The sequence below is a fragment of the Cydia fagiglandana genome, chromosome Z (assembly GCF_963556715.1).
Source record: "Cydia fagiglandana chromosome Z, ilCydFagi1.1, whole genome shotgun sequence".
Taxonomy (NCBI): domain Eukaryota; kingdom Metazoa; phylum Arthropoda; class Insecta; order Lepidoptera; family Tortricidae; genus Cydia; species Cydia fagiglandana.
Window position 1 is genome coordinate 17735870 of NC_085959.1, and position 59997 is coordinate 17795866.

The 59997-nt window shown below is 38.3% G+C and overlaps 2 protein-coding genes across 2 annotated transcripts; both read right to left on the bottom strand.

Moving 5' to 3' along the window:
- Positions 1 to 3224: 3224 nt before the first annotated feature.
- LOC134679454 (period circadian protein) lies at positions 3225 to 53037 on the bottom strand. The gene is made up of 27 exons (XM_063538367.1): positions 52830 to 53037; positions 45933 to 46040; positions 42883 to 42966; positions 41747 to 41910; positions 35987 to 36069; positions 35459 to 35521; positions 35030 to 35161; positions 33319 to 33394; positions 31263 to 31466; positions 27889 to 28117; positions 26880 to 26991; positions 26007 to 26123; positions 24793 to 24942; positions 19917 to 20035; positions 18994 to 19089; positions 18535 to 18681; positions 17617 to 17791; positions 16455 to 16599; positions 15270 to 15368; positions 14253 to 14378; positions 13585 to 13742; positions 12600 to 12776; positions 11388 to 11570; positions 9861 to 9947; positions 9411 to 9512; positions 7934 to 8083; positions 3225 to 6787 (listed from the first exon to the last, which is right to left on the bottom strand). Exons 2-27 carry the CDS (start codon positions 46019 to 46021, stop codon positions 6653 to 6655), a joined length of 3402 nt encoding a protein of 1133 aa, XP_063394437.1. The 5' UTR covers positions 46022 to 46040; positions 52830 to 53037; the 3' UTR covers positions 3225 to 6652.
- A 3173-nt stretch (positions 53038 to 56210) lies between these two features.
- On the bottom strand, positions 56211 to 59766 carry LOC134679090 (coatomer subunit gamma-2-like). Its single transcript, XM_063537934.1, has 2 exons — positions 59133 to 59766; positions 56211 to 58323 (listed from the first exon to the last, which is right to left on the bottom strand). Exons 1-2 carry the CDS (start codon positions 59676 to 59678, stop codon positions 56269 to 56271), a joined length of 2601 nt encoding a protein of 866 aa, XP_063394004.1. The 5' UTR covers positions 59679 to 59766; the 3' UTR covers positions 56211 to 56268.
- Between the last annotated feature and the right edge of the window lie 231 nt (positions 59767 to 59997).

Consider the following 59997-nt stretch of genomic DNA (forward strand, 5'->3'; position numbering starts at 1 on the left):
TAATTAAATTAGGGCTTGTTAGAATCTTAATGAGTATATTATAGTTAATGGGACTAATTAAGAAAAATAGTTAAGATGACAATCGTTTGCAGACGTTTATTTATCTGCAAACGATTGTCATCTTAACTAGCCCATTGATCCTTTACTTTCGATGCTGACTGTACAATCGACGTCAAAGATATGTTTACACTTTTCGCCTTATTACAAAGGTAGTAAGGTGCAAAAGTGTAAACATATATTTGACGTCGACTTCTACATACCTACTCGTATTGTGGTAAATTATAATAGACATAAAATAATACACGTTATGTGTCAAAAGGGCCTCCATGTGTTGGCTTTGGCACTGCGTACATCTCCCAAATGTCCGGGACACCATGGTTCCATGCTGTTGCCGAGTAACGTTCAATCGACAGGATGTGTACAAGGCAAATTGTATGAAAAATAGCCACAACTCTTGTTCTGTTCAACTAGCGACAACAAACCCATTTAGAACCGAATGTCCATTGCTTAAAGTGAAAAATAGTTATTTGTTTTACAAGGGGGCAAAGTTGTTGTTTAACCGCTCGTGCTAATATTGATACCCGAGCAAGCGAAAGATTCCAAAATTGAACCACGAGCGTAGCGAGTGGTTCGAAAAATGGAATCTTGAGCGTTGCGAGGGTTTCAAAGCACGAGTGTTAAACAAAATTTGCCCCCGAGTGCAACACAAAATTTTTCACCACACCAACCCGAAGCAAATATTAAATGTAAAATATCAGACAAGATCAAACTAAATCAAATCCAAATGAATGTTATTAAATATTTATCATCCAAAATCATCATTTAAAAGTCAATTCTACCACAAAACAGAATTTGCATTTGATTACTTTGCCTCACATGTGAATAAAATGCAACTTTGCTATCAGTTTTTGAAGTGCAAAGTAGGTAAGACTTTCCGAGCTGGTGTGGTGAAAAATAAAATAAACCTCGGTATAGACTGATAAAAAAAACTATAAATTAAAAAGTGGCAATACTGTAGTGTCGTCCCGTTTACTCAGATTGATTTGAAAGGGACGACACTACAGTGTTACCACTTTTTAATTTCTACTCTTTGTCAGACTGTACTTATAGAGTACTCCCTAGGGCCGAAACGTAACACTTTCAACCCGCTTCATAGATAAACAATGAGGCCACTTTCAGAGCACAATAAGTATTGTATCGTTATGATTTCCTAACTGTACGTGGTGGTATATACTATACCGGGTGTGGCCTGTAGTATGAGCAAAAAATTAAACTGTAGGCTGTACTCCTCATACTGACCAACATTTATTCAGCGACTTTTAAAAATAACTTTTCGTCTGATTTTTAATACACTTTAAAGTTTATTCTAAGACGCAATATATTGCGAATTCTGTTATGTTTAAGGCGTGACAAGCAACGTCAATCACAATGATAGGGCGTGGCGATGGCGTCCATTGAAGATAATATTATTTTGTATGAAAAATTGGGAGTCTAAATACTTCATAATTTTTAAAATTTGTTGAACAAAAGTGTCATCGTTTGAGGAGTACAATCTATGTTTTAATTATTTGCTCATGTTACAGGCCACACCCGGTATAATTACAATTTACAATTAGATAGGTGCTTTACTACGAAATAAAAGACTAGCGAACATTATGTATTCAATTTTTATTTTCAATAACTTATTCTATTATCACTATCAGCGCATTAAAATATATTTTTTTCATAATTCATTCCCTAGTCTCGTGCAAGGCATATGTAAGTATACATACGCGCAAGCACAATCGTGCAATATACATTGTTCAACATTAACATAATGGAAGTGAAATACTGAGTACTAGCAAAAGTTATCTCCGCCAGTTCCAAAGCCAGACCCTTATTTCAAATTTAGGAACGTTTGTACTTTTACACGACGGCGGTGGTATTAACCTCAAACGTAGAATTTTAAAAAGCGTTGCGGTGCAGCCAGACTTGCAAACTCGCCGAGTGCCGAGCCGCTTATAACTAAGATATTTTTTTTTTAATATATGTATAAAATAAGCGGTTTGACACTCCGACGAATTGCCACATGTTTGGCCGCCCTTGAACGTACAGAGAATAAAAGGACAAGTAGGTAATATCAATGAATATTTCAATTCTTTTTTTTTTCTAATTTAACATTTACAACAGTAATATAGATAGTAAAGAAAGGTGAGATTGATTATGTTTGAATTGCTAAACTGATTTCGGCTTAGGCACAGTATAGGAATTATTTATATTCTTCCTTCAAAATACCTAACGTGTTTACCCCTGTTTTTTAGAAAATATAATATACATACAAAATTATTAATTTATTATGTATAAAAATAGTGGTTGATGTCTTTATTATACAGGGCGTCCCACAGCTATGCCACATGGAGGGTAAGTACCCTGAATATTGTAGATAGAACATTTTGCTGAAAGAAGACATTATTTTAATTTAAAAAACAATTTAAACTGCATTCATAGATTTTTAAATAATTACATGGTTGAACCGGGAATCGAACCCGCTACACGAAAAAAAAAACACCCTGTAGCTTTTTCATACCGATCGAAAGGCTTCATCATAAGGATTATTTTTTGCTAAATAACATAGTGTCGGTAATAAAAAGAAACCCATGAATTTTAACATTTTTAATTCAAATTAACCAATTTAATTTATCAAATGCTCAAAATGAGTGTCATTCTGTTGAATACAAAGCCGCTCTCTTTTGATTATTTCGCTAAATTTCACATCAAATGTTAAAATTCATGGTCTTCCTTTAGTTTCTGACACTATGTTATTTAGCAAAAAATAATCCTTATGATGAAGCCTTTCGATCGGGATGAAAAAGCTACAGGGTGTTTTTTTTTTCTCGTGTAGCGGGTTCGATTCCCGGTTCAACCATGTAATTATTTAAAAATCATGAATGCAGTTTAAATTGTTTTTAAAATTAAAATAATGTCTTCTTTCAGTAAAATGTTCCATCTACAATATTCAGAGTACTTTCCCTCCATGTGGCATAGCTGTGGGACGCCCTGTATATATATGTACAAACAAAACACAGCATTTATTACTTACATTTCTGAAATGTCACCAAATAAGGCTTAAAACATTGTTACAATTTTACTCGTATGTGTTACAAAGAACTGATTTTCTTCAACTCAACCTATTGTAGTCCCATCGAATGACGTAGTGCAGTTAAAGTAACCAATGAAAAACCAAATACTCATAAATATAGGTACCGTAAGAGCAGTAGCTACTTATTTATTTTACAAACATGCCTTGCCTTTTTTAAGATCGTACTTTAGATGCGTCTTAAAAAGTAGTAGCTTGTTTCCAGGAAACGTAATTAGGTAAGTATATCTTCTTTGGTCACACTAAGTCAACAATATATGTACATAACGCATTCTTATAACATTTTTAATACATTTGCTCAAAAAGTGCTACTTTATGTAGAGCTATTTAGCGTTCGCAAAGTTGGTTTTTGTAACTAGTGCTTTTTATATTTACATTTTTTTTTCTGACCGTCATCCATACAGAGTTTGGATGTTTAATAGTACATTATTGTCGAGGCTCGGAAGTAGCTACTTGCAGGCTGAGGATTCGTTTTAAACGGACGACCTTGGGAGTCCGTTTAATTGAATCCGAAGCCAGCAAGTAGCCTTCCAGCCGAGTCATATAGTGCTTTTCTCAAAAATGGTGCAAGAAACATAAATATCATAGAAACATTTTACAAAAGCAACGTTCTTACGTATATATTTTCACAGAGAAAAGCCCTTGCCGCCTTTTTATTTTTTTAATAAAAAAATAGAAGTGTATTTTTCTGCCGAAAATACGCCAACCTATTTGAGACAACTAAATAGTCGCGGTACTAATCATCTGTTTGGCTGTTTAATGGGCCTGTGCCTTCATTTGATATGGCCATTTGAACTTTTAAAAAGTTTGGAACTCGACAAATAATGGAATTTGTATGCAACATTGCAGTCCCAAAATCGAGACTGCAATGTTTTTAACTTTTTAATTTTTGACTGACCATAAACTCCGCGCTTCGCGACCTATTTTTTAGACGGCAAAGTCGACTTTGCCGTCCATTTTTGAGAAAAAACATTATCTGGTTAAACACACCATTCAGAAACAGTTTCCAAGAAGTCTGTGTAAATTTTTTTTTTACTTTATATTTCAGGCTTAGAGTTTATAAATAAAAAAACATACAATCCAATTGAGAACCTCCTACTTGAAGTCTGTTAAAAAACTTAAAAATGCCAGCTGGAAGTAACTTGCTCCTGAACCACTACCACCGGTTTTGACATTGACAGATACGCTCGCGTCTAAGTAACTTACTTTCTATGCATCTCACTCGTACTCGCATATTAGTGCAAGCGAGATGTATAGAAAGTAAACGTAGACGTGAGCGTATCTGTCAATGTCAAAACCGGTGGTAGCCGAACTTAAGTAACGGGACAAAGAAGTGGGGAGAAAATAATGAGGTAATATTAGCTTTTGATCAATCTACGCAGAGCAGAAAAGAGTTGTTTCTCATACCAGAAGTGAGGAAAAATTTACCAAGTTTGTATCACTACATCACATCACAACTACGGGCCTGTTTGCTGTAACTTGCTTCTTTTTAACATGTCTACATAAAATTCCAATCTGCGTAGGCACTAAATTAACGATATGACAATGATAGGTAACATTAATAACAAATGTGTACTTATCTAATCAAAAACCTTTCTTATTAAGGTAAGGTGGGGTAAGACCAACATAGTTTATTTTGCCGGGACAAGACAAACAGTATGAGGATTCCATACGAGTGACAGTCTTAACCCGGTGATAGTCTGACCCCACCTAACCTTACCTATGCCTATAACGAGGATAAAATGAATGCTGTCATTCCCTTTGTTATTTATAACTTATAAACTTGCGTAATACTATATTTGATTTCCATGAATTACCTAAATACTCACCATTTTGTTACAGCCATAGGCACAAACATGATTCCATCTATGATAACCTCCAAAACAATTTGTAATAAATTTTCAAAACATGTAAATATACAATTAGAATTTTTACATTATATACTTCACAAGACTTCAAAATGTGTATGAATATTACTTGAGAAAAATGGTGTTTTGTAATGTGTTTTTTTTTCTGTACACACAATTATTATTGACAGTAAATAAAATAACATAATTATTATTTGTTAAATACCTTCATTTTCGTCGCAGCATTATACATATAGGAATTTCCATGGCTTATGATTTTTTTTCTACACAGTTAATGTTTTATATAAGTGTACACTATATGTTGTACATTTTCGTAATTCAGATGTAGGTAGGTGGTAGGTATAATTTAAAAAAATAAAGGTGTCTGGCATTTTTGCCCAAGACTGTACGTTTTGTAAAGATAACGGAACTTAGTCAAAATTTTATATTAACTTTAAGTCTAAGCACGTTAGGTAAATCGTGTTTACTGAGCTATTTATTACAAATATAAAAAAAACAAGTCAAAAGATATGAATGTTTTCACTATCATTTTACATTAACCTATAGACCCTATATATAGATGTTTAGTTTTATTTGTGTTAAAGTACGTATTTTAAATATACAAATATGTATATACAGGTAATATTAATATTCGAGCAAAAAAAGGTCCTCTATAAAATCTCCCGATAGGTAGTTCACAACAATATTTAAATCCGTTTGTAAGAGAATCACCAGTACAAGGTCGATGTATAGAATATTGTGAATAGTACTCTCTCATTTACTTTTAACACGAATATTTCATCTCAAACAAAGGATTAAACTCTATACTAAAAAAATATATTATTATACTAACGATAACTAAAATATTTCTTATAAAGATACTTAACTCAAGTAAATTGCACATGCGTCCGCGATAAAGCGACGTCGGTACCCAATAACATTAAGCCTAAGTATTTATTTAACTTATTTTACATCATAACAAGCGTGTCGGCAAATATAGTAGAGCACAACACAAGTACAGTCAAATTACAATCCAGAGTCTCATCACTATGAAACTATACACCGTATAGATACAAACTATTTACATAAAACTCTTTCCATGTATTACACGATGTATAACTTATTGTGATATGTCAGTGGCGTTGCAAATGAAATCGTAAGGATTCCTGTTACCCGAGCAACGGAACGCACGCTCCGAAACCATAGTCGGACCAAAAAAGTCTGCAGCGGATTTGATAGCCCACGCAGTGCAAGTGTCATTTATACGTCATAATTTCATAGAAATTTGTCGCTTAAAATAACACTTTCACTGCGTGGGCTATTAAATCCAATGCAGACTATTCTTGGTCTGACTCTACGTTTGTTTTAGTTTAGTCAACGTATGGCGATCGGCGTCAGCGTTGAGCGTTCAACTTGGAACTTGCGTTTCGTGGCTGAGGGTAGTGTTGCATCTGTCCAATATGTTGGTCCAATGTCTATGCATCTCATTATCTCACTAAACAAAATGTGAGACGCAAGACACATTGGACAAAGAAATTGGATAAGTGGAATACCATCCTGAGGCGTTACAGTTCGCTTACGTTTCCATATGAGCCTCGAGTTGTAATTTTCGTATAGAGCATCGTGCACGCACTCCGGTCCATATTGAAAGTGGTGCAGGGCTCAGGAGCTAGGCCACTGACGTGGAGGGCTGGGGCTCGGGCTCGGGCTGCGTCTCTCTCGTCTCGTCTTCGGGCGGGGGCAGCGGGGCGTCCTCTTCATATATCATCACCAGTTTACTATATTTCCTTTTTCTCCTCGCGCGCTGAAATTATGACGATATAAATGATAATGCGTTTTTACCCGACTACGCGACGCAAAGGAGGGTAATGTTTACGGTAAATAATGAATAATAGGCCTATCAAATTAGATCCAAAATAGCGTTTTGAGGAATTAATTTTCAGCAAGCTAGAAATCGTTTAATAAAACTTTAATTTTGATTTATAAATGCGCGTAATCCGAGTTTGCTCCATCACATGTAATTCAATATTTCATTCCCATTTGTGTCCAGCAGGGTCATGGATCGTTCCCGCCTATCACGTAGGACTGAGACAAATAGGAATACCCAAAACGCTATCAAAACAAAATTAAGATTGATGCTGCTTACTCTTAGGGCCAGTTGCACCAACCACATTTGACAGACCGATCAACGTCAGCCGGCGCGCCCCGGGACTTTACTATGAAACTTTCCATACATAAAAATTTAGCGAACTCTTTAACGATACGAACAGTTTGGTGCAACCGACCCTTAGTGTTGTACAAACAGCAACACTTAACTGTCCATCAGTGGACCTTATTACAAAAGGCATAAGGTCCACCGATGGACAGTTAAGCTTATGGGCAATGGGCACAGAATAAGTAATAGTATTCTCATAGAGAACGGCCACGCACCGCCCCGCCCCGTATTACCTCGCCCCGCAACTGGCCGTGACATGAATCTGGCGGACTTCTGGCGTCCTCTCAGTAAAGCGACTTACCCGCACATACACAATGACGCGTGTACAGACGTGCCGCGCACACATATGAACGCAAATGATTATTGATGTATGTGGCTATGGTCCCTAAGCTTCTTTTTAGGGTTCCGTACCCAAAGGGTAAAACGGGACCCTATTACTAAGACTCTGCTGTCCGTCCGTCTGTCACCAGGCTGTATCTCACGAACCGTGATAGCTAGGCAGTTGAAATTTTCACAGATAATGTATTTCTGTTGCCGCTATAACAACGTCGGGCGGCGTCAGTACTTGGATGGGTGACCGTTTTTTTTTTGCCTTTTTTTACATTATGGTACGGAACCCTTCGTGCGCGAGTCCGACTCGCACTTGCCCGTTTTTTTTACCCGACTACGGCAACGCAAAAAGAGGGTTATATCTTCTTTGACAAAGTATAAAGTTGTTCTCCGTTGTTTCATTACCTTGGCTTGTTCGTTGAAGGACAGCTTGTGGCCCTCCTCGCCGGAGCTGCCGGAGCTGGTGACGCCCTCCTCGAGCGTGAGGCGCGCCGCCACGCCCTCCAGCTGAAGGTCCATGTACAGCTGGCCCAGCTGCTCGTTCACCATCGACGGCTGGAACAAATTTTTAAACTATACTCTGTATCTTTAGTATACCTAAGTATTTACAGTGTGTTTGACAAGAGCGTGACCGGTGTACATGTATATTTTAAGTATAAGTGCATAAAATGATTATGCACTACATCGATGGTAAAGGTACCATCGCATTTTCCCGATTTTAGGGTTCCGTACCTCGAAAGGATAAAACGGAACCCTTATAGGATCAGTCGTGCGTCTGTCTGTCTCTCCAAAAGTACTGGACCAATTAAGTTGAAATTTGGTACACATATGTAAATTCGTGAGCCAAAGACGGACATCTTACGTAAACAAATGAATTTTAAACATGGAGGCCACTTTTGGGGGGTCAATGACAAAATTAAAAAAAATGCTTTTTAAACTATATCGTGTTACATATCAAACGAAAGAGCTCATTTTGAGAGTCTCAAATATATTTTATTGTAATTTTATAATAAATAGTTTAGAAGTAATTTAAGAAAATAGCCAATAAATTACCATTCCCCCACCCCCCTGACACGTTTATGCATGACACGTTCGTACGTTTCCGTGAAAATACGATAGTAAAGGATAATACACTACATCTGTAATGTTTGGGCGTTTAGGTACAGAAGACGCTAAATGTTTTGCATCGGGTCTATCTATGAGTATGAGTTAATACTGATAACTTTAAGAAAAATACATTAATAATTTCGTTCTTCAAATTTGACGACTAATCGAGATGGCGCTGTAAGGCTCAAAGATAAACAAAAATAATAATGTTAGTGAGGAGGAAGCGTGGTGGCCTAGCGGTGAGAGCGTGCGACTTGCAATCTGGAGGTCGCGGGTTCAAACCCCAGCTCGTACCAATGAGTTTTTCGGAACTTATGTACGAAATATCATTCGATATTTACCAGTCGCTTTTCGGTGAAGGAAAACATCGTGAGGAAACCGGACTAATCCCAATCCTTATTGGGATTAGTCCTAGTTTACCCTCTGGGTTAGAAGGTCAGATGGCAGTCGCTTTCGTTTAAACTAGTGCCTACGTCAAATCATGGAATTAGTTGTCAAGCAGACCCCAGGCTCTCATGAACCGTGGCGAAATGCCGGGATAACGCGAGGAAGAAGAATAATGTTAGTGAGGAAGAGATTGTTAATTTTCATTTAAAACAATTATATTATTTTCATTAATATATTAAGTTTTCTCATTTATACGATTGGATGACTTAATTTTATTAGATATAATTTTAATAATGCCCGTCATATACTTCCGTGGCATAATATATAATAAGGACAAAACAAAGAAGGAAGGAAAGGATAAATAGCTAAGGGCTTGACGGAATCTTACCTGTTCGACGGCGACCAACTTCTTTTTGTCTGATTTTAAAACTTCATCTAAACTCTTTGTTACGACCTGGTATTTGTATATCAACTCCGATGTTACGCATACCTGGAATAAAATAATTAAATTTTAGTATTTTATGTGCGACAGGTGCATAATTATTTACCATTCACTCAGTTTTTTCATAAGACAGCTGCAAATAGCTAAAATAATAAATAAAATTGAAGTAGATTGTTTGCCTAGAAGTTGGCATTAAAAAAAAATACAAATGAAGTTAATTTAAATATCACAAATAGAAGTGCTGGTGTAGAAAAAAAGTATAATCGTTTTGATGCGTAACGCTATACCAAGTAGGTATATATTATTATATTACACACAAATAATCAGTTGGAAATAAGTCGCACACTGGGTTTCAAATATGTATTAGTTTTTTGTTTGCAATGCGATCAGACGTACTTGTTCCATCCAGGGTGGTTCCTTTTTTCTCCTCTGCATCTGTTTGTTGCGGGGGTTATCATTGCCTGGATTCGTGGACGCACCAGACTAAAAACAAATAGTATCATATAAACACACGCAAATATTATACTAGTTGTTTCATCCAAATGGGACTAAAGTTAAATTATGAGAGATCTTAGGGACATCGAAGCGAAATATTTAAAAAAAACTTTGTCAATTTTCATAATAAGAAGACGTATTGTATGATGAAAATTAGAGATGCCCCGAATAGTGAATTTGGCCGAATACCGAATACCGAATATTCGGCCCCCTCTCTCGGCCGAATACCGAATATTCGGCGACCGAATATTCGGCATAACATGCGAACATTTTGAGTCACAATTATTATGAAAACTGTTCGCCAACAAAGCACAACGTTTGCTAAGATATATGTTTATGTTGAACAGAATTAATGAATGTAGTCATAGTCAATCAAATCAGACCCATGATAAAAAATAAAATATTTTGTAATCAACAAATGCTCAAAAATTTGCCTTCTCATTTAACCACTTTCCAAGAATACATTTTAGATATTAAATATACCTAGTTTTTGGTTATTTTTTTGTGATTTTTTTCTTTTTAGGTAGGTGTAACAGATATTCGGTATTCGGCCGAATAAGAGGCAACATTCGGCCGAATACCGAATATTCGGTAAAGTGGCCGAATAGGCCGAATACCGAATAGTTGCCGAATATTCGTGGCATCTCTAATGAAAATATTCCTACTGTTACTCGTAGGGCGGTGTTTAGCTTAACAGAATGAATTAACTTGAAAGTTTCCATGCCAGTAGTCATAAACTTACATTTTCAGTCATTTTCGCAATAAAACGAATTCAAATTTTTTAAAGATAATTTACCAGGTTCGATCTTGGGCTTCTCTGATCGATTATATATAAATTTATTGAAAATCTTTCTACTTATGCAATTTTCCTTAAGGCCTAATTGTTCTGCAAAACTACTGTAGTTTTCTCATACAGTTTCTGATTTTCCTTTACTGTCCAATTAGGCTTTACGAGTATCGCCGGGGATGGTTAAATTAATGAAAGTAATTAATAACCCTCATACAATGAGTATGATTGGTAGATATGCTTATTATAAAGAAATATCTGGGAGACCGAGCTTTGATCTGAAAACGTACAAAAATTCAAAAATGCGCGTTTTCCCAGAGATAATACCTAGCTAGATCGATTTATCGCCCCCGAAAACCGATATAGCAAATTTCATCAAAATGTTAGTCGTTTCCGAGATTCCCGATATATATATACATAGAAGGCTAAACCACGCTTCAGTACTGAGACACCAGCGCGCCGCTCTCCCACCTTCGTCACCGGGCACGGCATTCTCCTGCCAGCTATGCGGTCGCGGCTGCCGCTCTCGCATTGGACTTAATAGTCATTTGCGGAAGTGCCGCACTCTTAATATAGACGCTGTTTAAGCCATCATCTTATTGATGTGACAGGCCAAAAGGTATTAGATAGATAACACTTACACAGTCGGTCGGGTTGAGTTTATTCTTGGCGTCGCCGCTGTCCTCCGCGCTGCCCGAGTCGGTCTTGAAGAAGGAGCTATAGAAGGAGGAGTAGTTCGACTCCTCGTCCGTGTGCTCCACGGTCCCCTCGCTCTTCATCTTGCTGTCTCGCGACGCCGACGACTCTGGGACGGCTTCATTACTCTGTTAATAAATAAATAATAATAAATAAATATTATAGGACATTCTTACACAGATTGACTAACTCCCACAGTAAGCTCAAGAAGGCTTGTGTTGTGGGTACTCAGACAACGATATATATAATATACAAATACTTAAATACATAGAAAACATCCATGACTCAGGAACAAATATCTGTATCATCATACAAATAAATCGGCTTTCGGCTTCGCAGGCTGGGTCACTACCCACTAGGCCAGACCGGTCGTAAATATGACGAGGAGCAGATCAATTAAAGATGCACATGAATGGCACAGCTAAAACGATATGTCGCGGGTTTCGTAACAAAAGGATAAAACATAATTAAATCAGGCCCGTAAAGTTTTATGAATGAAGGGGTAAATTGTTACACGACTTCAAAAAGTTTGTTCGATAGAATTTTTTCTAATGTTAAATTGGAACTAAAATCCAACCACAAATCGGCCTAAGCGTTCGTACGTTTGTCCGAGATTGTATAATGTAACCCCCTTATTGATAAACGCGCTACACGCCTCAATTAGCTAAACGTTCGTCTTTATCTGTCATTTTGACTTCTGTATTTGTATGAAAGGGATAAAACATAACTAAATCAGGCACGTATAGTTTTATGAATGAAGGGGTAAATTGTTACACGACTGCAAAAAGTTCGTTCGATAGAATTGTTTTCTAATGCTAAACTGGCACTAAAATTCTACGATTGTATAATGTAACCCCCTTATTCATAAGCGCGCTACACGCCTCAATTAGCTAAACGTTCGTCTTTATCTGTCATTTTGACTTATGTATTTGTAAGAAAGAGATAAAACATAACTAAATCAGGATGGGCCAACTTCGGCCACTCCAAGGGACGCAGCCATGCGGTAGAATGAGATAGCAATATCACTTGCTCCCTCTAACGCATAAATGCGTCCCTTGGATTGGCCGGCGTTGGCCCATCGTGTAGAGGAGCCATAAGCGTTCATAAATCATAATTCATAATATACTATTGTCGAAGGCTGTATAATTGTAACATACCCTGTTGAGCGCGTCAGTGGCGGAGCATATGCTGGTGTTGAGGCTGGTGTTGACGCTCCGGGATGAGGCGGGCGGGGAGGGCGCGGAGGCGGCCGCGGCGATGGCGGCCGCGCGCTTCTTCTCGCGTAGCACCGCCGACTTGCCGGGCGGCTTCAGCGGGGGGGTCGGCTCACACGCCTGCCGTCACATACACAATTCAACACTTAGGACTGATTTATACGGCGCGCGAACTCGTATGCGATTTTAGTTACATTGAGAACTGTTACCTCCAATTCTGCCGACCAATCAAATACCGCAATGTAATAAAACTCGCATGCGAGTTCTCGCACCGTTTAAATGAGCTTTTACATACATAACTTGGACAATCGAGTTAATAAATATTGTATACATTTTTCACTTAAATACATTGCGACAAGATGAAAATATGTATACATATTTATGAGCTCGACTATATTTAATGCTGATATAAACAGAACACCGTGGAGTAGTGGACCAACTCAAAGCAGTTAAAATGAAGGACCATTTTATTTTAGGATACAGTCTACGTTGGCTATTTGGCGAGATATTGTTGTGTGACCTTAATTTGAATATTTAACAACATTCATTTTAGGCATTACTTCTCGGGACCTAACTTATAACTAATGAGCCAAAATTCGATGTGTTTGTGTTTTTCCGTCGAGAAGTTCCTTTGGCTAGCTTTCGAGTGCAAGTATCTACTCCTCAACTTAATCAAATATCAGAAAGTGGTTCAATTTGAAGCACACATATACATACTTATATACGCATTTACGCAGTGAAACTAAATTAAAGTGTGTAACTAATGGTGTTCTAAAACTAGATTGTGGGTAGTGAATGCAAATCGGTTATTTTTTGTATGGAAATAACCGCGGTTTCGGTTAATAACCGATTATTTCCATACAAAAAATAACCGAAAATAACCGATTTGCATTCCCTAATTGTGGGCTAGTGGTATGTGGTAATATACCTCCTCATAATTGCGCTTCGTTAGCTTCAGATTGGTCTGCGGGTTAGAGCCTTGGGTATGCATCACGTTTTGCGGCATCGTATAAGGCGCTTGATGGTTGATCTGCGAAACCACGATCGGAGACCCGAATACCGCCTGCCCGTACATCATGTATTGCACTGGAAACAACAATTAACTACATTTAAAAAATACATATATATGTTGGTCCTAATACTCGTACCTAACTCTAAAACTATTGGCCTTCGCGTTTTACCTCTAGCCGCGCAGAGGCCTATAAAAAGGTCTCCCGTTCCATTCTAATTCGAATTTATTTTTGACTAATCGAAATTTTGACTTGGCACGTTTTGAAGTCTGCGTGGCATATACGTACATAGCGGTGTCTCACTCATACACAACGCATGATTACCCGCATTAGTGTGATATATAGCGTAATAATTAGTCCTTGCAACGACCTAAACTCCGCCCCTCATACAGATAACCAATGAGGATGCATTTAGGATTTCTCATCTTGTGCATTGTGCGGGTCAATGGTCGAAATTCTTAGCATAGCATGCTTTACTTTAGAATAAAATGAACAAGTGATGCTATATCGCTTCTTCTCAAATAACTACATGATTTTAGAACTGGTCACACCTTGGTCACACATGTATCACGAATAGAGTACTTACCAGCCGGGGCTTGGAATTGCAATTGTGAAGAATTCGGCTTGCTATGATCATGCGCGCTGGTCGTCGACGTAACCGGCACGGTAGGGGACGGTACCGTCGTTGGTAAGTAGTACACGGGCACGAAACCTGCAAGGATTACAAAAGTTCTATATTGTTAACTTATCATTAATATATAGTACATGATCACAGTGGCCGGGAAATGGCAATTCGTGGATGCGAATCTCTTTTGTCGGACGATGTCAAGATGAGCCAGCAAAGAAAACGAATCCAAAAATTGTTATTCCTGTCGAGGCACGTATAGTGCTTTTCTAATAATAGAAAGGAATAAGGAGAATCACTAAAATCGAACCATAAAAATAATTTTCATCTGAATTATTTTCAAAAGAGTGGAAAAATTATGTATATATTAACATTATAGGGTACATCGCCAATTACTAGCCACCCCCCAATTACTGGCCACTTAATTTGATTTCTATTTATAGGTGAACAAAGTTCATTTTAGTATATAAGGTACGAAAATCCAATTATTAGCCAGTTTTCAATTACTGGCCACCTATTCCAAAAATGAATTCTATTTACAGATAAATAAAACTCATTTTCAGTATAAGGAAAATGGCCAGTAACTGAAATTTATCCACAACCCACTCGTTCAATAACTGGCCGCCTCTTACAAAAATGAGTTCTATTCACCTATACACAGAATTCATTTTAGTATAGGTGGCCAGTAATTGAAAACTGGCTAATAATTGGCGATGTACCCTACTAATAAAAATAATCTAAATGTTTAAATCATAACTAAATGGAACAGGGTTGCTTTTGTTTTAGTTCATTAAAACAAAACAAATTGCATTCTATTTTCAATTGTTTCAAATTAGAGTTTCATACGAATTAGAATGCAACATTTTCTTGTTTGGTGGGTCGCTAGAGGTTCAAGTATGACCAGGAGGTAAATATGGACACGAAGAGCACAAAAAAAGTTGATTCACCCATCTATGGAAAGATGTTTGTTTGCCTTACCTGGCACAGCAGAGATGGGGCTCACTAGCGGCATTTGCTGCGGCAAGAACGTGTTCATTCCGGCCACGAAATTCTGTTGCCACACGGTCGCCGATGTAGCTGAGGGTTTCAAATAGAAAAAGCTGGTATAAATACGAGATTTCTAGATAATATTGGCAGTGAACTGAAAAACTCTTGGGAACCAGCAAAGTCAAAAATTCGGCTGCGAAAAAAGGCGACGATGCTTTTTGACATGCCATGGTCATATTTTTTTAGTAATAACAAGTCTTCGACCGTGCTAAGTTTGCATCTTAACACTGAAAATGCATACATATCCCATACTTAATATGTAAACATAGCATGGATTTCAAAAGACATTTTTATAGAATCATAGTTTAAACTTAAAACACGTACTCGTATAACAGCCCTCACAATCTCTAAAACTCTGTTCATTGTGTTTCTCTCATTTATAAACACTATGATTCCCTGACGTGCGTATCTAATCTTCTACCTGTGTTCTGCCAGGCGTGGCTTACTCCGCGATTTCGTCGCTTTGGGGTCATCCATTAATTACATCACACGTTTAGGGGGAGGGAGGGGTCAACAAAATGTGACATATTGTGACATGGGGGAGGGGGGAGACACAAACTTTGTGACGTCACGCGTCACTTTAACTTCATCAGTAACCGAAAATTTATTCAAATTATTTTATTCGCTGTACATTTGAATAACAAGTTTTTAAAACGATAATCGTTCTTATTCGTTTAATTTTCTTTCCTAAGCAGTTTTGGGTTATAAAATTACTAATATTTATATCGTCAAAAATATTTTGATATAATATTAATAATACTTAGGTACTTACTTAATTCGATTTGGCGATTTCGTAGAAAAAATGTGACGTCACACTAGGGGGGAGGAGGTTTGCCAAACGTGACCAAGTGTGACAAGGAGGGGGGGAGGGGTCAAAAAACCTAGAAATTCGTGTGACGTAATTAATGGATGACCCCTTTGCAACAGGTAGCTACAAGTAAGTTTGTTCCCCACCAATTTTCGTAGCTAGCCATAAGCCGCGCGTGGCGCTGTCGCCACCTAGCGGCCATATCTGTCCTGATCGTAACAGACGCGTTTTGTTAGTGAGTCTTCTGTACCTAATAGTTACTATTAATTTATTTTGTGGTTCTTAAATAGAAATAGATGTGAACTTACAGACGGTGGCGACGGAGACGGAGGGCAGCGCGGGCACGGAGCAGGAGGGCTGCCGCCGGCGCATCTGCCGCGACGACGCGCAGTGCTGCTTGTGCGTGCCCGCCTCCGCGTCCAGGGGCTTCGAAGCTCGCTTCAGTCCGTGCGGCTGTGAACACTGAACTTCCATTAATTAAAAAAAAACTAATCAAAATATGTAAATATTAACCCCTGTATCCATAAACGCGCTACAAACCTCAATTATTTAGCTAATAATCGTTTGTCTTTAACTAAATCAAGCCCGTAAAGTTTTATGAATAAGGGAGTATAGTCGCACCAATAAAAGTCTCCAGCGGATTTGATAGCCCACTCAGTGTAAGTGTTATTTATACGTCATAATTTCATAGAAGTTTGACGTTTAAAAAGACACTTGCACTGCGTGGGCTATCAAATTCGCTGCAGACTTTTTACGGTCTAACTCTAAGATTTCACAACAAATTGTAACAATATGATAAGACAGGGTCATTCCCTACGGCACACATTGCTGGACCCAAGTGTGTATTTTTATGTCTGTTTTGTTTTTTTAATGTGTACATAATTTCTTTGTCTTCTGTTCTAATTATTTTCTCTTTATCTTATTTATTTCATCGTATTGTCCTGTGTATGTGTGCTTTATGGAATAATAGTTATTTGTTTTGTTGTTTAACCGCTCGTGCTAATATTGATACCCGAGTAAGTGAAAGGTTCCAAAATTGACTCGCTACGCTCGTGGTTCGAAAAATGGAATCTTGAGCGTTGCGAAGGTTTCAAAGCACGAGGGTTAAACAAAATTTGCCCCCGAATAAAACACAAAATTTTTCACCACACCAACCCGAAGCAAATATTAAATGTAAAAATCAAACTAAATCAAACCAAATTAAATACAAATGAATGTTATTAAATATTTATCATCCAAAATCATTTAAAAGTCAATTTTATCAGCAAACATAAGAAAACAACTCAAAATTTGCATTTGATTACTTTGCCTCACATGTGAATAAAATGCAATCAGTTTTTGACGTGCAAAGTAAGCCTTTCCGAGCTGGTGTGGTGAAAATGTCTTTTTTCTTCTTCTTCTCCTTAAATAGCAACTATTTGCTTGAATTTGGATACGGGCGAAGCGGGCAAGGATTTTACACCAACTAACCTGATCCGCCGGTATCGCGTTGACGGTGGTGGGCACGAAGGACGCGTTGCAGCGCACGAGGTGGTCCCTCTTCTTCTGCTTGCTCTCGTTGTTCAACTTCTCCCGCTCCTCTTTATTGGCCGGTCGGCATTCGCGATGGGTCTTCACGAACATCTTCTCCATTTCGGAATTGTGTCTGTGGGACAGATAAATAGTATATTCAAGAGATTTTAGAACAGTTAAGATCTGGTTTCCTAGGATAGCGGTGCCGTCATATAGCGGCCGTCTCCAACTCTCCATACAAAATACTACGACATCCATATTTAGGCGTATTATTTTGTATGAAGACGGTCGCTATATGACGGCACCGCTATCTTAGGAAACCAGAACATAAGCGCTATAGTCGCATAATTATTATTTACATACATGCCTAAATCATGAAAGATATTTTCGACGAACGAACTATGTACCTATGTGGTTCTTCAAAAATGGAGTGTTCAACATACTGCACAGTACGTATGTACTTACCTCTTAAATACTTATTAGAAACTGACGTACACAATATCATACGGTAAAAGCGCAACCATCTTAGGGTCGCAGCTTTTTAAAGAGTCGACGACAAGAGTGACCTCTTTTTAGGTATAAAGCTACATGTTACAAGTTCACAGGTGTAAACTTTAACATTGATGCGTTTGACAAACGAAGGACCTCTTGACCAGTGTTACATAGTAAAATATACCTTGTGGCTTTATAAAAAGGGTTCACTCCTGCCTGCTGAAGTTGCTAGCGTCGAAAGTTATGCTACCAACAGATCACTCGCTTATAATATAGATACTGTACGCTTCTTAGTCGTTATACTCTTTGCAGTGTCGTGGTCAACAGCTGACATGTACGCTTACATGTAGGTATAGTATGTATATACAAGTAAGAGTTATTTACTTATTCAAGACGGATTCCGTAAGTCTTATGGGCTGGTACTCGTACGGCAGCGTCAGTGGGCTCTGCTCTGATATGAGGTACGCCGATTCCGCTGAGATCATCTCCATTGAGTCGGCGGAGTGCTGGGTCACAGGCGACATACATTCCCTAGAGGTAACAGATTAACATTATAAGGGCTTATTTAGACGATGCGAAAACTCGCATGCGAGTTTCATTACATTGCGGTTTTTGATCGGTCGGTTGAATTGGACGTAACCGACAGTCCGCAATGTAACTAAAATCGCATGCGAGTTTGCGCGCCGTCTAATTCAGATTTAAGACAAAACAACAAGATATTTCCAGATAGGTCTCTACTATTTTCGATCCAACTTAATGTAAATTTAATGTAATTCTGTAATTTAAGCGATAATACTAAACCCGAAAAATACAATAAAGCTTTAACTCGCACATTTGACTTACCCACTAAACATATTTGATTCTTTACATGGGACTAAAGTCATATCTGTGACTTTCGCCCCCTCTTGTCCGAAATCATCTTGATGGCTGTCAAAATACCTGCGAAAATACAATGCGGTTAAGACCACGCCAAGACGCTTCACTCACGTTTCACATCAAATAATATTTAAAAAATGTGCGTTTACGGAACACGTGGGGCACGAGTTCGACTTGCACTTGGCCGATTTTTTCATTAAGAGTTGAAAGTATTAACCTTTTGGACGCCAATGACCGATATATCTGTACCGCAGGTTCAACGCCAAAGACCGATTAATCCGTCACAGACCATAGAGCAATGTAGACCTACGTGCATATGCATAAAGTTTAATTTTAGTTTTGACACTTCGGTGACTTAGCGTCCGAGTGACAGCTTTTGTGTTTGACACGGCGTCGAAAAGGTTAATAGAAGAACGTTTTATCTTGTCAAATCACATGCTTTGACCTTATGCATTGCACTGTACTGTACCTGTAACCTTGATATTACGGTTGAAACATCTCCTTGCACTTTTGAACGCCAGGGTACAATAGAACACTGCACCATGCCACATTGTTTGATGCTTGCTGGTCATGCATACATATCTCAATCACAGAAGAAATAATAGTACTACCGTACAGAAAGGACACTTCCTACAAACTCGAAGCTTGACAGCGATTCAGGGTCGAATCATGCTATCCCTTTCTAATATATGGCACTATTTCTTTCGGCTATTTAGGGTTGTCAAAATTCAAGTGATTATCTTATCTGTGGTCGTGCACGCACAAGGAAGTCAAGTGGTGCCAACCCTAATAATTGCTCGGAGCAATGCTGAGCCGAACGGAGCCGAGCTCGACCGAAGCCAGGAGTGTCTCCCCACTGTCTCAATGTAACTACATATATAAGTTCTTACCGTTTTAAGTTGACGTTATAATTCAACTGGTTGTAACTTAAAAGAGTCCCAGTGCTGGATTTGCTGTCATTGTACTCGTGGTGTGGTGATATCCCCCCTAACATCACAGAGTCCCGTTCCTAAAACAAAACATTGAAACCGGTCCCGTTACATACTATTCCAAAGAACATTGAAATCTTGTCACTGACACGACATTTTTAAAGAGACAGACTGTTTGAGTAGCCAGTTAAGACAAGTGCACCCTAGTGCAAGGGCAAGTAGATAGATACAATTGTAAATCGTCAGGTGACAAGTAAAACTCACTATTTACTAAAAAAAATATTAAACAAAAATCAGCCTTATGTAGGTATTATTATGGTTCACTGTTGCTATTGTGATAATAATTAGTGAGTTTTGGTTGTCTCCTGACGAAATACAATACAAATAATAAAACTTTCCTTTTCTCCAATGGGAAAAGTGTAAGGTGTGTTCAAGGTGACAATGCCTTTTATGTTAACATACGTTTAAGACTTATATCATATAACTATTAAGAGCGCTCTTACAAGAAAAGTCGAAAAAATGCAAAATTTATGATACTAGTCGACGAAATTCAGGACTTTGTGCTCATTATTAGAAACAATGAGTACGTGTTCCAGTAAAAGCGTCTTCTTATCTTTTTAAATATCGTTGTAAATATTAGAAAAAGGACTTATTAAATTAGTAATGAATTTTTTTCTGATGGTCGTTTCCGAATAACCCCGTGAAGCACTGAACGGCAAGCTCTTATTTGGAAATGTTGAGAAGTTTACTCTGCTAAACCTGGCTATTTTGTATTACTAATACCCTGTACTTTAGGCATATCAAACGATATTTTTCCTACATACCTTTGAGAAAGAGAAAATCTAAGTAAAACGAATTCAATTTTCTCTCCGAAACAAGTGTCAATTTCTACGAAAATCTACTTAATATCGAAGTCATTTTCATACTCAAGCAATCTGCAACGTTTGCTTATACTGTTGGTATACATTAGTGTTTATGAAATTCTACTATAATTTTTTGGCAATTTTTTGAAAACTACTCTATATTACCGATGACGCGCGCTCGCCAGCTCAGTGCCGCGGCAGAGCTTGTACAGGTAGGACGTGTGTCGGTCGGCTCCGCACATTTTCAACGGCGACGACGAGGTTTTTTATCATTGTGTGCGGCGGGCGCCGTGTAAAACGCTTTACTGTGTGCGTGTAAACCGCAACGAGAGACTTTGATCCTAGCACTGTTTTTATAGTATTATAATTTTTAATGGTACAGTTTAATAAACTACCGGACAGTATTAAAAATATTTGAAACGACCTGACATTCTATATGTATTTATTTGACTCAAGATAGTACTCGGGGTCTGATGATGGAGCCGGAAGGTGGTCACCGGTACCAATCAACCATGCAACTAAACCACTTTGTGTTTAGGCTCGTTTTATTCATCTCAACAAGATCTTTGACACAAGACTGTACTCAGGATCTGATGATGGAGCCGGAAGGTGGTCACCGGTACCAATCAACCATGCAACTAAACCACTTCGTGTTTGGGCACGTTTGATTCGGCTCAACAAGATCTTTGACTTAAGATAGTACTCAGGGTCTGATGATGGAGCCGGAAGGTGGTCACCAGTACCAAGCAACCATGCAACTAAACCACTTCGTGTTTACGCTCGTTTTATTATTCTCAACAAGATCTTTGACACAAGATAGTACTCAGGGTCTGATGATGGAGCCGGAAGGTGGTCACCGGTACCAATCAACCATGCAACTAAACTACTTCGTGTTTGGGCTCGTTTGATTCGTCTCAACAAGATCTTTGACACAAGATAGTACTCAGGGTCTGATGATGGAGCCGGAAGGTGGTCACCGGTACCAATCAACCATGCAACTAAACCACTTCGTGTTTAGGCTCGTTTTATTCGTCTTAACAAGATCTTTGACACAAAATAGTACTCAGGGTCTGATGATGGAGCCGGAAGGTGGACACCGGTACCAATCAACCATGCAACTAAACCACTTCGTGTTTACGCTCGTTTTATTCGTCTCAACAAGATCTTTGACACAAGATAGTACTCAGGGTCTGATGATGGAGCCGGAAGGTGGTCACCGGTACCAATCAACCATGCAACTAAACTACTTCGTGTTTGGGCTCGTTTGATTCGTCTCAACAAGATCTTTGACACAAGATAGTACTCAGGGTCTGATGATGGAGCCGGAAGGTGGTCACCGGTACCGATCAACCATGCAACTAAACCACTTCGTGTTTAGGCTCGTTTTATTCGTCTTAACAAGATCTTTGACACAAAATAGTACTCAGGGTCTGATGATGGAGCCGGAAGGTGGACACCGGTACCAATCAACCATGCAACTAAACCACTTCGTGTTTACGCTCGTTTTATTCGTCTCAACAAGATCTTTGACACAAGATAGTACTCAGGGTCTGATGATGGAGCCGGAAGGTGGTCACCGGTACCAATCAACCATGCAACTAAACTACTTCGTGTTTGGGCTCGTTTGATTCGTCTCAACAAGATCTTTGACACAAGATAGTACTCAGGGTCTGATGATGGAGCCGGAAGGTGGTCACCGGTACCAATCAACCATGCAACTAAACCACTTCGTGTTTAGGCTCGTTTTATTCGTCTTAACAAGATCTTTGACACAAAATAGTACTCAGGGTCTGATGATGGAGCCGGAAGGTGGTCACCGGTACCAATCAACCATGCAACTAAAACACTTCGTGTTTGGGCTCGTTTGATTCGGCTCAACAAGATCTTTGACTTAAGATAGTACTCAGGGTCTGATGATGGAGCCGGAAGGTGGTCACCAGTACCAATCAACCATGCAACTAAACCACTTCGTGTTTAGGCTCGTTTTATTCGTCTCAACAAGATCTTTGACACAAGATAGTACTCAGGGTCTGATGATGGAGCCGGAATGTGGTCACCGGTACTAATCAACCATGCAACTAAACCATTTCGTGTTTGGGCTCGTTTGATTCGTCTCAACAAGATCTTTGACTTAAGATAGTACTCAGGGTCTGATGATGGAGCCGGAAGGTGGTCACCAGTACCAATCAACCATGCAACTAAACCACTTCGTGTTTAGGCTCGTTTTATTCGTCTCAACAAGATCTTTGACACAAGATAGTACTCAGGGACTGATGATGGAGCTGGAAGGTGGTCACCGGTACCAATCAACCATGCAACTAAACCACTTCGTGTTTAGGCTCGTTTTATTCGTCTCAACAAGATCTTTGACACAAGATAGTACTCAGGGTCTGATGATGGAGCTGGACTGTGGCCACGGGTACCAGTCTACCATGTAACTGAACCACTTCGTGTTTGGGCTCGTTTGATTCGTCGCAACAAGATCTTTGACACAAGATAGTACTCAGGGTCTGATGATGGAGCTGGAAGGTGGTCACCGGTACCAATCAACCATGCAACTAAACCACTTCGTGTTTAGGCTCGTTTTATTCGTCTCAACAAGATCTTTGACACAAGATAGTACTCAGGGTCTGATGATGGAGCTCGAAGGTGGCGACGGGTACCAGTCTATCACATAACTGAACCACTTCGTGTTTGGGCTTCGTGTTTGGGCTTCGTGTTTGGTTTATCACCTAGTGTCAAAGATCTTGTTGAGACGAATCAAACGAGCCTAAACACGAAGTGGTTTAGTTGCATGGTTGATTGGTACCGGTGACCACCTTCCAGCTCCATCATCAGACTCTGAGTATCACCTAGTGTCAAAGATCTTGTTGGGACTAGTCAAACGAGCCTAAACATGAAGTGGTTTAGTTGCATGGTTGATTGGTACCGGTAACCAACTTTCAGCTCCATCATCAGATTCTGAGTATCACCTAGTGTCAAAGATCTTGTTGAGATGAATACAACGAGCCTAAACACGATGTGGTTTAGTTGTATGGTTGATTGGTAATGGTGACCACCTTCCAGCTCCATCATCAGACCCTGAGTACTATCTTGTGTCAAAGATCTTGTTGCGACGAATCAAACGAGCCCAAACACGAAATTGTTTAGTTACATGAGAGACTGGTACCCGTGGCCTCCTTCCAGCTCCATCATCAGACCCTGTGTATCTTCAGTGTCAAAGATCTTGTTGAGACGAATCAAACGAACCCAAACACGAAGTGGTTTAGTTACATGATAGACTGGTACCCGTGGCCACCTTCCAGCTCCATCATCAGACCCTGTGTATCTTCAGTTTCTTGTAACTTGTTTCTTGTAAATAAGCGAGTACCTATAATTTCTTTCGAGTAATATACGTTCATAAGTACGAGTATGGGGCCATTCATAAATTACGTCGTTTCAAATGGGAGGAGGGGGGGGGGGGGTCTGGACATCGGATGATGGTAGCATGACGTAGGAGGAAATAGAGTCATCCGAAGCATGATTTTTGGATGATTTGAGGGATGGGGGGGGGTCAAAAATAGATGACGTAATTTATGAACAGCCCCTATGTACATTTGCACTGCATTTAGTATTTTCGTACTTACCAAATAACAGTTTTAGGACTTTATAAGTTAAGTACAGTTAGTGTTGTTATGGTTGATTTCAATATGCTTCGCGAAGGATCAAGAATGTTTAATCCATCATTGTAGTGCGAGTGTGGCAGAAGGGATCGGAATACTGAGCTCGCACGGCCTGCCGCAGCGCGTAAAATACCTAAACTCGCTCAACCCCGAAATGTAATAGCACTCTTAAGAACTAGAAAGTTTTAACATACTATCTATAAGGGTAAAGTAAGAACATTGCGCCATGGCCACAGGAAAGACTATAAACCTTAACTCATAGTAAAAAAGTATTTTGACCCATAAGCGACGAATAAGCAACTATGAACTTACAAAATAGTTGTTATCATTCTCTTGTATTTCTAGCCGCAGTTCCTCCTCCGCCTTAGGTTGGTCTTCAATCAGGCTTTCCATGAAAGATGCCAGGTCCTGGCAGCGCTTAGTCATCTGTTGCTTGACGAGCTCCGCCGGTCTCGCCGGGACCTGTAACGACGCCTACATCATTTGATTTATTAAGAAGGAACGTGGAAGGTTCCGATGGAAGATACGCCCAATGCACGGATTTACCGTTTATCTTAATAGGATATACTTCTAATAGTCAAATTAGTTACTTTTTAGGGTTCCGTACCCAAAGGGTAAAACGGGACCCTATTACTAAGACTTCGCTGTCCGTCCGTCCGTCCGTCCGTCCGTCCGTCTGTCACCAGGCTGTATCTCACGAACCGTGATAGCTAGACAGTTGAAATTTTCACAGATGATGTATTTCTGTTTCCGCTATAACAACAAATACTAAAAACAGAATAAAATAAAGATTTAAATGGGGCTCCCATACAACAAACGTGATTTTTGACCAAAGTTAAGCAACGTCGGGAGGGGTCAGTACTTGGATGGGTGACCGTTTTCTTTTTGCTTTTTTTTGTTTGTTTTTTGCATTATGGTACGGAACCCTTCGTGCGCGAGTCCGACTCGCACTTGCCCGGTTTTTTTAGAACTGTCAAAACGATTTGCTAATATGGAGTTTATATCAAACATTACATCGTGACGTCACGGTCAACTCACCGACTTTTTATATTTTTATCCGATTTATTAAATAGAGTTTGAGTTTAAAATAACTCCTAGCTGTGTTTTTCTAATAATTACCTGGTGCTTTATTTCATGCATGGTGAATTTATATAAAACTTAGAATGAATCATTTAATGATTTATTAAATAGAACTTGTGTTAAAAATTACTGCTATGTATATTTTTCTAATAATATACATTGAAACTTCTGTTCAAAATTATGCTCGTCAGATCTTTGGCTTATATCACTAGCTATTTTATACTAAAATTATAATGCTATGGTATGCAGGATAACTAATATACACTATATGACTATACTCTTTGAGGGTAACGATATATCATTGAAAATAAATACTTAAATCAGACTTAGGGGCGCGTTTTTTTATTCTATTGAGCCAACTTTAACATTTGCCCTTGATAAAATTGCATATAATAGTTAGATGTAAAATCTACAAATTTTGTCTTTATAGCTTAACTGAATCTTACCTCGTTCAAAATCCTGACAATATTCTTTTTAAGGCTCTGGATTTCGATATTATCTCCTTCGGAAATCGTATTGAGTGTTGCTGGTGACGCTTGAAAAACATCTGGACTGGCTGGACCCTGAAATAATTACATTTAGATCCAAAATAATTTTCTCTCTCATCTCCCATAAGTGACAATACATAAGACTTATCAGACAATACAATTCCTATTATACCGGGTGTGGCCTGTAACACGAGCAAATAATTAAAACATAGATTGTACTCCTCAAACGGTGACACTATTGTTCAACAACTTTTAAAAATGAGGATTATTTAGACTCCCTATTTTTCATACCAAAATAAATATTATCTTCAATGGACGCCATCGCCACGCCATATCATTATTATTGACGTTGCTTGTCACGCATTTAAACATAACAAAATTCGCAATACATTGCGTCTTAGAATAAACTTTAGTGTCTTAAAAATCAAACCAAAAGTTATTTTAAGTCGCTGAACAAATGTAGGTCAGTATGAGGAGTACAGCATACAGTTTAATTTTTTGCTCATATTACAGGCCACACCCGGTATAACCTAAATACAAGAAAACTATTTTCAGCGTTTTTGATAACTCATCCCCTCATGGGGTTAAAAGGGGAGGAATGTTTGTATGGAGTGAAAGTTTTATTTGAAGCTAATGTATTTCAAAACTTGTACCGGCTACGAAACATTTTTGAAATTTCGTAGAGACAGAATATTAGGAATTAAGAAAAGTTCGACCCCCCCCCCCCTCGCGTGCTTTGTGCACAAGTTCTAAGGACGTAAAGAGGGGTTGAAAATTTGTATTTACATAGGGAATATACAGATAGGTATAAAGCTATATATTCATGCATACCTCAATCACGTAATGTTTTCCTATAACAATCTCAAGTTTACGCGACCACGGATTTATAAAAGACGACCACTCCGTTTCAAGCTTAAGATAATGTCCATTCTGAGCCAGCATTCTGAAAAAGAAAAGGTAATAAAACAAGAGCAAATCATGGTCATGTGAAATAACATTGACGACGAGTGAAGTACCTACATGAAATTGATGAAATTAATATAGTATATGTATGTTTAATCTTCAAAAAAAATCCTTAATAACTGAACGTACTTAAGTAGGTACTGTCAATGCCCCTATACTAGTTAGTATAAGTACAGTGACTACTGGTGTGCCGTGGAAAAGATTCCATAATTGTGAAAGTCCCACAAAGAATAATTCCAGAAACTTTTCTAGTAGGTATTTATCAGAATCTTCTAGAAATTCATTTCGTAACTATTTATTTGGAAACTTTACAGAATCCGCACAACGGTAGCATTACGCTTTACCCTTAAAAGCAACCTTATTACTTAGTTATCGTGTTGAGCGCAGAGGTCTTGTCAAGCGAGCAATAAATTCAAAACAAGATGCTTACAGTATGTATAATATCAGATTTATTAGCATTATTAATAGATGTAGCATAGCTCAGGTTTATATTTATGCATGCCAGTTGCTGGTGAAGTATGCCTGTGCTTCTTAATTGCCAATTCCATCTTTTGTAATATTTAATGCAAAATAAAGATATTTGATATTTTGATATTTTTTTGTTCAGTATATGTACCTGTATGAGTTTTTCTGAACTTATGTACGAAATATCATTTGATATTTATTACCAGTCGCTATTCGGTGAAGGAAAACATCGTGAGGAAACCGGACTACTCCCAATGAGGCCTAGTTTCCCCTCTAGGTTGGAAGGTCAGATGGCAGTCGCTTTCGTAAAAACTAGTACCTGCGTCAATTTCTGTAATGAAATGTCAAGCGGACCCCAGGCTCCCATGAGTCGTGGAAAAATGCCGGTATAACGCGATGAAGAGGAGTATACCTGTAGGGCTTGGAGCGCGGCGCCCTCCCTTGCTTGACGATGGTCTCGTAGACGTGCCGCACGTAGGGCAGGTCCTCCGGGTGGTAGAGCTTCAGCACGTCCTGCCCCGTCACGTCCTGCGGCAGGTAGCCCAGCAGCGGCACCGCCTCGTTGTCGATGTACTCCACGGTCCCGTTGGCCACGTGACGCATCACGAATGGTACCGCGTCTTTTATCACCTCATTTGGACCTGGGAAGAATTAGAAGGTTCAACAAAAAAATGCTGGATACGTAATTTTTGTAAACACTAGAGCTCACTTTGATCAAACTGCGAGGAAGCTGAGTCAAAACTTTTATACTTTAAATATCCACTGTCACATAGTGGCCAGCTAGTGGTTTAGGTGGAACTTCGTTGTTTTGTTATTTCTGTTAGTGTTAATTTCTTTTTAGAAATATTGAACAGGATTTAATTTAATTATAGTTTAGGTACAAATATAAATATTTGTATTTCACCTTTTTTTCTTGATATTGTGTCGTTAGTTAATTAAACCTACATGTTTAAAGGGTAGCACAATATGACTGGCAACGTGCAGTTCGTATTGTAAAGAGCATTAAATTTGAAATGGAAGGAAAATGGAATAAGAAGAAAAGACGGCATTGATTAGTGTCAGAACATAATATTGTTTGTTACAAAAATTAGAATATATTAATATAAAACTCAGCGTGGAAATCCATTGTCGCTGTATATAGTTCCAGAGAAACATATTGATATATATTATTGGATACTGGGGTTTAATAGATCGAGGCAAATGTTGCTGAGGGGAGAGGTGTGTGCCCATGAGCGTGGCAAGCTGATGTAAGAGACGGGTCTTCTCAAGATCGGGACGCCTTTCATGGCCATTGTCACAAGTTCCGACCCAAATGCTATTCTTGACCGCTGCAGACTTTTCTGTAAGTGTTACGATTCGGTTCAGTGTTTAGGTGTCTGTCAGCAGTTGTGTACAAGCTAAATCTCGTGATATTTATTATATTTTAGATCATCAGTCTCGTTCGTCTAGCGGAATGCAGAGGAGTTAACTTTGAGGAATTAACATCGTCTGTGGCCGCAGGTATGTGTTGGCCCTTAGGTAGCCCTTAGGTAGCCCTTAGTACGCCCATAGTTTACTTGAAGTCCAATTTTATTATTGTCATAGATCGGTACCCTTTTGCTTTTGTCTCATTTATAATGAATAACTTTAATATCATAACTAAGGTTTACTGTGATCTAATGGACAGTGTTACTTGCCAAATTTAATGCTCAGGTGTAACTTTCGTATTATAATTATCTGAATAAAATTTTATTAAACAACTAGTTTGTTGGTGGTTTATCCTAAGTGTAAGAATACAGATATTATTGAACCAACAGCTCTACCGTTAGCAATCTGAGCTAGAAGTTGTAATTTAGGGTATGTAGGAGAAGAAATAAATCGACTATCAAGTGGATTCTTGTGTTTTCTTTATTTTATACATCCCTAAGTATTATGTAACCAGCCGGGTACATTTTCGTAGGTTTACAGGTTACATAATTCCCAACAAGCTATACGCACTAAATGTATATATTTTCAAATGCTAGAAAAGCAATAATTCCAAAAGTCAATATTTAATTACTGAATTACTTTACTTCAAACGACCCTACTATTTTCAAAGGAAAAAGAAAATTGTAAATTGGAATTATCTGTAAAATTGGTGGTTTAAACTTCACAAAATATGTTAATTGAATGTATTACTTAATTTCAATTAAATTGCACAGTATTTTTACACACTTTAAATTCACATTTTACACATAGGTACACACACAAATTACGTTTAATATTTTATAATTCCTATCGTTTAAGATAAACCGTTTTTTATTAGAATATTATAGAATCACTTCAACAATTACACATAAAGTAATAAAAACATTCATTGACTACAATTGGTTCTATTTATAAATATACTCAAATGCTACTGTGTTGGCCCTGTCTACAACTATAGAAAGTACCTTGAAAAATGCCTTGTTTGCCAGTTTAGTACTCAAAATTGATGGTTCATCCAAATAAACTGAATTGTAAAATACAGATTCCTTGTGGGCGCCAATTATGTAACCTGTAAACCTACGAAAATGTACCCGGCTGGTTACATAATACTTAGGGATGTATAAAATAAAGAAAACACAAGAATCCACTTGATAGTCGATTTATTTCTTCTCCTACATACCCTAAATTACAACTTCTAGCTCAGATTTCTAACGGTAGAGCTGTTGGTTCAATAATATCTGTATTCTTACACTTAGGATAAACCACCAACAAACTAGTTGTTTAATAAAATTTTATTCAGATAATTATAATACGAAAGTTACACCTGAGCATTAAATTTGGCAAGTAACACTGTCCATTAGATCACAGTAAACCTTAGTTATGATATTAAAGTTATTCATTATAAATGAGACAAAAGCAAAAGGGTACCGAACTATGACAATAATAAAATTGGACTTCAAGTAAACTATGGGCGTACTAAGGGCTACCTAAGGGCTACCTAAGGGCCAACACATACCTGCGGCCACAGACGATGTTAATTCCTCAAAGTTAACTCCTCTGCATTCCGCTAGACGAACGAGACTGATGATCTAAAATATAATAAATATCATGAGATTTAGCTTGTACACAACTGCTGACAGACACCTAAACACTGAACCGAATCGTAACACTTACAGAAAAGTCTGCAGCAGTCAAGAATAGCATTTGGGTCGGAACTTGTGACAATGGCCATGAAAGGCGTCCCGATCTTGAGAAGACCCGTCTCTTACATCAGCTTGCCACGCTCATGGGCACACACCTCTCCCCTCAGCAACATTTGCCTCGATCTATTAAACCCCAGTATCCAATAATATATATCAATATGTTTCTCTGGAACTATATACAGCGACAATGGATTTCCACGCTGAGTTTTATATTAATATATTCTAATTTTTGTAACAAACAATATTATGTTCTGACACTAATCAATGCCGTCTTTTCTTCTTATTCCATTTTCCTTCCATTTCAAATTTAATGCTCTTTACAATACGAACTGCACGTTGCCAGTCATATTGTGCTACCCTTTAAACATGTAGGTTTAATTAACTAACGACACAATATCAAGAAAAAAAGGTGAAATACAAATATTTATATTTGTACCTAAACTATAATTAAATTAAATCCTGTTCAATATTTCTAAAAAGAAATTAACACTAACAGAAATAACAAAACAACGAAGTTCCACCTAAACCACTAGCTGGCCACTATGTGACACCACAGACAAAAATCGACCTCCACGCACATGTATACAGAAGTATAAAAGTAATATAGATAGACGAATAATAACAAATAAGCACTTACTATTGTACGCAGAGAACAACGGCGTAGCTTGTATGACCAAGTAAATGACTGGTCCCTTTTCTTCGTAGACATCTTTGAATGACAGCTTCAGGAGAAAGGGCGTGAAGGTAACGCCCCGGTCCTTGACGTTAAACCCCGTGGTCAGCGCCCTGTACCTTCTGATGCGACAGAACATGGTCGACACGGAGTTCCCTGGCGATTGAACTGAGTAAGGACAAGGGGATACGTTTGAAGTAGATACCTCTCCCCTAAGCAAGCAACAATTACTACGCTATATCAAGTTATATCCATTCTGGTACATATAAGCAACGAACGAGTGCACGCAGAAACCCACTATAGGTATGTATAGCCGAAGCTTTCTGAGAACTTCGAATTTTTTTCCGATAACATCAAATATCACATAAAATTTACGGAGTGACGCGCAGTTTCTACTCAGCTTTATTTAAAGGTTTCAACTGTAAAAACCGGAACTACTTTATGCTAAGTGCCCTTAATGTTCCATCAAAACCACAGAGTCCAGCATCAGTCACCCTTTTTTCTAAATTGGCGCAGATACCAAAGTTCGGCTTCTAAATAATTTATAATTTCTTTGAAATTAAGTTTGTTTTAAATAGGCAACATTAAGTTTCTTTATTCGCGTCCCTTGCATTTAAGTTACCACTAGCATCGTTCGCTGCTTATCAGTCTTATTCCACTATGATTTAGTCTGGCCATGCATGATGTGGTATATGGTATATATAATAAGAGTACTCGAACGTTAGAGAGACGAATGAAAGAAATGAAGGGGAGGGATTTTTTTTATTAACAGCCAATGTTAAAGCACTATATTTTGTATTTAATCTACGCAGAGCAAGTGTTATTTATACATACATCATAATTTTATAGAAATTTGACTTTTAAAATAACACTTGCGCTACGTGGGCTATCAAATTCGCTGCAGACTTTTCTAGGTCTATCTTTAATTAGTTTCTCATTCCATACACAAAATTTTGTTTAAAATTTAGTTACTATTGGTAAAGTTTTGGAGAAGAAAAATGTCGAGAGCAAAATTTCGATTTCTAACATTTTTACGTCGGATTTTGTAGACGTATCGCACATTATTGATCCGCCCGCGCCTGCGTTTTGATTTAAAACGAAACAGGAGCTGAGTTTTAAATATTTTAGGTCAATATACCCGTCTCGCTAACGGAAGCGGCTCCTAAAGCTAGAGCGATAAGGACAAGGCGAAAAATCCTGCGTAAAAATCTCAAAAATCGAGGTTACGTACTCGACTGTTTCCTCCTCCAAAACTTAACCAATCGTAACCAAATTTAGAAATCAAAATGATTATGAAATTATCTGTGTCGGACCGTTTTGCTTTTTTGGCTAATTTGATATCAGTTTTGAATACTACGCCTCTCATTGCGGCATAGTCAATGAGGTCATTTTGGCCATTTTTGAAAGGCTCTAGCGCCTTAAAAAACAGAAATATCAAAAAAAGCAAAACGGTCCGACACAGATATTGACAATATTAATCTGAGTTGAAAAAATCATTGCTCTAGCATCAAAACCTACGGAGGAAACAGTCGAGTATGTTTATATGGAGAAATGAACACTCCTGTTGGCTCTTAAATTTTTGAAAATGGGCTTAACCCAGATTTACTCTTAAACAGTTTTTACCAAGTCACTGATGAGTTATGTCGTTGGATCAAGCTATTATTACTAATCGTCGTATTGCGTTCGGCTTCATTCATTTTGACAGGGACCTGCCGGCCTAGCCAAGGTTACAATCGCTATCGCTTCGACAACGAAAAGCATTATGTCTCTCTATCGCTCTTCCATATTAGTGTGACAGTGACAGTTGCGTTTCGATCGCTACGGAGCGTAAGCGATTGGCATCTTGGCTACGCGGCCAGAGCCCCTAACCTGATCACGGGACAACAGTATTAATTTCTACCCAATTGTCGTTTCTCATAACTGATATTTATAAAAGAAGAAAGAGAGAAGGATAGGAAACTAAGCTGAAAGATATACGACGGTTATCATAATATTTGTGTGTTAGTAAACTAGGAATTACCTGCATTTCGCATACCATTCATTTCCTTCGGAACCGTCAGCCCGTCGGTTATTTTCGACGCGAAAGTATTGTGATCCTGCAAGACGCCATCACCGTTAATGTTTAAGTACAAATGTCCAGGGAATTTTAACTCGAGAAAGTAACACGTCGAACTACCAAATTGTGTAATTCGGCCTTGATATCACCAACACCACTTATCACAAAAGCCATGCTGTGCACATTGTGTGATCCAATAGTAAACATTTTAAAAGCAGGTGGAGAAGCCTGAGATGCTAGATTTGGAGCGACTCGAGCGCCGTAGAGTCCTATGCATTCGTATGATTGGATTTCATTAGATGATAGGAAGAACAAAAATTTATAGACGGCTAAAAGTGGTAAAAGTAGATCTCTGCGGGTAGCAAGATATCATTCACAACTTAATCTGACACGCTCAAGTAACTACAAAAACTCTCTTGGTAGGGGACTACCATAGAAAATTGGGATTGGCTGATATACAACTAAATTCATTGAGTCAGCAAGGTCAATACTTAAAAAGCATCATTTAGTTAAAAGAGCCTGTATCATCAAGCATCGTTATTTTACGCGTAGATACGAGCATTACATAGCAATCATGCCGTAGATATCGAACCTAAAAAGCAGAGCCTGAAACTTGTGTACCGACTTATAGCGCAGGATGTCTGGAAAAAATATATGGAAAACTTGGCATAATTCATGGAAGACTTTTTTCAAATGGGACATGTAAATTACATACTTTACGTACGTTACGACGCAAACGATTGGGATCTTGGCTAAGCCCCCTGTTGTTATAATTGAAATTTTCTGTGTGTATTAAACATTAATCTGCTAAACAAAAGTACAAAGCAACAATGTGGTTGCCAAGAAGTAATTGTACCTATCGTGAAATTCTTGTCACTAAAAACACACTGACACTCGATTAGTCCAGCTTTTTCAAGTAAGTATCTGTAAAAATACGTTCTCCTATTTGAAGAATATTGGTTGTACTATGTTATATTTTGTTTATTTGTAAAATAAATATCGGAAAGACGTAGGTAATAATCAGAAAATTAAGCTGTATATATGTATAACCCTTAAATTTGGGTATTTCTACAGGAAAAAGAAAATTTTAATAACAAATAATACAAGAAATGTTTTTACAAGTTATTTAACTCGCGGTATTCCTAAGTACTATTAATTATTCTGTGGTCCGAACGATATGTACAGAACATATTAACTACTTACATAATAAATCAAATAAAAAACTGTCCAGGGCGTAGTACGTATAAGTTACTCTATGATTAAAATTTTTAAAAAGTCTTCCTTCAATTATGCCGTTTACAATTTTAGCTGATTATCTTGCATTATTACTATTATTAGTGATTCGCTATGAAGGAATACATTTTTTTTCACCACATCAGCTCGGAAAGGCTTACTTTGCACTTCAAAAACTGATAGCAAAGTTGCATTTTATTCACATGTGAAGCAAAGTAATCAAATGCAAATTTTGTGTTGTTTTCTTATGTTTGCTGGTAGAATTGACTTTTAAATGTTGATTTTGGATGATAAATATTTAATAACATTCATTTGAATTTAATTTGGTTTGATTTTGTTTGATATATTACATTTAATATTTGCTTCGGGTTGGTATGGTGAAAATTGTTGTGTACTTAGTTCTATCAGTTAAATAAAACAATAGTGAGTAGTGAACACTCACCAAAGGGTGTACGAAGTCTATAAAGGACCTCCCTATCCACATGTCCATCGGAAAGCCGAGCGTCACTGTCAGCGTCGACGACATGTACAGGACCACACCGTCATGCATCGATATGACGCACGAAAACCCCTCCTTAAGGAAAAACATCGTAAGTATACGTCACATAACTTAGTTTCTAATTTTAGGAGCACTCTATGGCATCTTAAAGTCGGGAACACGCTTCTGACGTGTAGCGCGGCATTGACTACGGTTTCACGCGTATGTTGACCTCTAGCGGGCTCTAGCGTTCAAAAGTAATAAGTGTTGCAATTATAAAGCCATATAAAATTTATTGTAGGTTGTACACAATTAAAGCAAAATGATTTCTGTGTTACCCACAACCGACAATCTAATAACCTACCGTTAAATTTGCGATAGGTTGATACTCACAGAATAAACAGGTTTACTAGTGGTTGTGTGCATGGAGGGCTGGACCATGGAGCACTTGTCTGGCTGAAAACTCAAATCACGTGAGTCTAGCAACATAAATAATCATTTTTTACCGTTGGTAATACAAAATTGTATACACACTACACAGACCAACATAACATTTATTGTGTACCCTGCTCCTGCTTTGAGTTGTATTTATATGAACTAAGAGCAATCGTATGTCAGTTTAAATGCCTATTATTAATAGGACACAAAAGCTAGAGTGAATAGGCTATTACTGAACCGGTGAGCTCCATCTTAGGCTCTGTCTTCACTTTCCATCAGGTGTGACTAGAGCCAATCGCCGATCAGTTTATTATAAAAAAAAAAAAACATGGGACCCAATACCAGCAGCGCTTTAATACTGATACTTTTAGTCATAAAAAGAAATCATAAGAATGGTGCCCTATTTTTAATATTAGAAGGTAAACACTTCAAAGAGTGTAGTAAGTAGGCCGGTATAAGAACATTAAAAAAAGGGAGCCTCACGTTTTCAGCAGTATCGTCCTTGATTGACTCCGAGCATCTCTGAAATCCTTTTTGTGTCTGCTCAATCGCTGGCGGCGACGAAGCTGTGTAACAAAAAAATAACAACCGGAAAGATAGCAGGAATAGATTTATGATAAAGCATATTATAAGAATCTGAAAAAAAACCTGCTAGAAAATAACTATACAAACTCTAGTAAAGAACTACGAAGCTAAATTCTTGTACATATGTATTTGTACAAGATATAGCAAAAGGTGAACATAAAACATACGTACCACCCCTCTCCGTATTACGGATACATACCTTCGTTATGCCGTGTCTAATACGGTCTAAGTTGGGATCGAGTGAATGAGTAATGAGCCATGTATATGCGTATATTATGAAGTGATCAAAGATTGGATCAGGTAGTGCAATTGATTTCATCTGAATAGGTATGAGTATGGATTTATTCGTTAGCACAATACCTACTCATTGATTGATAACATATATTTATGGGTTGCCGTTATATAGAAAATATTCTTACTTATAAAACGATAATCTCAGAAGCTAGCTACCTAGGAATGAAAAACTATAAAAATCAGATAAATCTAGACCTACCAGACAGACAGGCACCTGCCGCGATAGCAGAGGACGCTGGTTCGATTCCAGCCTGGGGCACTGGAGGCCTTGGTCACTTTTTCTTACTATATGACGTTTATTTCAGTTTATATCTAGACCTAGTCTGAAATCTTATTTTTTCGAAAAGGTTAGTAAAAGCCTAACAGCAAAAATAAACCTGCGGGTATACTATATGTGTCATATGAGTTTGACGTCATTAAAAAAAAAACTTCCCAGTTCTAATGGTCAAATCATCCAAGTGCCTGAAATGCGCGAAATATGTTTACATGTATTTCGTTATTTTTATAGCATTTAGTTACCAAATCTCAAACTGACATGCCAATTACGAGTATATGCTTTTGCCGAATGTCTTAGCATAATATGCAATAAATAATAAATTCACATAAAATTGCACTACCAATTCCCATCATTGAAAAAGACGCAATATAAGGGCAAAGGAATGAAAGAAAGAATGCATCTTTCGTGACGCCACGTCCTATAGTGTCCCTGTAATGATTAATAGTTTGATTTAGTAAAGTTACAATACATTTTTTGTCCCAAAATGAGATTTCATGTTTATTCCATCCAGGACCTCTTCAAACCTAGCTTTATCAAAATCTGTCAACAAAATAAAAATGGGCCCATTCACGATTTTTAGATTACACATCTTTATTTTATTATTTTTATTATATCAGATAATTTTGGCGTGTGTGCAAGTTTAACAAGATATGTCGAATACATTGAGAGCCTACGCGCACGCTTGCTTATCCAGTCCAGAAATTTGCTAACTTCAGGGAACTTAATCATACTACATGACCCATTTTTACCCCCCTTCATCTCGGTGATCACCCGTACAATATGCCAAAACTACTGATACTACTGCAATGACTACGTGACGATAGCACCTATGACATGTGACATGTTTTTAGGTAGGTAAGTTGTATGCTTGAATGTACTAAGGTAACTGATATACAGGGTGTTTGGTCTATCGTTTGCCAAATTAAAATGGCGGATATGTGGGGTAGTTTTCTATCTTTTCACGCCCTTTATAAAAATTTTGGGCCCACGTGTATTTTATTATTTTGCTTTTTTTGTTGTTATTAAAAAATCTCTGGGCCGACTCGTATAAACTTAAATTAAAAAACCGGGCAAGTGCGAGTCCGACTCGCGCACGAAGGGTTCCGTACCATAATACAAAAAAAAAACAAAAAAAAAGCAAAAGAAAACGGTCACCCATCCAAGTACTGACCCCTCCCGACGTTGCTTAACTTTGGTCAAAAATCACGTTTGTTGTATGGGAGCCCCATTTAAATCTTTATTTTATTCTGTTTTTAGTATTTGTTGTTACAGCGGCAACAGAAATACATCATCTGTGAAAATTTCAACTGTCTAGCTATCACGGTTCGTGAGATACAGCCTGGTGACAGACAGACGGACGGACGGACGGACAGCTAAGTCTTAGTAATAGGGTTCCGTTTTACCTTTGGGTACGGAACCCTAAAAAAAGTAAGTGGTAGAGAGATGCAACGTTTATTGCGTCGTGATGTCTAACGTTAAACAGTTTTATTTAAGTCAAAATTACTGACATTTAACCTCTAATTTTTATTATTAACCCTCAAATGTTTTACAACATGTAAAAATTTACACCAAATTCAACTTTGATTATCAATAAAAACAAAACAAAAAGAGACCACGTTCTTGAAATTACTTTACATCTGTGTTCTGTCCTCTTTCTAATTATGTACAATAACCCAAAAAAAACCTTACATGAACATCATTTTTTCCTGATTTTTTGTCACGGACGCAACAGGCAAAAAATATCGATGCCTAAACGACTTTTTACATGATCAAAACTCAACAACACAGAGATTAATAAAAGCACTAACAAAAGACAATTGAGTTTTCTGCCTTCTGTTTTTTATGGCTTTTTAAGTTCCGACATCGGTCACATTTCCCGCATTTCGCGCCTAAGGTTTTTTTTTAAAAACGGTCTCCCACTAATATTAAGGCGCATTCACATTTAATTACAATTTGATAGACAAAACCAAACACAAATTAACTATGGACGCGACGCGACGTCGGAACCTAACAGCTTTTGTGCTATGTAAGAGGGAGATAGCACCTTCAACTAAATTTACGAAAGACAAGTTTTAAACCTTCACGACCACCAAACCTCATCGCTGAAAAAAGAACCCGCGTGTGGATAGGCAAAGCGGATCTTAAAGGAGATTACGGCGTCAATGTTTAGGCATCGATTATTTTTGCCTGTTGCGTCCGTGACAAAAAAATCAGGAAAGAATTAAGTTCATGTAAGGTTTTTTTTGGGTTATTGTACATCATTAGAAAGAGGACAGAACACAGAATTTTGAAAAGTAATTTCAAGAACGTGCTCTCTTTTTTTTAATTGAAATACAAAGTTGACCTTGGTGTTAATTTTTACATGTTGTAAAACATTTGAGGGTTAAAAAAACTAGAAGTTAAATGTCAGTAATTTTGATTTTAATAAAACCGTTTAACGTTAGACATCACGACGCAATAAACGTTGCATATCTTTACCCCTTACTTTTTTTTTAAATTTAAGTTTAACGAGTCGGCCCGGAAGATTTTTTAAAAACAACAAAAAAAGCAAAAGAATACACTTGGGCCCAAAAATGTTTAAAGGGCGTGAAAAGATAGAAAACTACCCCACTTATCCGCCATTTTAATTTGGCAAGTGATGGACCAAACACCCTGTATAGTTATTGGCCAATAAATAGTAATTGGCCACTCCTAATTAACAAATCAGAAAGAAACAAGCCAATTGAAGCCTTATATATTGTTAAGCGTGACCAAAAGCGTGACTATGTAGCAATAACGTCAATAACAGTCACCCTAGTCCCGTTCATCTAGAATAATCTAGATCAAATCCGAAGTCCTAATAGTCTATTGTAACACCTAAATCAGAAAGTAAATTATTTTGTATATTCTGCGGTACAGTCAGACAGTAAAAAGTCTGCAGCGATTTTGATGGCCCACGCAGTGCAAGTGTCATTTAAGTCATTTTAAACGTCAAACTTCTATGAAATTATGACGTATACATAACACTTACACTGCGTGGGCTATCAAATACGCTGCAGACTTTGTTTGGTGCGACTATAGTAAGTTTATGGCGAAAAATTCATTTTTGGTACAAGCTTTTATCGCTGACTGTACTTTTCTTTCCAAAGGCAACTAATGATCAGAGCTCGGATAGGGTGAGCTATTTGCCTTATAATTTGACATGTCTTATGTCATATATAAGGCAAATAGCTCACCCTATCCGAGCTCTGCTAATGATCGAGACAATTCTAACAACCCCAAATACAATCAGGTTTTATCACAGCGTTCCTATGGCCACCTCCTGTCTCCATCATCAGATCAGATCGATGGTACCAGAATATTGTATTGTCACCCGACTGATATACTCCTATGTATGCAAATGTTTCAGCGTTATAGGAAAACGGGAAGTGAGTCTTTAACTTGCAAGATTTGATTACAGACAGACAGACAACCGGACAGGTGAAACTAAATTAAAGCTTTTAAAAATACAATGAATTTTGTAATGGTCTTATATTATAATTTTATAATTATAATGTCCAAGACTTAGTATAGGAAAAAGCCATACCTACACGAAACTGTTGCCCGTTAATCGCTATAGATGCTCAAACCAATTACTGTCAAAAAAAATTTTTTGATACACACTTTTATTGCCGACTGTTTTTTCTCTCCTTCGCATGTCTATCAACTACATCTCGAGATCATACCTACATAATGAGCCTAAACTCAATGTGTTTGTGTTTTTCCTTCGGATCAATTCCTTTGGCTACCTTCCGACTCAGGTACCGGGAATTGGTTCAAATTTAAGTTACATGATTTGAAGCACATATTTATACTCGTACATAGAAATATACGCGGTGAAGCTAAATAAGTGTTTAAAAAAATTCTCAATTTTTTTTAAGATTTATGTAGGTCCAATTAGTAGGTATCACATTGTTTTTAATACCTATTTCAAGAATCTAGACTTTGAAGTTTTAGCAATCTACTCTCGAACGTTTTGTAGAAGCCATAAAAATAATGCTGCAGGCGTGAGTGCGTCACGTGGCTTATTGCACAAATTAAACAACGATAAACTTTCCACGGCCAATATTAATTTCCCAATTCAGAATTCTAGAAAGTTTGGTATTTGTGCTTTCATTCCGCAATTGCCACGATCAAGGACGTCGAAAAGTATGTAGGTACGAGTCAAGTCCGGATTCGCCCTGAGGGTCGCGAAGTCAGAATTTCGACACAATGCGAATTTCAATTATTTTGTGTGGAACGTTCCGACTGAACGCCTAGCGACCATCACCAAGCACGAATTTTGGCCGAAGGGTGTCATGTTTCGGCGATTCCGCGGCCGGCACCCTGACACAGAGGGGTTGCGAAGTGCTTCGCATAGTGTGTGTTTTAGTTTTTGAGATGTATTGTACAACATGTATGCTAGTTTATTATAACTGTTATAAAATAAATACCTAACTTATTTACGGTTTACGATATGAATACAAATTAATGTTATGAATTAGGCACTTATCAAGCGAATAAATAGTAACTCACATAAACGATAAATAATAGGAATAAATCTGTCTATTTCCAAAGTTTGTATTTTATGACGAATATATATACAGGTTGGAACATTTCTAGAGACTGATCTGAAAGGATAGTGTTATCTAAGTGATCTACAATCGAGTTACTATACGTATTATCGTTAAGCTGGATTTAAATGTAAAACCAAATCATTAAAATTAAATATTTTTATATCAGTGACAACCCTATTTACAAAGTTATTTACATTTTAAATCGACACATGTTATGACATTCATGGGATGTCATTCATGGGATCTACTTGCTAGGGTTGAAACATACAGATATTCGCACTAATGTTTAACAAACTGTATCTCAAAAACACAATGTAAACAAAATGGTATTCTATATGGTTCTGTACAAATCCCAGTTTGCTTAAAGTTCTAAGTCCTTCGTTCTGTTCCAACAGATATATGAATAAAGTCGTAATTAGTTAAAAAATAAGCAAATGTCAGATCCATTAAAACAATACTTGTCCTTACCAGACAAGGGCAGAGTTAAACAGACAAAAACAAAATGTCACTCACCATCTTCGAGAGCTTTCACGACCTCTGGGGCTGGGTCAGGGAGTCTGAATTCCACATCGGCTGGGATTTGGACTAGGTCTGCCTGAACGCAGGTCTGCTGCTTCTTTTTCTTTCCTTCTTTATCTTTCGTTCTTTTATCTGGTTGTTGGCTGTTTAATGTTTTGCTGCAAATTAAACTTTCGCTTTATTATATTACTAGCGTCCCGGCAAGGCTTCGTACGGGTTAACAAATTACACACCTAAACCTTCATCAAGAAAAGGTGAAAAGCGCATGGAAATCCGTTCAGTAGTTTTTGAGTTTATTGCGAACATACAAACACACAGACAGAAAGACGCGGTGGGCGACTTTGTTTTATAGGGTTGTGATTGTGATATTAGGTAGAGTCTGTGCAGAAAGGGAAGAGTCGTTGAATATATGGGGCCCATGGGGCCCAATACATGTTTGCGTTTAGTTTAGTTTTTTTCGCTAGTAAGTAAGAATATTGTAAACTCGAGTCTTTAATTCCCTCCAGCACGCGGCTGTTGGGAATTATAACCTCGTTTGCAAAAGCTCGCTTACCCCTATCGTTGCACAATGTACCTACTATTCTCTGATTTATGTATATGATTATAGATATTTAACCGGCCAAGAGCATGTCAGGCCTTGCTCAGGGTAGGGTTCCGTAGTTACCCTTCCGTCATAATAGGCTAAACGGGAGCTATTATTATAGTAGATTGTTAACAAAGAGATTAATTAAATGGCGCCTTTCATCTGAATTATACACTCCACTTGGCAATGATTTTTTCCTTACGACTTAGGTACTATAAACATTTGTGCATTATCGGCAGGTACCTATTGTCCTTACCACCACAGAATAAATAACAGTACTAGGTATAGAAGACTCACTCCCTACACAAAGCGCGTCTGTTACGATCAGGACATATAATGCCCGCTAGGTGGTGACAGCGCCACGCGCGGCTTATGGCTAGCCACCAAAATTGGTGTGGAACGGATGTACTTTTAGCTACCTGTAGCAAAGCGGCGAAATCGCGGAGTGAGTCACGCCTGTTACCACTCGCTTCACAGACAACCGAGTATCATAAGACATATCAAACTTCTCTGTAAGGTACCTGTAGGTACAAGAACTCCTACTAACCTGCTGCCAGATGTGGATTGCTTCCCACCATATCCACTGCTGCCACTTGAATTGCTTCCAGAGCGAGCTGACTTGGAGCTGTGACTGTAAGTCGATAATTATAGACATGATTATTAAAATAAATATGCCGTGTCAATACGATATCGCGAAAAATGGAGAAAAAAATCGCTATAGCTTATAGTTCGTTTAGCATTAGAAATTAGGTAAACAATCTTGATGTGTCTTTTAATTTAAAAACACATTTTAAAAATAAGTTACGGCAAATATGTAACAATTATGAATCTAATACGATCATTTATATTCTTCTGCTTTCATAAGTAATAGTTTTTTTTTAATTTTAAAAAGCGTTTTTCAATTAAAAGACACGTCAAGATCGTTTACCTTCTGGCAAGTTCTTTCTAATGCTAAAAAAAAAACGAAGTATAGGTACGGTCAGCCAAGAAAGGGGTTTAACACTTCGACTCTATCATCTGATTGATAGAGTCGAAAAGTGGTAAACTACTTTCTTGTCTGACTGTACTTTATCCGGGGAAATTCGCTGTTCACATAGTGACTTTGATGTTGAAAATTGCGCAAGCGTCATTTAGATAGAAGTTATACAACACACATCGGGACAAGTGGTGACAGGGTCAAAACAACCTGATCATTTGATCAAGCTGATAACAAAATTTAAAATAAGATGCGCCTTACAAACTTGGAATGAAATTCCTCATGGGTGTTACTAGAAAAAATAACATTTCGCTTTGCAATCAGCATTGAAAATAAATATAGGATTACCACGGCAGATGTAGGTAATATGTATACAGTTAACATATGCAACCCACCTTTCTTACCATAGGAAGAATGATATCATGATATATTGGGTCATTGCATGTCATTACCTATCTATTTGATGTTAACTGTAGAAAATCGTATCTTTAGAAAAAATGCGTACCTATTTACATACTTTACGTAGTTAGAGGTTTCTTCACTTACATAGACACTCTACCTTTCGTCCGCGTATGTAATAAATAAACGTAGGTACCTAATAATATACGATAATTTAACACATTCACTGCCAATAACACGTATGTGTGTGGAATCGGGGCATCCGGCACCGAAAGTGTTATCTACCCCCTAAGATGTTGAATTTCAAAAAATCCTTTCGTAAGGAGCAACTTTTGAAGAACATGTTAAGTACAGATATCAACGTTTAGGCTGTGCGCTGTCCGTTTACCTATATATATGTAAGGAACTACTTTATAAAAATATATAAAGGTGACATTCCATTTCCATCGACAGCAGCACTACCATTCATTTTACCAATATGGAAATTGACAATAACACCGACGCGTTCGTACTAGTAGCGCAGCTGCGGTCAGAAATGGAATGTTACCCTACAGGTGACAGTCCATTTCCAACGACACCTGCATTACTGTTCATTTTACTATGGAAATTGACAATGACAGCGACGCGTTCAGTGCCGGTAGTGCAGCTGCGGTTAGAAATGGAATGTTACCCTAAGGCTTACTATAAGTAGGAAAGGATTAACAACGTGAGGTCTGGTATCATTCGCGTAAGCAAAACGTGCAAAGCCATGCGAGCTCTTAGAACTGAGTTTTATTTAATGCCACCGGCAGATACCGATGTCGGGGCGTCTTGTGACGTAACAAAGGGGTCATATTTAGAGCTGCTCTCCCTGCGCATCGCCATAGGCGAACCGCAAACTACTTCAAGATTTACTTTAATATCCAGTCCATCTATAGCTATAGTCGTTAAAAATAACACAATTATCTACATAAAACAAAAATACATTTTTATTTAATAGCTCTTCCGTCCGCAACTTCGGCAACGTAAAAGTTAATAAAGTGAGACCAAGAAAAGTCTGCAACGATTTTGATAGCATAATTTCATAGAAGATTGATGTTTAAAATAACACTTGCACTACGTGTGTTAATTATCAAAATCGTGGCCCTTCAAATTCAATTGTTATTTTTCATCTGTCAGCACAGTTAAGGGTTAAATCAGTTAAATCCTTTCCACCCAATTATCCATATAATCTTTTCTTAGGTATATGACGGATCTGTTTTATATATTTAACTTGCACAATGAAATGTATTATTTAAAACATATTGTTACTAACTAATTAATGATTCTCATTTTACTACCTAATAAAAGTAAATATTTATTTTGTGCTAATTGGGTGGATCAAGATTTAATTTTTGTGTATCAATGTTTACTATGTAGTAAATCAATTGTCTGCTCCACATAAGATGCATTACGATTTGTCTACATAATATATACTCTAAAAACCACTTGCACCATTCACTAACCCGGGGTTAACCGGTTAAACCTGAAGTTACCATGGTTACCAGTACAATTTGACACTAGGTTAACGGTTTAACCGATTAACCCCGGGCATGGACTAACCTAGGTTAGGTTAGGTCCATGCCCCGGATTAGTGGGATGGTGCAAGTGGGCCTAAGTCGTTAATAGTGACGATTCACCCGAACAAAGTCAAACATTGGATAAATAGTATTTTATGCATCCGTTGTTTAAGAGAGGTCAAAAAAGGCGAGTGGCGTGAGTAACAATTTGAGGCGAAGCCGAAAATTGTTATTAAAGATGCCACGAGTATTTTTTGACTCAGTTAAACAACGCTGCATACAATACTTTTTCTACGACCAAGCACTTACTTTGAAATAAAATTGTAAATTTAACAAATATTTTTAAATCAATAAGTAGCAAAAATGGAGGGTATGGGCGGGAAAAGAATGAATGAATGAATAAAATTTAAAAAAAAAGTCTATGGTTCACTTATTTGTCAGAGATGACATTTAAAATAAGGTTGGCAACACTGTATTTCATTCAATATTTTTTAAGTGGTCATTACACGAAGTATCGTAAAATCTTCAAAAAGATACTGCGTGTATGCACAAATTCTTTTTTGGAGAATAGACTAAAGACTTGTCCTCACAACTATAAGGTACCTCATAAGGTAGGGTTTTAAAGATGTGTGCACGACCCTTTAAATGACAAATAAAAGTACGGGAGTAGAAAAAATACATTACCTCCGTCTAGATTGGCTGTTGCTGCAGCTGTTAGAATAAGCTGAATCCGAGACTTTGGCATTGTTCTCGGAGTCATCGAGGTTGTCCATAATAAATTCGGTTGTGTATCTGCCGACAAAAAATACAAACGTTCAATACGTTCGAAGAACAACAGTAATGGTAACATTCCATTTCTAATCGCAGCTGCACTACAGGTACTGAACGCGTCGCTGTCATTGTCAATTTCCATAATAAAATGAACAGTAATGCAGCTGTCGTTGGAAATGGACTGTCACTTTCACTCAGCAGGGTTGCTCAGTAGGTAGTCATCATCATCATAGGCCTTTCAGTCTATTGCAGACTATACAAACAGTGTCAGGCAGGGCGACGTTTTTCATGGCTGTATAAGCCAATACGGGAAGTACCTACCACAAAAACAGCGGTTATTGGTACAGACCTGGCGAGTATATACCAGCGGAAAGCATCTATTTTGCCCAATTAGGGTAATTCGTCAATAACTGGCCACTGTTTAATAACTGGCCGCCTTATACATAAAATGAATTCTATTCACCCATACTAAGGTTAACTGGAAGAGATCCCTCAAAGGGGTAAGTTCGCCTTTGTACTTCTTACTAATTGTATGTTATTTTTAATATGTCTTTTTGTACAATAAAGAGTTTACTACTACTACTACGTACTATATTCTATTCAGAATTCATTTTATTATAAGGTTTCAAGAACTCCCACCTTATACTAAAAATAAGAGAATTTATTTTAAGTATAAGGTGGGCAGTTACTGAAACCTTATATTTACTAAAATGAATTCTGTTTATAGGTCAGCAGAATTTATTTTTAGTATATAAGGACGCGAGTTACTGACGATTTACCCTACTAGGTACTGGTAATACATATACAGGGTGGAACATTTCTAGAGACTGAGTGATCTACGAGTACAATCGTAAAGCTAGATTAAGAAAGTAAAACAAAATCATAGAAAGGGAATATTTTTATCAGTGCCAACCCTACAAACTTATTTACATATTTAATTGACACATGTCATGTCATTAATTAGGATCTTTTTAATTAATTTATTTAAATAAATATATAGGACCTACTTGCTAGGGTTGAAACATACCGATTTTTGCACTAATCTTTAGTTATTTGTATCTAAAAACGATTAGAAATATTAACGTGAATAATAAGTGAAAAATAAAGTAAGTACGTAGCCAAAACAATGCCCCGTTTACGTAAAATTCCTTCGTTCTTATTTATCTTCGCTCGTATTTTCTAGTGCCCTAATCTAGGTTGGTCTTTAAGAATTTTTTGATCCTGGATGGAAATAGAATCGTGTCGTCTCTACACATCAACATTTTTAAAATCAAAATTATCGATTTTGTAAGCTGTCCGTTTTTTCCATAATCTAATCTAATCCAATCGTCGTCAGTTAAAAAGTTAGGGGATGTGTCCTAAGACCATTTTCGCGTAGCATCACGGGATCTTGTAACAGTTGTAACTCGTAACCCGGCCCTATTAAAAACCCAACCTGTACAGACGTAAAGCTAAGTAAAAACGTGTTAAAACAAAGCGTCGCCAACAGCACATGACTTTGTGACGCAGGGCATTCAATACCCTCTCAGCCCTAGCTGGTCACGTTGTCCTGACACACTGCACGCGACCTGCGACCTTTACGTCGGAGCGGCGCGGCGTGGGTTCTCGCGAACACGTAACACCTTTAATAGAATGGCTATAGGTATGACGCTAAAGTGACGATGCTAAAGTGTTTTACTTGTCGAAACGGGATTAGTAATACTAGTAATTAGTAGCATAGCGGGTGGTTTGATAATTGAATCTTGTGCGTTGCGAGGGTTTCAAGTGGTTTCAAGGCACGAGGGTTAATGTTGTAACTGTAAAACATTACAAAGCAGATCCAAATGAACACTATTAAATATTATATAAACATCGGCCAAAAAGGAAACAACTCAAAATTTGCATCTGATTATTTTGCCACTCCTGTCGATGAAATACAACTTTCTTTAGCCTTTATTACCACTTAGGCCCAAAACGTGGTTCGCGGTAGGCCCTCTAGGCTTACGAGGCCGTACTAGGAGACATTACGAAGTCTGAGGTAACAAACGATAAAAAAGACTTTCCTCCTTTTGGAATGTCGAAGTCTGATAAACATGAAAACATAACAGGTAACAGTAAACAACATATTATTATTTCTTACAGGAAATATTTATGAAAGAAATATATATACATATACAGTATACAAACAGATTATATCGTGTATATGTCGGCGGCCGATCGTAAGATCAGGCAGACTTCGCTCACCTCGTACCAAACTAATAATTATTAAACCAAAAATAGTAAATGATTACCAAATTTCAAACCACATTTTAATGTGAAATGATAACCTAATTTTTACACCTTGCTATCCTATTAAAGAAAATGACACCAAAATAATCATTGTAAACCCAAAAATAGTAAACGACCACCAAAATTAGAACTCCATTTTAATGTAAAATTATAAGCAAATTTTGAAATCTTGCTATCCTATTAAAGCAAATGACTCCACTTAATTAATATAAAATTAATCGACTTCGTCACCTTTTTCTAGTAGCATTTTATTTCTCAAAAAGTCGCAATTATAACCTTTTTTTTGGTGACCCAGGGGGAATCCTTTATCCCACTGGCCCGGGAGAAGCTCAGTGGGTATGTCCGACTTCCACAGACTAAACCCCCTGGGGTGTTCCGCCGCGCGCTTTGTTGGCGGGGTTTCGGGAACTCGATTGTAGACTAGGGTTGCCATAAGTGTGGGGGCTCAGGCCGGGACATTTAAAGAAAACCGGTCAAGTGCGAGTCGGACTCGCCTTCCAAGGGTTCCGTACATTACACAATTTTCAACAATGTATATTTTGATGTGAAACGTGAGTGAAATGTTTAAAAAAGACCCGTAAGGGACGATCAAAAACTAAGTAATAAGTCCGACGCACGCTTGACTGCATATTTCTAATAGGTTTTTCTGTCATCTATAGGTAAGGAACTATTTAGTATTTTTTTTTTAATTTTAGTAGTTTCGGAGATAAAGAGGGGTAGTGGTCATTTTTTGTCTATTTACTTAAATTACTTCTAAACTATTAATCTTACAATTATTAATAAAATATATTTGAGATTCCCACAGCTCTATCACTTGATATATAACACCATATAGTTTGCAAAACTTTGTTTATTAACTGTCTCATTTACCCCCCAATAAGTGCCCCCTATGTTTAAAATTCATTTTATTTACGTTACATGTCCGTCTTCGGGTTATAGATTGACATAATATATGCGTACCAAATTTCAACTTAACTGTCACAAATAATGTAGGTACCTAAATGAAAACGCGAGCGAAGCGAGCGCGAAATTTTTTCGAGATAATAGTAGGTAGATTTTTAGGATTTCGTACTTCAAAAGGAAAAAAACGGAGCCCATATAGGATCACTTCGTTGACCGTCCGGCCGTCTGTCTGTCTCAATGCCCCCTACTAAATAACTATGATTTATAAACCAGGACAATTTGCTTATGGGCCGGGACACCGGGACATCATGCTTCAAACCAGGACATGTCCCGGCGTACCGGGACGTATGGCAACCCTATTGTAGACCTCCGATACCCCGTCGGCGTTGCTCATGGGAGCCCATCATTTGGGGCTGCTCTAGCAGCTGACTCCGCTGAAGGCACCTCGGAACACTTGAGGGCCTTCCAGCTCGGAACCTCTTCAGGCGAGTGATGGAACTCACGACCCATCACCCGTAGGTTCCCGTTAAGGCGGCATGATCCTTGCTGCGAAGGCTCTTCTCCGCCTACCTGGCCTCCTTCGACGCTGAGGAAGCGAGTTCGCGTCGTCCTCGCGCGATCGTTCTGCGGCTTCCTTTTGGGTCAGAACGGTGACGCTAAAGGAAGTCACTGCCGCCCATGCCTCCTCACTGCTGATCCTACGGCGTATTAGCGCCGGCAGTGAGAGGTCTCCTCCCACAGCCGCGGCCAGGGCAGCGCGAGGCTCCGCCCACGCAGGGCATACCTCACGCGTGTGTTGGGCCGTGTCCACGGCTCTTCCATCAAAATGGTGGCAGACTGTCGTCGGCTCTCTTCCCACCCTCTCACACAAGTACCAGCCGAAGCAGCCGTGCCCCGTCAGGAGCTGTGTGAGGTGGAAGGAGGGTACCCCGTGCTTTGCATTCTTTTAGAATGGGCCGAACAGCGGCCACCAGGTCCCGGCTAGCTCCCGGGATCTCCAGACGCTCCGACCATTTTTTATAGAGCACCTCTCGTGCTTCTTCCCGCCACTTGCGAACTTCTTGAGGTGCGCGCCAGTTTTCCTCCCTCCTTGCTGCTAACACCCGCCAGTAGACCGCGGACTAAACCTTGGCTTCAAGGTCCCAAGGCGGGCTCCCAGCTAGCAGGCCTGCTGCTGCATGCGAGTTATCGCGATACGCTCTAGCCACCCTGAGAGCTATGGCCCTCTGCGGCCGACGCAATAGCGCCGCACTTCGAGTTCTCAGAGTTTCCGCCCATATTGGCGCCCCGTAAAGCGCCATTGAGCGCACCACACTTATATAAAGCCGCCTGCTGGCTCCCCCTGGACCGTCTAGATTTGGGAGTATCCGCCCAAGGGCTCCGGCTGCAGCCAGCAATTTCGGAGCCAAGCGGCGGAAATGTTCCTCGAACTTCCATTTACCATCGAGAACGAGTCCAAAGTACTTCATCGTCGACCCAACGGCAATGGAAGTTCCTCCCACGGTAATTTGGGCTCCCTCCGGTGGTTTGTTCCTAGGCCCGTGGAAGACCAGAACCCCGGATTTGTGCAGTGCGACCTCCAGACCTAGCGCCCGAATCCTGTGCACCACGTATGCAACCCCTGCTGTAGCTACATAGGCGGCCTCCCTGTAGGTCCTGCCACGGGCCGATATGAGGGTGTCATCAACCTAACCCACTTTTCTAGTAGGATTTATTTTCTGTATGTGTCACAGTTCAAACCTAACCTAACCCATTTTTCTAGTAGCATTTCTTTTCTGTAAGGGTCGCAGTTCAAACCTAACCTAACCCACTTTTCTAGTAGCATTTCGTTTCTGGAAGAATGATTATTTTGCAGTCATTTGCTTTAATAGGATAGCAAACCTAACCCACTTTTCTAGTAGCATTTCGTTTCTGTATGGGTCGCAGTTCAAACCTAACTTAACCCACTTTTCTAGTAGCATTTCGTTTCTGTATGGGTCGTAGTTGGAACCTAACCTAACCCACTCTTATAGTAGCATTTCGTTTCTGTAAAGGTCGCAGTTCAAACATAACCTAACCTACTTTTCTAGGAGCATTTCGGTTCTGTGAGGATCGCATTTCTAACCTAACCTAACCCACTCTTATAGTAGCATTTCGTTTCTGTAAGGGTCGCAGTGCCAACCTAACCTAACCCACTTAACTGATAGCAGTTTGACTTACTTTTCTAGTAGCATAACGAAATGCTATTAGAAAAGTAGGTTAGGTTAGGTAGGTATGTGGTGCGGGGCACAGGGGGTTGAGCGGGAGGGGCTAGTAATTTTGGTGTCAGTTTACTTTATTTGGTAATATGTATAAATTTCTTGGTAATCATAGTGGTTTAATTAGGTGAAAATATCGCATTAATTTGGTCTTCAAGACTTTGGTGATCATTAATGATTTTTGGTGATCATTCAATATATTTGGTATTTGACCACAGCCACGCCTGCCACAGCTATGCCCTTACTTGAATATTTTAATATTATAAGAGTTAGGAGCATTTAAAAAATTGCATGAAATTAGTTTTTGCTCTAGTTTTTATATTTAAATAGTGTACTGGCAAATATTTCTACTTAATTTGTGATAGTTACATATGACAACAGCCAAGAACCAGCACCATTCTGTGTTTTTGTGACTGAACAACATTTTAATTTCATGGTAGTGTTGTTGAGTTAAAGGAATCTGTAAAGTAAAATTCCAGCTTTAAATTATAATTAAATAATAACCTTTATATGAAGATATTGGCATAATAGTATCTAGAGTCAGACCAAGAAAAGTCTGCAGCGGATTTGATAGCCCAGGCAGTGCAAATATTATTTTAAACGTCAAACTTCTATGAAATTATGACATATAAATAACACTGGCACTGCGAGGGCTATCAAAATCGCTGCAAACTTTTCGTGGCCTAACTCTAGTTATGATCCCTTCACATGATAAGAAGAACATATGAACAAAAAATTAAAAGGCAAAAGACCGAGAAAGGTGGAAAGATATGGAGGAGGCCTATACCCGAAAGGGGTCCTTAATATAGTAAAATAAACAACAATATTAACAGAAAACTTCTTAATGAAATACTATTTAAGGAAAAATAGTCTTAAATAAATAAAATATGAACCTTAATAAAATTGACCATCTCTTTTTTTTTTATTGTTACTTTACTTTAACTTGACCACACTGCCATGAACTTAAAACGTTTTTAGAGTCTGACCGGAAAGAGTAAAGTCATGGAATTTATTAGTCCCCATACATTGCTATACTTGACAAACTTTCTAAGGTTGGCTGAATCTTAGAGAAATACTTATCCAGTATATTAACGAGCCGGGATATACTTAATATGCCTATGCTGATTTCCTTAAGTCAAAATATATATGACATTTGCTATAATTGTTAATTGCTCAATTAGGCACAAATTTTAAAGATAAAGGTCATTTATTTGCATATTATAATAAATTTACAGTTAATTTTTTTTTTGTCAGTGCATTCATATGGCTCAAACTGTTAAAACTATTTTTTTTTATTGTCAACTACTTATAAGTTCATATTAAGTAGGTACCTATGTTTTATTTTCAATTTTTCCATACCATATTATTAAAATTAACAATGGAAAGTGCAAAAAGTTCCTACCTTTAATCATTAATTTTAACAATCCACAACTTGATTGGAAGTAAACTGTAATAAACTTCTAACTTTTGTCCTGCTTTAGAGTTTATTCACTATTGCACTCCATAATGTTCTTGATATGAAGTCAAACACATAACTGACAGATTTTAGTCTCAATTCCGAATCGCGAATAACAAAATCCAAACGCAAATCGTCATCGCGCCAACGTGTTTGTTGCTGCTATTGGTATTTCTATATATGCCACTTTAACTTTAGTAGTGATGTGCCATACCTTAGAAAGAAGTGGAATTATCGATAAAACGTAAACGTAACGCTTTCAGAGATGAATACCGAATTTCTTTTTCCGCTTGCCGTGTTTAGAATCAGCCAGAATTATAAAATCTAGGTATGATAATGAGATAAAAAACTCCTTATAAATAAATTATTTATGAGAAATAATAGGAAATATTACGCAAAACTCTGCGTAGAGGGCGTCATTAGCACAAACACAGCCTACCGCGAAACTCGAAAATCCAAACTTCGGTTTCTGTCCCTTTATCACTCTTGCCTTTTCGATCGATAAAGAGGCAGATAACGAAATATCGATTTTCGCGTTTCGCGGTAGTAAAAAAATCCCAACTGGGGCAAGGTCAACGCTTCAGAAGAAAGGTATAATTATTTTTTCTCAAACATGCAATGAAATATTGATGTTATGTTCCTTATAATAGGCTGCGAAGTATGACGTTTCAGGTGCGGCTAGGACAAAAGGTCGTTAATGGAATTTCATACAAGTCTTGCAGGCCTAGGCCGGCAAAGTCCTCTTTTTTAATTTTCATTTCATAGATATTTGTGACACAGCATCGTGGCATTCATCCATTAAAAAAACTAGAGGCAGTATTTGCTTTATGGTTCGTAATGACACTCTGCCACTACGCCAATAAAAAAAAAAATGTTTGCTATAATTTGCAGTTTTATTTGTATGAAATCAACATGAACTTAATAAATAATACATTATGAACCAAATTCTATAATTAGAAATTATAAATTTAACTACTTACACAAATAAAAACATTTCATCTAAACGTTAGCGGTAAAAAGGTCTACTCAAACACGCGTAGTAATTTTTTTTAAATTGTTACGGAGGTAAAGATGAAAAATTTTAATTCTGTTTTATTGGATTTATGGTGCGTTGTTGATTTTTGTACTTTAATATGAGTTCCGACGAAATAATGAAATTAATATTAATTGTAATCGTAGGTGTTGGAATTGGCAGCGTAAGCAGAATTGATTTTAAATAACTTGCTGTCTCTGCCGCCAAGTCAAAGACGAAGTATGTATCTGGTTGCTTATGGCAATTTTATTATTTGAGAAAGTAAGAAAAATGGCTTACAGTTTATTAGAAACAGTTTTGTGGCATATTTTAAATGAATGTAACTACAAATTCGTCAACACTGTGGAAATTATACTTATTTAATCCATGCATAAAGCAAAGATGTATGTGCAACATGATATCAACATGAAAGACTATGTAAACTTATGTGACGAAAACGACAGTCAGACGGATACAAGGCGAAAAAATCAAAGATATATGAAAATATACGGGTAGTAAAAATACACGACTCGTGTAAAACATACGCGTGATAATGATATACCTAGGTACGTGTTGGTTATATTTTAGGTGTAGTTTACTTTTAGTTTTTTCTATAAATAAAACTTGGGTTTCGTGGATTTTTTATTTTATTTATTTCATTGCATGTTTGAGAAAAGCACTATACATACCTCGGCGGGAAATAGGGTTGCCCGCGCTCAGACCTATCCGGCCTCGCTTCGCTCGGCCGTCTATATGTCTTCGGCCGGCAACCCCTTTTGTTCCGGCCTCTGTAGTAATGTACTATTGTTGTCACCTTTAAAATAGATCGTTTTCGATGTCGATATTATTTTTTAATATGCAGAGCTGTTTTTAACACCCTGTCTTCTCCCACAAATGAGATCAATCTAATAATACCTTACACGTTGAAATTCGTAAATTACAGGGTAGGCTGTAAGGGCTCACTCGCACAAGCGCTTTTGCGTTTGAATGACACAAATGGATACATGTGTATTTATTCACGTCGGTGGCAATTTTTATCAAGCGTTGTTGGATTTTTGACTTTAAGCGTTGGTCGTTAAATCGAGTTTAGCGTGTGGACTGATGCAAGCGCTTTTTTAACGCGCATTGAAAAAGCGCTCATTAAGTGGAGGCCTAAAACGTTTAAAATAATTCGGTACTTATACTAGCATAGATAAATACATACAGTCGTAACTCGGAAAACATAATATTACTTCCGCAGTTGAGCAATAAAAGATACGACAGCGATAGTATTTTAATATTATTCCATTCACAGGGTTTTATCGACAAATCATTGACATCACTACGGTTCACGCTTAAAAACACGTGAGCCGGCTGGGTGGCGTGGCCAATGAGAGAGATGGACTATATAATTGTATCACTTGTGGGAGTGAAAAAAAATATGAGAGTCGTCGACGTTCAGTTCAATAATACTCAGAAATAGCTTGTTACGTTTAATGTAATTAAAAGTTAGTTGGTACCTAGTATGACATAATAAAGTACATTAGAAAATTAAATACCTTCCGTTTTCCGGTTCATCATTATAAACCCTATTAATTAATTAAAGAATTGGCTTGGACACCGAGACATTTTAAGAGATAAACTTTAACATTATAGGTCAGGGGCTCCCAAACTGTGCGTCGCAGCGCCCTGGGGCGCCGTGAGGCCATCCTCCTACCGTGTCAAGAACTTATCTATGTTATAGATGTTTCGAATAGCCTAGCTAGGTCAGGGCGCCGAGATTAGGTACATGATTTTACTTACGTGTGCGCCGCGGACTATGTTACTGAAAAACTTTGGGACACCCTGTTATAGCACAGAATAATGAATAGTACTACATACAATCAAAAAGCGCATCCTACATGTTAGATTAAAAATCGTCCGATAGGTATTGAACCCCTCAGGAATCCTGCATCATAAATATCTTCTTAACAACTGTTACAATTTCGAATCTTAGCCCAATTTGTAATAAAGTACCGTCTATAGTTATAGTTATAAGACCTCAGTCCTAAACGGACACCTTTAAACAATTCAAAAGGGTTTCAGAATAGATTGATTGTCGAAAGTTGATGTTTGACTAACTCAGTTATCGCAAAACAGATGGCACCGTATAACGCCATCTACTTTAGCTGCCAAACTCCGGCTTATTGCCAAATTAACGACTTTTTGCCAAAAGGAATGGGGTTACGAATAAAACTCAAAATTTTGGTTTAAAAAATTATATCCTTTTAGTTAAAATATAATATATACATATTTATTGTAACAAAAAAAAAGTCATACATATTTACATATCGCAAATATTGTATAGATAATCTACATAAACAAATATAGCACTTAACAGAAAAACTTAGAAGCTTATCCGACAGCTACTAACATAAGAGTAGCGATGTCGTCTCGAGGTGACCGCACGGCCAGCTGCATAGTGACGGTGCCTTGGGCGGCTACCAGACGGGCCCTTATTAGCGCCGGGGAGCCCTCCCTCCACAATCCACCGCCTCGGATTTCTTTCACAGCATCTGTCCCTCCAGTTATGGCCGCTTTAGGTAAACCTAAATGAGTACAAACGGCTAAGGCGGCTTCACCCACGTCTCGCTGAGACAATTCAAATGTATCGCAGGCTTCCGCCGCGGTTGACGCCCTGTCCCACGAGGATTCCCACTCGTCGGATGCCGCTCGGGTTCGGAACTGATCAGCACATCCTATCTCGACCTCTTCTAAAGGATATGTATCAGCGTACCCTTCTCTGGAATCGGCTAGTCCGGTCGTGGGATCACAGTCGCGAACTACGAACTCGAGAGTGGCGCCAAACGTACCGAGCGTCTCAATGGGGCTTTGCGGAAACTCCAAAATACAGAATACGCTTCCCTGCTTGTCGTAAGGAAGTTGTTCGCAGGCCACTTCTCCAAGAATCTTGTAACCAGGTGCAGGCTCTAGGCGTATATGAACCTTTTCCAAGACCTGGTCACTGAGTGTGTTAAGGCATTCGAATTGAAGTATTAAATGGCGAGCATAGACGTGTTTAACACAACGAACTCTGTACTCTGTCTCGGGCTCAGTTAAATCAACTGCCTCACATGTCTTAAACAAGGGTCCAAATATTTCCACTCCAGGAATCACCTTTAATTGGTCAGCATACTGCTCTTCACGAGAAACCGTGATGAGTTTCCGAGGTTCTATTTCTACAGGGGATTCCGTAACTTTCTGAGGTTCTTCCGCTGTAGGTACTGAATCAATATTAAATGGCTCTCCAGGCATAGTAGCCAGATGGTCCCGAAGTGCTCTTTCTAAAAGCACCATGTTTGGTACCGGCACATTAATTATAAATTCATCAATAAGCTGACGGTCCTCAGAGTCTAAAATGGCGCTGTAACATATCGCTCGGTCGCGTACTTCATCGTCGTCATCTAATTGACACCGAGCTAGAAGAACTCTTACATTAGGAAGCAATTCTGGGCGCACGGCCCCAAACTTAGCGACAGCTGAAACTGCAGCGGCACGCACCGGTCCCGACTCCAAAATCACACGGTTATAAATGTATCTTATGTACCTAGATGGTTGCCTAGCCTTTGGTCCTTCACGTCCTAATACGTGCAATATACGAACAGCCAGTGAGACGTGTTCACAGTCCTCAATAAATTCACATAGGTGTGCCAAACCAGTTTCTTTGGCATCAGGATTTTCCTCAACAAGCGCAATGATCGCATCAGCTATAGCTGTCTTATATTGAACGCCACCTTCGTCACGAAGCATACCTGCCAGAAAGGCCGCGAGAGATTGATGTTTTCTTGGGTACTTTGAACATAACTGGCGAATGGCACGGACTACCACGATCTTGAACTCATCAGATATTTCAGACATGAAGCTCGAAATTTGTTTCATCAGACGGTCAATAGAGCTCTCTGCGCCCGTGGCAAGGAGAGTCGTAACGGCCAAGGTAGCAACGGATCGATTGGGGTCTGTTATCAAATTCTCTAAATCCAGTGCACAAGTGGTAACAGCATTAGGATGTTTGGCTGTAAGTCTAGCCAAGGTCCGAGCACCGGCTAGACGTAGCGCGGCCTTTGAGGAGCCACAGAAGCTTTGAAGTACAGATACAGCCTGCGCGAGGTCTCTAGGAGACTGCCTCAAATTCACAAGGGCATGAGCAGCCTCATATACTACTATTTCAGATGGATGACGTAAACATGATTCGATGAATTCCAAGTGTTGTTCAGTATTGTCAGTTTGATCTTCCTCAGCGAGTTTAGCGGCTTGGCGTATCAAAAGCGACAGTGCATATGGCGAAGTAAGATGGGAGTGAGACAATTTCGTGACCAGCTTGACGGTGGACAACCGATCGTTGCGCCGAGCTCCCGCTACAACTGCCAGTGCATGGTAGGACACCATAACATTGCTAGACGATATTGCCTCCTGTAAAAAAAAAGTGAATAAGAATGCAGACTGTTATTACAACTGATATTGCCTGTTTCCATCAATCTATAAGAAAATATAATTGTTGAGTAGTATGATTTCTTTGCAACATTAACCATTCATATGCTGCTGTGAATATTAGCCTTTGAAAAAATGGCTAAACATATTAAAGATAAATTTAAATTAATAAGCATAACTACTACTAAAAAAAGTGTATGAAAACTCCCTTATCCCTAGTGAGAATATAGTTCAGAGCAGGTAACAACTATCAATTATTAGTATGATATCCGGATTCCCACTGTAGACAGTGGCACAGAGAGTTGCACATGTGTAACAAATTACACCTTCATTGGTCCAGTGTTTCAGAGCAAATAGGCTGTGACAGACGGACAGACAGAAGCACAAATGTTCCTATAGGGGTTCAGTGTTTTCCTTTTACACTGAACTTTGGCACAGAACCCTAAATCCCTACTGCCTGTTACCATCATCAATTTATGTTTCTCTCGGCAACAGGCAGCTTTCACTTGCGGCCCGCGAGCCCCTCTGGCTGTTTTGTATGTTATCAAACAACAATGTCTGATAAAGTCACACATATTAACAAAGTGTGGCCCGCATCAACTTCATTAAACTACTAAGTATGTGGCCCATGGCTGCTAATAGGTTGCCAACCACTGAATAATTCTTTGAAATAATAGTATTAAGTCTTAGGTAAATATTTGCTACACTATCGCATTGGGTAACAGTCATGATACCTGTACCGTTATTATAAAAAAATTAAAAAAATTTGTAGTGTTGGAACAGTTATATACCTGAGCTTCATTTACCCATCTGCGAACAAGGTCTGGGTTAGTCCCAGACAAGTGTAGGGCTGACACGAGCGCTGCAGAGCTCACTGCTGGATTTTTATCCACTATGGCCTGCTTCATGTAGCGCTCAATGGCTTGCAGCATTGTGCTGTCTGTAATCGTGCACAGAGCTCGGATTGCAGCAGCCCGGTACAAGTCCTCTTTGCCAGTCATATCCTTGGTAAGTGATGATGTCACTATTATTACATCTTGAGCCATGGAACTAAGCTCCTTGATACACAGATAAACCAGCCGGCGGAGCATCACATCCTTGGATTGGAACAGTTTCGTTGTTGCAAAGAACATGTCCGTTGCTTCATGAGTGGTTAGTTTCTCGCCTTGATTCAGCAAATATAGTATTTTAGACAAAATTAAAATGCATTTTCTTGGGTTAACTGGCGTCGAATTAAAATATCTGGCCTCTTGAATAAGTGTAGTTTTGTCCAAGTTTTGGAAAAGATTTCCGCCTCCTTCTTCTTCTTCTTTCTTATCTCGACGGAAAGAACTCATGTTTTTCGAGTAATATTCGGAGAATAACTATTTTTGTAGAATAATCAACACAACTCAAAAGAAATCATTTGCTAAAGAAAACCATAAACAGCTATACCAAGTGTCAACCAACACGTCAACATAAAGTGTGGAATACACGACGGCCACAACAAAAACTGTCTATGGCACTTCCTCAGTGTAAAAAGTTGGTAGAGTCAGACCAAGAAAAGTTTGCAGCGGATTTAATATCCCACGCAGTGCACGTGTTATTTTAAACGTCAAACTTCTATGAAATTATGTCGTATTAATGACGCACTGCGTGAGCTATCGCTATCAAATC

Coding starts and splice junctions, on each gene's coding strand:
- LOC134679454 (XM_063538367.1), bottom strand. CDS start 46,021: ATGGACAACCTCGATGACTCCGAGAACAATGCCAAAGTCTCGGATTCA. Junction 20,036..24,792: donor AGAATGATAACAACTATTTT/GTAAGTTCATAG, acceptor GTTTTGTTTTAG/GAACGGGACTCTGTGATGTT. Junction 15,369..16,454: donor CGTCTCCGTCGCCACCGTCT/GTAAGTTCACAT, acceptor TGAAACCCTCAG/CTACATCGGCGACCGTGTGG.
- LOC134679090 (XM_063537934.1), bottom strand. CDS start 59,678: ATGAGTTCTTTCCGTCGAGATAAGAAAGAAGAAGAAGAAGGAGGCGGA. Junction 58,324..59,132: donor GATGGGTAAATGAAGCTCAG/GTATATAACTGT, acceptor TTTTTTTTACAG/GAGGCAATATCGTCTAGCAA.